The sequence below is a fragment of the Panicum virgatum genome, chromosome 5N, assembly GCF_016808335.1.
Source record: "Panicum virgatum strain AP13 chromosome 5N, P.virgatum_v5, whole genome shotgun sequence".
Classification (NCBI taxonomy): Eukaryota; Viridiplantae; Streptophyta; class Magnoliopsida; order Poales; family Poaceae; genus Panicum; species Panicum virgatum.
The window spans coordinates 57,466,545-57,535,677 of record NC_053149.1 but is presented as its reverse complement, the minus strand read 5'-3'; the positions used below and the strand labels follow the sequence as shown (position 1 = coordinate 57,535,677).

Sequence of the window (69,133 nt, the reverse complement as noted above, 5' to 3'; positions counted from 1 at the left end):
CCAGCGTTAGCCATGGCAAAGCCCTGGACGTGCAGGGCAGCCAATGGCAGGCGACTGCCGGGGATCAAAGGTGGACGCGGGCGAGCGAAGGGCCCCTGCGTCCGGAAGCAGCCGACCGCCGGGTACCAGCAGTGGACGCGGGAGGCCGGGATCAAGGAACACGGACGACGAGCGGCTCACACTTGAGAACTGAAAATCGCGGAAGGCCGTTACCCGTCAGGTGAAATCTTGCGCCTGACCGTTTCCATGAGTATCTTAAAGCTTGGTTAACGAGTTGGATATCGTAATAATAATAAGAACAAGAAAATCTAGACCTGCTCGCATTCAGTTCAGTATAGCTATTAACCAGGGTACATCTCTGAAGGTACCAAACATTTATTTGGACACGCAACCAAACATCGAATCAACGTTCTGCTCCCAGATCAGAGGCTTCGTGAAAATCTAAGCCTGGCTAAAGACATGCATAAAAAGATGTGACCGCAGCCTCAATCAATGATGGTGAAATTGCAATCAACCGAGGAACCTAGTTACCGGTCCAACCATTTTGACACAATGTGACCCCCGTCAACATGGGAACTAACTGATGTGCACGGGGAGCATAGGTCCATTCCACTACCATGGCTGAATGGAACATCAACCTGCAGAGATAAGCTGAACATCAGAAAGGAGAAGGGAATCACAGTTTTCATTCAGGCGGGGCAGATTTCGTGCAAATCTTACCTGATAATCAAGCATGCTCTGAACATAGAACCTGGCTCCCATAGTCCTGGTTGAACTTTTCATAGCGATGTGCATGGAGATGGGCTGATGGTCTAGTGTTCCTTAAAGCAATTTCTATATCTTCAGGTTTCAGAGGCCCAACCTCAGGCAGTTCTGCACATCCAGAAAGAACCGCAGAAACGAGTTATGTAGATGACGATAGATGGAACTCTAAGAATCTATATTTTAGTTTTTAACCAATGTCAATGTGGGATAAATTGCAGTAAAAATGATAAGAACCAAAACTTACCTTCCTCCGGCACCAACTCATCACTGGCTTCAAGAACTGACATGAGACGTCTCAGTGGTTGCATGGCAGCTTCTTTGCACACAAGACGAATATCTGAACCAGAGTAACCTTCAGTCTTCTCAACTAGTACATTATACGGGACCTCTAGCTTTGAGGTAGTTGCTGGCAGAAGTTCCTCAAACATTGCTTGCCTTGCTTCAGCTTCAGGAAGCGGTACAAGAATCTGATGAACAAAAACAGAAACAGAGATCACATCAGTCCATTCTGTCATCTGCTTTACATGATAATGTAAATTCGCTACTAGACAGTAGACTAACCCGCTTCTCAAGCCGGCGCAGCATAGCGGCATCCAATTCCCATGGTAGATTTGTAGCTGCAAGTACAAATACCAAGTCGTTTGTCTTTGTCAAACCATCCATCTGCAGTAAACATTGGCATTGGCATATAAAGAAATGTTATATTTGAATCTTGACGACTATTTGATGGCACAATTTCAAGCCAAGAAGACATCAAATAAGAAATCAGGTATTACAAACTAGGGTAGCTAATTTATACTTGACATCTCCAAACAAGCAGTAACCTGAATAAGCAGTTCAGTCTTCAAGCGACGACTAGCTTCATGCTCACTACGGGCTTCACCACGCTGGCTGATAATGGCATCTATTTCATCTAGAAATATTGTGGATGGTGCATGATGCCTAGCAAGCTCAAACAGAACTTTGACAAGCTTCTCTGAATCTCCTGCACTTGCATAAAAAATATTTTATTTTTCCCTCACAAAACAAAGCGTGTTGACATTCAAAAATTGCACTGGAACAACACATATGTTCTTTGCTCTCAACTTAGAGCTGAAATTTTAATTACATAGGTCAAAGGGACAAAAGAGAATGTAAAGAAATGAGGGAGGGAGGTCGAAACAGGAGTTGGGGCCTTGCGTGGTGTCAAGAAACCATACCACGCCATTTGCTGACAATTGATGATGCTGAAATGTTGAAGAAGGTGGTTTTGCACTCAGTAGCGACCGCTTTTGCCAGCATTGTCTACAAAAACAGGAATACATTAAAAATGATAGGCTTGTCTTTTTAGCAACATTACAATAGCATAAGTGCATGATAATATACATCCAAATGATCCAACCACAGAACTATCACTATAGATGAAAAGGAAAACAAAAAATAAGGCATAGCCTCACTATACATGACAAGCGTATTAAACTGGATTCATGTACAGACCTTTCCTGTCCCTGGGGGCCCAAAAAGTAAGATGCCTTTCCATGGAGAAAGGAGACCAGTGAAGTATCTGAAGATAGAACAAATAGAAAATGTATATAATTAGTGAAAAAAAAGGAAAGACTGGTGCTCATTCATATGTCTTTCCATTCTATCTGGTATCTCTACCATCCAAAATATACAATACTAAGCACCAGAATGTTCTATATATTCTTCACTAAATTTGATTAATGTTCCAAAATAGATGACCACTGTTTTATACAAAAGAAGGTAAGAATGGTGTATTAAAGTTTGCTGCTTCTTTCTAGCAGCAATGGGTTAACAGTTGTAAAAATTATGATGAGAGACCAATATTATCCTTAGAAACATAATTATGATGAGAAACTAATATTATCCTTAGAAAAAAAATTCTTTCAGCGCGAAACAGCTAACTTACTTTGGGTACTTTATGGGCATGACAACTGCCTCTTTTAGAAGGCGTTTCGCATTCTCTAATCCTTTGATGCTCTCCCATTTCACATCTGGACTCCCACGAATAATATCCCTGTAAGGTCAAATGATGGTATAAAATGTTTCCGTAGTTAAACGATACCTTCCCTGATTCATGAAGCCACAGAGAAGTTAGAATACCTCAACAATGTCTCCGCGAGATTACGCATTTCAGCTGACTCGAATGGTGGAAGAAGGGGCTTCTGGCTGCAAAAGTTACCACCACCACCAAAAGTTGTTCAATAAGATGTGTTTGAAACAATTCAAAGTTATCCATGAGAAAACATTATTTCAGACATAACAATTCTGAAATACACATGATAAAAAAAACTTCAGTAAGTAGAAACACTATAACTTGCATATTAGTTAGTTTGGCTTACTATGCTATCCTTTCGAATTATTCACTTGGGAACAAATAAAATTCGTCATTATCTGATATATTTCAGCACAAAACTCCTACTGGAAATTGCCCCCTTCCCAGTTAAATTCAAAAGGTTCTTGAAAATCTGCTATACCTCACCAGATATGTTGCATGTTCTACAGATCAATTTGTACAGTACGTAGTATGGAATTGGCAAGAAGTAAGGCAACTGGGCAAGGGACCACGATCTTTGAATCCCGTTTTTAACTATATTTGTCACATGATGCTACGGCGCAAAAGGGACTGCATTGTGCATTCAAGCCATTCATGCATTCAGCAAACTAGCCAAAATTGGGTTGAATCAGCACTCGTTATCTATATCTGGTGGTCAACTACATGACAGATATATCTCTCTGCCCGTTCTCCAGCAAGAACATTTCGAGCAAAATCAGTGCACTCACTAAGTCAAACCCTCATTCCGAGCAAGCTACAGCAATTGCCCAAACGTACAGCTCGGGATCTGTTTATAGCAACCCCGCATCACATGCAGCGTCAAAGACGCAATGCTTGAAGATCGCAGCACCGACAGTGTAGAGTAAGGTAATCCAGAGCTCTCACATCACATCGGCAGCCCCATCGCGGATCGCGGCAGCTCGGACCTGGGTCTGCCTGGCCTGAAACGAGATAGTACGCGGGATCAATCAGCGGACCAGAACCAGCGAGCAACACCCGCATGCATTTGGGACACCAGACAGGATCGCAAACAGGCCTCTGGAGGCAGTACGCACCTGCTGCTCGAACTGCTCGTAGACCGCCAGATCGGCGGTCCTCTTCGGGGCGCTCCCGTTGGCTTCGCCGTTGGCGCTCCCGTTCTGCTCCGGCTCCCGCTCCTTCTTGCCCCCGAATCTGGACTCCCAGAACCCCTTGAAATCCTGAGGAAACGGAGGGACTCGAGTCAGCAGACCGCGCCGGAGAGAGGAGGGAAGCGAGAGACGGCGGCCGCGAAGCAGGAAACCCTCGCTGATAACTTGCCATTGCTCCGCGGCGGCGCGCTTCGGCCGTTCGCCGGCTGCCTGCCTCTGGGGCCTGGGGGACACAGCGAGCGAGACGGAGCGGAGCCGACGAGTGGTGTCCTACTGTCCTCTCGCTCGGTCCTCCCCGGACACTCGGGAAGGAGGGGCACGGGAACTAGGGCCCTGTTACAGATCCGATGGGGGTGTAAACGCAAAAAAAAATTTGCAAAGGAATCTAGGTAATTTGAAGTACTAAATGAAGTCTATTTGTAAAACTTTTTACACAGAAGGGTTGTAAATCGCGAGACGAATTTAATGATGCTAATTAACTCATGATTAATCAATAATTAGCGGATGGTTACTGTAGCATCACTGTTGCAAATCATGGATTGAGTAGGCTCATTAGATTCGTCTCGCGATTTACAGCCCAACCATGCAAAAAGTTTTGTAAATAGACTTCATTTAGTAATTCAAATTAGTAAGATTCCTTTGCACTTTTTTGCGTTTACGGCTTTTTTGCGTTTACGGGGTGGGAACTAAACAGGGACTAGGCCTTGTTTGGTTGTACTAGAAATCTAGCACGCACACATCCCGAAAAAAGAATCTCGGATGCATAAAGCATTAAATGAAGTCTATTTGCAAAACCTTTTTAGGGATGGGTGTAACTTTTCGCGACGAATCTAATGACGGTAATTAATCGATGATTTGTTGCAGTGATGCTACAGTAACCATCCTCTAATCGCGCGATCAAAGGTCTCATTAGATTCTTCAGGGTCACTAGTGCGGGGGTTCCGAAGTTGGTTTTGTAAACTGACTTTATTTGACATCGTAATTAGCAGTCAAATGTTACTATTCCTAGCGCTAGGAAGCAACCAAACAAAGCCCTAGTACCGTGACGGGACACGGAGGTGGGACCCGCCATTCTTTGTCGAGAGATCGACGAGATCGGAGGGTATCCGATCAGATCCGGCCAATCGCCATCGCCTCCACGCCACGGGACGGCACACTCGTGTGCCACATGGGGGATTATTCAAACTCCCCCGACCGAGCAAGCAAAAAACCTTCCCGTGTGTTTGGTTGCGGGATCAGTGGGTTGGGTTGGCTCCAACCCTCATTTTGAGAACGGAGCCAACCCATCCATTGTTTGATTGCAGATTTGATTTTGGGGATGGAGTTAACCCATCACATGTTTGGTTGAGGGAATTGGAATACGGGTTGGATGGCAACACTAACTCCGTTAGTGGGCCCCACATGTCAGACTCCTCTCTATCCACTCGCCTCGTCCCGCCGCCGCCGGCGCGCCCCGTCCCGCCGCCGCCGCCGGCCACCTCGGCCCCCGACAGCGCCACCTCACCAAGTCGCCCGGACCTCGCCACCACCGCCGGATAAGCGCCCGAGCTCGCCGCCGCCGCTGGATCCGCGCACGGCTGAGCTCAGGGTCGTCGGATCCACACGCGGCACCGGCCCGTCCCTCCGCCATTCCACTGCCGCGGGGCGGGCTCCGCCGCCGCCGCCGGCCTCGGCCGCCACAGATGCGCTCCGCCCGCGGGGCAAGTAGGCCGAGGTCAGGGGCCTTTTCCGCCCGAGCTCACCGGCGCCCAACTTGTCCGCCGGCCCCGCCCTCCTCCGCCATCACAGCCGGCCAACCCCGTCCGCCGCCACAGCCGGCCGACCCCACGCGCCGCCGCCAGCAGATCCGCGCGCCACTCCTCCCGCCATGGCCTCCGCGCTCCAACTGCGCGCCACCGCGCTCGCGTTCGCCTTGGCCGCCACCGCGCTTGAGGTCGCCGCTGCCGCGCTCGAGGTCACCATGGCCGCCGCGCTCGAGCTCCGCGGTGCCGCACTCCACCTCGCCCCTGCCCGCCGCGCTCGAGCTCCGCGGCGCCGCACTCGACCTCGCGAGCCAGGTGGTGGACGGCGAGGCCGGGACGAGCGATCCGAGCGACGGGTTAGGCGAGACAGGGCGGAGGAGAGAGACGGGAGGAAGATAGTTGTCGAGAACCACGATTAGGGATACCCTAACCGGGGTACTAAGATCGCTTAAAAACGCAAACACATGTTAAGGCGACTGGGCCCACAAAGGCCCACGACCTCCCTCCGATCTAGAAGAAAGAAAAGGACTCAAAGAAGCCCAAACATGCGGCCCACCAACACGGTGCGGCCCATCCACGCTCCCCTCGGACCGCGGGGTGATCTCCGCCTCGCTCGAGGGCTCCCGTCGAGACCCCTCGACTGTGCCCTACATCTCCGCCTCGCTCGAGGGTAGCGAACCTACCCTCGAGCGGGCGGCCACCCCTCGGCGCAAGGGACAAACAGCCCTGCTGCTCACCCGCCCGTCGTACGGAGGCTTTAAGTGCCGACCACTCCTCCACAGTGCCCAGGACAGACGGTGTCAGACCGCCATTTCCCACGATGGCTGTGACCGAAGTCCCATCCGCCAACTCCGGTCACTGCACCGCCATCCCGGGCGCTGCGGCGATACAGTGGGACCTGCGACGCGGGACGGAGCATGCCCGGCCCTGCTCCCCGCACTATTCCGCCGACTCCGGCCGTCCGGACTCTACGTCATCACACGTATGGCCCCGGGACTACCTCCTGCTTGGGAGGAGGTCTGGTGCCGCCACGAGCCCCTCGGAGAGGGACGCCCATCACTCGCAGCCAGGAGCCCGGACCTCCCCCCTCGAGGGGTCCGGGACCTCCACGTGTCTCCCGGACCTCCTAAGTATGCACGTCAGCACTCCGTCCAGGGGGTCCGGGACCGCCGCGTGCCCCGCTGCTACTGGAGTACACAAGATCCTGACCCACAGGGCCCATGGAACGCTACATCTGGAGAACTGTACGCCCTACAGTGACGACCACTCCGCCTACGGGGGTTGGCAGGACGCCGGCGCGATCTCCGCAAGAACAAGGACGATGGCCAGGACGATCGCCACGCCCAACGCCATGCCCCATAGCGTACTTCTACAGTGTTTGACCACTGCACCCCCGCAATTCGGGGGAGGACATCGACTTCCACATTCCCTCACTCATGTACGTCACCCCTCCTTGTGACTATAAAAGGGGGAGGCGGGCTTCCTTTAAGGGGGGACGTTTTGTTGGACATCAAGGACCCAGTCATCCACACTCACGATCATCGCACTCATCTCAACCAACTGCTTTCCATGCAGAGACCTGGGAGCTTTCCTCCCTCTCTCGCCTCGCTTGTACCCCCTACTACAAGCACTTCGGGTGCGAGATAATACAATGCACTCGCACACCCCCTTTGCTGGACGTACGGCCCCGTGGCCGGAACCAGGATAAACTCGTACGTTACTGTGTTGCCTCTTGCATCAACATCTGGGACGAGGAAACACACAGCATTTACTAGTTGGGGTCCCGACCCCCGGGTCAGGACACCGACAGTTGGCGCGCTAGGTAGGGGCTCGCTGCGTGACATTTTCTCTTTTGCTCCCATTTGATCTCCAGGGATGGCGGGCAGATCCAACCCATATCCCATGGGCGTTTCGGATCCGCTCCCAGCGGTGTTCATGATCTGGTTCGGGAGTCTCGAGTTCAGAGCAACCGGCAACGGTTACCTCATGCAGCTCCTCTCACCCAGACGCAACCCCGTCCCTTCGACTTCACCAGCCCAGCGCAACAGGCGCTCGGGCCAGTGTTCACGACAAAGCACACGCGGAGCGGCGCCGTGCGGCACGCCACAGCTCCCCCACGTGGGTTGAGGCTGGCATGTCGCAGCTTAGCATCGCGGCCAACGGGGCCACCGCCTCGTCATCATGTGCCTCGGCGTCGTCCGCGCCGCCACCACCATTTACTGCAGCACCAGTACCTCCCAGGGGGGGCTCGACCTCGCCTTCGCCCTTCCCCTTCGGAATGCACAACGCTGCCACCTACGCCTCTTCAATCAGCACTAACTTCACCGAGTATGAGGATCTGTCGGGTCATCATCTTCTGTCGGTCCGCAACCTCATTGCATCGTCTCCCGACGAATCCTACCCCGAGACGGCGAGCTCGATCGCCGACGACGTCAACTTCTTCATGAGCAACTTCACGGCCTAGGAGGCCGAGGACTACTCCGGGGTCCGCGACCCCGACGCATTCCGCTCGATCCAACTCGCGACGGCCTATTGCCTCACTTGCTCTGAGGACTCCAGCGAGGGGGATTATGATCCCGCCCGGGAGTGCTTCATGGCAGATCTTGCGGACGAGCAAAACGACAACGCCCTGGGCGACGATGGGGACGGCGGGGTGGACGCACAGGCGAACCCACCGGTGGTTCCGCCTGCGGCCCCTTCTTCTTCGTCAAGCTCAGCGGCGCGGCAAGCCCAGCTGGCGCAGCTCAAAGAGCTCCAAGCCAAGCTCGACGAGCAGCGTCGGCAGACCCAGGAGCTGCGCACCGCGCTTGAGCAGCAGCACTCCGCACGTGGTGCACATGCCCAGGCGGTGGCGCGCGTTGCCCGGGAGCGCATCCTGGCCGACGACAACGTCGACAAACATCCGGAACTGAAGACGGCCGGCGAGAAACTGGTCGATGCGGCCTACCTACTCCAAGCCATGCCCGATCCATCGACACCTTCGGGCCGCAACCTGCGTCGCGAGGCACAGACGCTCATCGAGCAAGCTGCTGTGCAGTAAGCCGAGAGCTCTGCGTCTCACATACGCTCGAAAGCCCTGGAGCATCCCGGTGGGACTGCGCACTAGGGCCACGAGGTTTCGGTACACACTCCACCAGCCGCAAAGGGCAAGGCAGCCGTAGCGCCCGGTGCGAAGGCACCCTCGGTGCACGACCGCATTGTGAGGCCTCCCGCGAGGGAACGGCTCCTCGACACGCGCGGGCACGCCGAAGACGGCGATGCCCGCTACATCGTCGGTGGCAGAAAGTACACCCCTCGACGGGGTGGACGCTTCGACCCCGAGCACGACAGGGGTGAGTCCCCGGAGCCTCCGGGCACCCGGGTGTTCAGCCGGGAGATCCAAACTGTTGCTTTTCCCCCGCGCTTTCGACAACCCACCACCCTCATCAAGTACTCGGGCGAGACCGATCTTGCAGTCTGGCTCAACGATTACCGCCTAGCGTGCCAGCTAGGCGGTGCGATGGAAGACACGGTCATCATCCGTAACCTACCTCTTCACCTTGCTGACGCCACACGAACGTGGCTCGAGCACTTGCCCGCGGACCAGATCCACAACTGGGCCGACTTAGTCAAGATCTTCGTGGGCAACTTCCAGGGCACCTACGTGCGCCCTGGGAACTCCCGGGACCTCAAAGGGTGTCGCCAGAAGCCCAACGAGTCCCTGCGCGACTACATGCGGCGCTTCTCCAAGCAATGCACCGAGCTCCACAGCGTCACCCACGTCGAGGTCATCAATGCCTTCCTCGAGGGTACGACGTGCAGGAACCTGGTGCACGAGCTTGCCAACACCAATGAATTGTTCGACGCTGCCACCAACTACGCCGCCGGCGAGGAGGCTGTTGGTGCTATCTTCGACGACAAGCCGAGCAAGCGCAAGGACGATGCACCCGCGGAGGGCAGCAACGTCAAGCCCAACGCCCCCAAGAAACAGAAGCGGGGGAGAAAGGGAAAGAAGCCGGTCCCACCGAACCAGTGCGCGTCGGGGCAGACAGAGGACTTCGAGGAGGCCTTCACTGCCGCCCCGGACCGTAAAGGACCTCGAGGCCCCCCTCGAGACGGTGGTGGCCTTTTCGACGACATGCTTAAGAAGCCGTGTCCTTACCACAAGGGCTCGGTCAACCACACCCTCGAGCAGTGCGAGATGCTCAAGAGATACTACAACCGCGTCGCGCATCGCGACGAAGACAAGAAGAAGGATGCTGGCGACAAAGGTGGAGACAACGAGTTCCCCCCCAGTGGAGAACGCCTTCTTCATCTTTGGAGGACCAACGACGAACATGACCTCTCGGCAGCGCAAGCGCGAGCGCCGGGAAGTCTTCACCGTCACCAGGGCCACGCCATCCTACCTCGATTAGTCGAAGGATACCATTTCCTTTGGCCGCGAGGATCACCCCGACTACGTCCCGCACCCGAGACGGTACCCACTCGTTGTCGACCCCATCATCGGCAACACCCGCTTCTCCAAGGTGCTCATGGACGGAGGCAGCAGCCTAAACATCATGTACGCCCACACCTTGGAGCTCATGGGGATTGGATTGAACAAGCTTCGCCCCAGCAAGTCGCCATTTCATGGCGTTGCGCCGGGGAAGCGCGTCCAACCTCTCGGCCAGATCGATCTGCCTGTCTGCTTCGGCACGGCAGCCAACTTCCGCAAGGAGGTACTCACCTTTGAGGTGGTGGGGTTTCGAGGATCTTATCATGCCATTCTTGGTCGTCCATGCTACGCCAAGTTCGTGGCCATCCCCAACTACACCTACCTCAAGCTGAAGATGCTGGGTCCTCGTTCGAGCATGCATACGAATGCGACGTACGTCGAATGCGTTGAGCACGCGGAGGCTCAGGCGGAGGACGAGGCCCTCGCAGCCACCCTCGACAAAATGGCAAGTGAGGCCTTGGACTCCACGCACCGACATGCGGGCAGCTTCGAGCCCGCCGAAGGTATCAAGAAGGTGCCCCTCGATCCGGATCGTCCCGACGACAAGGCGTTACAGATCAGCGCCACCCTCGACAGCAAATAGGAAGTGGTGCTCGTCGACTTTCTCTGCGCCAACGCAGACATCTTTGCGTGGAGCCCCTCGGACATGCCTGGCATACCGAGGGAGGTCGCCGAGCACTCCCTTGATATCCGACCCAACTCCAAGCCGGTGAAACAGCGCCTGCGACGCTTCGACGAGCTTAAGCGCCGGGCGATCGGCGAGGAGTTGCAGAAACTTCTGGCGGCCGGGTTCATCAAGGAGGTATTCCATCCCGAGTGGCTAGCTAATCCTGTATTAGTGAAGAAAAAGAGTGGAAACTGGAGGATGTGTGTAGATTATACTAGTTTAAATAAAACATGTCCGAAGGTTCCCTTTCCTTTGCCACGTATCGATCAAATCGTAGATTCTACTGCGGGATGTGAACATTTATCCTTTCTTGATGCTTACTCCGGTTACCATCAAATCAAGATGAAAGAGTCCGACCAGCTCGCGACTTCTTTTATCACACCTTTCGGCATGTATTGCTACGTTACGATGCCCTTTGGCCTCAGAAACGCCGGAGCTACATATCAGCGGTGTATGCTCCACGTTTTCGGAGACCATCTCGGGCGCAACGTAGAGGCATATGTCGACGATATCGTTGTAAAATCCAGGAAGGCGGACGACCTGGTCGCTGATCTCAGGATCGCGTTCGATTGCCTACGGGCCAAAGGGGTAAAACTCAACCCCGAGAAGTGCGTGTTCGGGGTGCCTCGAGGCATGCTCTTGGGTTTCATTGTCTCCCAGCGGGGCATCGAACCCAACCCTGACAAAGTCTCGGCCATCACTCGGATGGGACCGATCCGAGACCTAAAGGGGGTACAGAGGGTCATGGGATGCCTAGCGTCCCTCAGCCGGTTCATCTCGCGTCTCGGCGAGAAAGGCTTACCCCTGTATCGACTCTTGAGGAAAACCGAGCGCTTCACGTGGACCCCCGAAGACCAAGAAGCCCTCGACAGGCTGAAGGCATCGCTCACTCATGCTCCCATTCTCACGCCACTCACGGACGGTGAGCCCCTCTTCCTGTACGTAGTGCAACGACCCAAGTGGTCAGCGCGATGGTCGTTGTCGAAAGACAAGAGGAGGGCCATTCTCTGCCCATCCAACGGCCGGTGTACTATATCAGCGAGGTGTTGTCTGAAACTAAGACACGCTATCTGTAGATTCAGAAGCTGCTCTACGCAGTGGTTTTGGCTCGACGCAAGCTGCGCCACTACTTCGAAGCCCATCCCGTCACCGTGGTCTCGTCTTTCCCTTTGGGAGAGATAGTCCGCAACCGGGAAGCCGAGGGTAGAATTGCCAAATGGTCTGTGGAGCTGATGGGAGAAACTCTCACCTACGCCCCTCGCAAAGCGATCAAGTCCCAAATCTTGGCTGACTTCATGGCTGAGTGGACGGACACTCAGCTACCCCCACCACAGATCCAGGCCGAATGCTTGACCATGTACTTCGACGGGTCGGTGATGAAAACCGGTGCCGGCGCCGGCCTCCTTTTCATATCACCCCACGGGGAACACATGTGGTACGTGATACACTTGCATTTCCCTGCGTCTAACAATATGGCGGAGTACGAGGCCCTCCTTAGTGGTATCCGAATCGCCATCGAGCTCGGCGTCAAACGCCTCGACGTTCGCGGTGACTCTCAACTCGTCATTGACCAAGTAATGAAGGAGTCTAGTTGCCACGACCTGAAGATGGAGGCATACTGCAATGCAGTGCGCCGCCTCGAAGATAAGTTCGACGGCCTAGAACTCAATCATGTCCCGCGCAAGTACAACGAGGATGCCGACGAACTAGCCAAGATCACGTCAGGGCGGACCACCGTTCCCCCGAACATCTTCGCTCGCGACGTCACCAAACCCTCCGTCAAATTCAAGGATCCGGCGGAGCCGGGACCCTCGAACGCCGGGCCCTCCGACGGGAATCCCCCGGCGGACGAGGCTGAATCCATGGACGTTGACTTCGGGACCACCTCGGCGGACGAGGCCGAAGCAATGGAAGTCGACGAGGCCCCCAACTCGCAAGATTGGCGCGTCCAGTACCTTGACTGAATGATTCGAGGGGTCCTACCCTCGAACCGCGCTCAGGCGCGGCGCCTGGCTAGGCGGGCCAAGTCCTTCGTCCTGATCGACAATGAACTGTACAAACGCAGTCCCTCGGGTGTGTTGCAGCGATGCATCCCCATCCCCAAGGGCAAGGAGCTGATCCGCGACATCCACGCTGGTGTCTGCGGCCACCATGCCACATCACGCACCCTCGTGGGTAACGCGTTTCGGCAAGGTTTCTACTGGCCCACTGCGGTCGCCGACGCCGTCGACGTCGTGCGGACCTGCAAGGGCTGCTAGTTCTATGCTCGAAAAACACACCTCCCCGCGCACGTTCTGCAGACCATCCCCATTACGTGGCCTTTCCCTGTGTGGGGGCTAGATCTCGTTGGTCCGCTGCAGAAAGCTCCCGGGGGCTTCACCCACTTGCTAGTGGCAGTCGACAAATTCTCTAAATGGATCGAGGCTCGACCCATCGGCAAGATCAAATCCGAGCAAGCGGTTCTATTCTTCACCGACATCGTCTTCAGGTTCGGGGTCCCGAACTCGATCATCACCGACAATGGCACCCAGTTCACAGACAAGAAGTTCTTGGCGTTCTGTGACAGTTTCCACATATGTGTGGACTGGTCGGCTGTGGTGCACCCACAAACGAACGGGCAAGTGGAACGTGCCAACGGCATGATCCTCCAAGGACTGAAGCCACGAATTTTCAACAAATTGAACAAATTTGGCCGGAGATGGCTCACGGAGCTACCCTAGATCATTTGGAGCCTGAGGACGACACCAAGCAGAGCCACGGGCTTCACCCCGTTCTTCCTCGTCTATGGCGCCGAGGCCATACTCACCACGGACCTGGAATACGGGTCGCCGAGGCTTAGGGCATACCAAGAGCAGCAGAACCAGCGAGCCCGCGAAGACTCGCTGGACCAAGTAGATGAGGCTCGAGACGTGGCGCTCCTACACTCTGCGCGCTACCAGCAGTCTCTACGAAGGTATCATGCGCAGAGAGTCCGGCGCCGAGACCTCGACAAAGGGGACTTGGTGCTGAGGCTTCGACAGGACAACAGGGGCCGCCACAAGCTCTCACCTCCATGGGAAGGACTGTACATAATTGCCGAGGTACTCAAACCCGGCACGTACAAGCTGGCGAACGAAAAAGGCGAAGTCCTCTCCAACGCTTGGAACATACAACAGCTACGTCGCTTCTATCCTTAGAATTCCGAGCTATTTGTACATCGTTTGTACTCGCAATTCCGATTTCCCGAAATAATAAAGAAGTACGCTTTACTTGTTTATTTTTTGGGAACCTTCCGGACCCTCGAAGGCTCGGATGCGCACAAACACTGAGGTACGCCTGGCTTTACCCTCGGCAAAGCCACGCCTCCCTCGGGGGCTACTATGGGGGGAACCCCCGAACGTCCCCAAAAATTGCCAATGTTTTTTTGAAATATTTCCGTCTCGACCCTAAGCTTCTCGTATCCTTGGAAAAAGCGGACGCGAGGCGTAAGCAACTACGGTACGGGGCCGGCCGAGTCGTGGGGCTGCCTACGCCAACGGGATACGGCACCCCCCTCACCACCCCACGCCTACGTTGCTTATGAACCCGAAATTCCTCGCAGACGTTTATCTAAGTCGCATATGAGAACACGGAAATAAAGTAAAGAAAACGTAGACTCGAACGCACAAGGCCTCGATGGGCCACACAGTCGATTTAACGAAAATAATTTTCTTATATTCATAAGGTACGATTACAAAGTGTGACTATGATAATCACTAATCTATTACATGGGCTTCGAGGCCCAGATTTCCTACAGGCTACCATCCCCCCATGCGGGTCTTCAGTGGCGTCGAATTCAGCAATGGGAGGGATGTCGGCTTCAAGCTTCTCGGCGAGGATCGTGGCGAACTCCTCCGCGGCTGCGTCGGCTTCGTCCATGATGGCCGACGCGGCGTCCGCATCAGCATCATCGGGAACGACGTACCCCGACGACACCCTCTGGAGATCCATGAGGTAGTGTGTCGAGGCCACGGCGAGGGCCCGCAGGACACCGAGACGGAAGGTGCTCTTGGCGTGTTCGGCAATCCGACCGCCTAACGCGCGCAGGCGGCAGATCAGCGCTCTTGACACACGCTCACGGCGGTTTGCTCCAGCTCAGCAAACTCCATCTGCGCCGCCGTGAGTGCGGTGTGGACTGCTTCCTTTGCCGCGGACTCGTTCGCCACCTTCTGCCTCAGCTCTGAGCAAAGGAAATCAACGTGAGCTACGAAAAGAAACAAAACAACGAAAACTCGATGGTACTCACCCGTGATGTTCCTCTGTGCCTCCTCCCTCTGGGCTCGGGCGGCCTCTTCGAGCGAGGACAAGGAGGCTTCCTTGTCCCTAAGGGCGGCCCCCACGTTCTGGAGGGCCACCTCCTTCCCCTCGAGGGCCTCGCCCTTTTCCCGAAGGGTCCCGGTGAGCGCAACTATGGCCACCTCCATGTGGAGGAGCTCGGTCTTTTGCTGTTCGAGCGATGTCCCAAGGCGCTGTAGCTCGGCGCTCTGCGCCTCGGCTTCCCGAGCCTTCTCCTCGAACGCTGCCCGGAGGCGTTGCAGCTCGGCAGCCTACGCTTCGGCCTCCCGAGCCTTCTGCTCCGCCGCAGCCCTCTGGACATCCCGCTCACCGGTTACCCGCGCCAAGTCCTCCTCAAGCGCCTGCTGATGCGCTCCCAGATCTGCCATTTTAGTATTGGCTTCGATGTTCTTGAGCACTAGCTCGGCATTGTGCTGCCCAAGCTGGCTCATCTGGGAGTGCATCCGGGACATCTCGGCGCTCTTTTCGCGCGAGATTTCCCTCAGCCGCTGCAAGTGGAAAGGTGTGGGTAAAAGCACGTTAAAACCGAAATCGAACCCGAGCAATTTTTAGGGGAAAGTATTTACCTGGCTGACCTGGTAATCCGCCCCCTGATGGAACTGGAATGCGCGGTCGAGGGCTTGTAGGATCTCGCGGCCGACGCCGAGCTGCGTGTTCCAGGCCTCCTCCTCCTCTTGCTCCTTGTGGAGGAACTCCGAGGGGAGCCCGGACAGGACGATTGCCCCGTGATGACGCCCCTCGGACGTCCCCGACTCGAGCACGTCCGCGCTGGCCTACGCGAACTCGGCAATGTGCGCGGTGGCGCTTGCTGCAGCAGCGGGGTCGATGTCCATCGAATCCCCGTATTCCTCGCTGCTGTCCGGCAGCTCCACCACCGCCACCATACTCCCTTGCGCTGTTGGCACTGGCACCACCGCGACGGTACCCTCGTGCCGGGCCTCGGTGGGCTCCGAGACGGGGGCTCCTTCCACCCCCGGCGCCCCTAGCGCCGTTTCCACCTCTGCGACGCCCTCGACCTCAGCCCTTGGGGGCTCGAGGATGAGGGTCTCCACCTCCACATGGTCGGCGGGGCGCTCCTGCACGCCCCCACCAGTTTCTCCTCCTGTATCTGGTCGGGCGGCGCTGGCCGCGTCGCCCTGACCGGCCCTAACCTCGACGTTCGGCCGGGCGGCGCCATCCGCATCGCCCCGGTCGGTCTCCTCGACGGCATTAGCCGTAGCGGCCGCCTCAGCACCGCTTTGGCCAATGCCACCTCCATCCTCCTGGGCTCGAGCTTGCTGGGCCGCCTGGGCCCCTTGAGCCATTGCCTCCCGCAGCTTCGCGGCCTCCGCCACAAGGTCCACGGCAGACAGGGGCTGCGGTGCCGTGTGAGGCGTACTGCGTGCCCCAGTCTTGAGGGCCTTAGTCGGGACGAGCTGGACCGCGTCCTTGGCAACGGCCCCGGGGCTGGAAATCGAGAAACAAGAGCTGAAGACAACGGGATCGAGAAATCGACCAAACACGCAACAGAAACGAAACCCAAGTTTACTCACCCGGATCGAGAACTCATACTTCGCTTCCTCGTGGCGCTTCTTCGGGCCCACGGCACCGCGCCGCCCCTCGAAGACTGCCCCGAGGGCGCCCCTCTCGTGTCGGCCTGATGACTCGAGGCTGCCAGCACGGACGACTCCGCGCCCGCCGCAGACTCGTTGCCACGGATCAGCACCTGGGGCGCGGGCGTCTCCTCACCGGCTGCCGGAGGGGACGACTCCCGCTCTGCACCCTCGAGGGACGGATCCACCGATGACTCCACCACGGCCCTTGTCTCTTCCGGCGCCGCCGGCGCCACCTCGTCATCATCCCACTGGTAGGTCGGCGGGGAGCCCACACCGGCTGCCGCCCCGTCGCCCCCCAGAGCGTGGTCCTCAGCATCCGAGGTTTCCTCCTCCTCCTCCTCCTCCGTGGACTCGGGCGTGGCGGGCCGCGGCTTCCCTCCGCGCGAGCAAGCTTGCACGCCTTGTCGTGCTTCGCCTTCCTCTTCCTCTCGAACTTTGCCTCCACCGCGTCCTTCCGCCTTTTCAGCTTCTCCGCGTGGAGGTGGTTGATTGGGCGTTCTTCCGGGACCGGGGGCTTCGAGGGGTGGCACTTCAACCCCTGCAAAGCATGCCCGAGTTGGAGTCAGGAAAAGGGGCTACACAAGACACAGCGGTTTCGAAATCAAAACTTACCAGAGAAATGTACCCCGTCTCGGGGCGCATCTTGATTCTCCAAAGATCCTCGGGATCGTGGGGGAACTCCGCCACCGCATACTTCGCCCTCCGGGCGGCGGTGGTGCGGGAAAGTAGCTTGAACGATGTCCTCGAGCCCTCAGCTTGGCTCCCGAGGGTGAGCTGGAAGATCGGCAGGGCCCTTTCCACGAGAGGGATCACCCTCTACCGGTGGAAGTTTGCGATGACGGCCGCTGCCTTCAACCCCTTCCTCGCCAAATGCGCCAGCGCATCGGTGAGGACTTCGACATTGGCTTGTTGCGCCGGGGGTGACCCCCAGTCCCACTTCGGCGGTCGCTCCCGGAGAACTCTATTGGTGAACAACGAGAGCGCGCCACAGTGGTTCCGAAGGTAGAACCACCCTCAGCTCCACCCGGCATTGTTCGTCGTCATCTTGCTCGGGATGTAGAAGTTCTTCCGGGAGTGACGCACGTGGAACGTCAGGCCACCAGCTCGCGCGAATCACCTCGGTTGGCCCCGCACGCTCTCGATGAAGAGTTCGCCGCGGAACAGGTGGATCCAGAGATCCCAGTGCACTTCTATCCCAAGGTACCCCTCGCAGACGGCGACGAAGACTGCCGCCAGCGAGATGGAGTTGGGGCCGAAGTTGTGCAGCTCCGCTCCATAATAGTCGCACAACACCCGCATGAACCTGCAGACGGGGACGCCGAAGCCCCGCTCGGGAAGGCGCACGAAGCTCACGATGTAGCCTTGCGGGGGCTTCGGCTCGGTCTCGTCCGGATGCGGGGAAATCCACGCCGGCGCTCCCGAGTCGGAGTTCCGCGGCAGCAGCCGGTCGGCGACCAACTGCTCGAGAACCGCCACGGTGGCGGAGGACTTCCCCCACGACAAAGGCTCCTGGACGTCAGACATCTCTTCGTGTCGAGGGGGGGCGCGGGAGTGAAGGCTCTGGGATGGCCAAGGTTCTCTCTGTCTCCTTCCTCTTCCTCCTTTCATTCTTGGCTGTGGGCTCAGGATGCAGGGGAGGCGGAGAAGGCGAAGTAGGATGAAGGCAAAATGGCCAGGTGAGCCCAAACAACACGAATGGGCGAGTCCGCCACCACAGCACGAATCTACCACATTGAATGTGATAGATTTCACTGTCACTGACGGCTGGACCCCATGACCATGGAGTCTCCCACGCGCGCACGCAGCAATAACTGCGGCACGGTAACCGGCGGGCGCGGCGTGACTGTTGCGCGATCCCATCCGTCAGCCGCCGCCCATGCCGCTTCGTCTGCCCGAGGCTGCCGCCTGAAAAGGCGCGCCCCGCACCGCACCGCACGAATCGGGCCACGTCGCCCACCACTAGCGGAAGACCCGCGCGCATGACTCGCGACTCTGCGTCATTTTCGAATCAAGACGGAATATTCCTTCGGGGGTCCCTTTACCCTCGAAGGAATCGCATTCCGAGGCCTTACTGATCAGGGGTTCGAAGCCTGGCCCTTCGAGGGTTCGACAGGCGCCCCAGATCGCCAGAGTCAGGGACTGCACGGATGTGACATACAAGCCACCCTCGAATGCGGAGTTCGAGACATCCTACGCAGTGTTCAAGGCCAGTCGAGGGTGCCTAGAAGGGGGATCCCATCGAGGGAGAGCATCGAGCCCTCGGACCCTATCGAACGGGTCCGAGCCCCGCCTAGCGAACCCTCGCGAGCGCATCGAGCCCTCGGACCCTATCGAACGGGTCCGAGCCCCGCCTAGCGAACCCTCGCGAGCGCATCGAGCCCTCGGACCCTATCGAACGGGTCCGAGCCCCACCTAGCGAACCCTCGCGAGCGCTTTATGAGACGTGTCCATGGACCACGAGCCGACCCTTATCGAACGGGGCACGAACGTCCGCTTGAACAACCCGCTAATAGCTCACCGAAGCAGCCATAGCTCGCGGCCCGGGCATGGGTAGCATGGTGCGCTTCACCCCTCCTCCCTGCGGAAGGGCGATGAGGGTCGTAATCAAAGTCGAGGGTTCCCCTGAACGCCTTCCCACGGGCCTGGGCTCGGGGGCTCCTCGCACACCACGGTTCCGTTCGCACCCTTGAATAAGTCAACGTCCATCAACTGCGAAGCTCCACGTGTATAACCAAATCCCCCGCTATTAACGTGCGCTCTCCTGACGGTTAAGCTGAACGCCGGGTCATTGTACCAGCACGGAGAATGCCGAGGGCGGCTGAAAGAGCGCCGTTGCTGGCTGAAAAAGACGCTGGACGACCATCCCGGTGAGGCAACCCAGTGGGGCAACATTTATAGCCCTTGGACAAGCACAAACTCTCCTCCAAGGCCTCGAGGGCTACACCCGCCGGTGCGCTGACGCGCCCCCGCGAAGGAGACTTCACACATATTCGAGGACTGTAACCCTCTGTATGTCCCTATACCCTCGATCATACTTCCCGTAAAAAAGAAAGGGCGGCTTTATTGCTCAATGCAAATAAAGATTACAAATGGTTACCGGCGCGAAGCCGTCAAAAGATACAAACACATTCCCACCTGCGTGTCAATTTTCCCTGTCTTGGGGAGGAGCAAGCGGCGAAGAAAGGCACCGAGCCCCTGGCTGGAGCAACGGCCAAGCTGCTAGGGATGCGAGAGACAGCCCCCGGACCGCACGGGTCCAGCGGGATGCACTCCTCGCAAGCTTTCTTCTAGCGTCTCCTCCACCGAAGACTACGCGGGGGGTCGAGCTGGCGGACAGCACCCTCCGCACCGTCTCCCCGAGAGCAACCTAGTTGCCGGGGGGACGATGCGAAGAACAGCCGCCAGACCTGGCGCCAGCGCCACGGACAGTCGTCTCCATCCCCCTTCAGGCTAGGGGACATCGCAGGAGCAGGACCCCACGGGCCCGATGCTCTTCTGCTGATCCCACTTAAGCTGAGGGATGGTGCGCACTCCCTCTCCGGTCTTCCCCCGCCACTCGCAAGCATTCTTCAAGCACCAAAGCCTAAAAAAGCCACGTCACCCCATCTGGGGGATGGACACGAGAGGCAAAGTAAAACATTACAAGACTTGGGCAATGCTAGAAGAAAGAGCTGGGAAGATGGAGAGGAAAGGGAACCCAACAACCCCTATTTATAGTTGCGTCGAGCACCAAGCTTCAAGCCTGTCAAAAGGCGAGGGCCTGGACCGCCCGTGACGGCGCAACACTCCATGAGCACTAGATTCCCTCGGTTACCACGCCGAGACGCGACCGGACGAAATAAAGCGAAGCTGAGCCCCTGGACACTAAGCGGTGCAGCATCGGGTCAGGCCGACCGCCCTCGAACGGCGCGCCCCAAAACAACTAGGGAAGCCGGGGCCAAGACACTAAGCGCGGGACAGCGCGATGAAGGCACCAGCTGCCAAGCAGCGGGCGCCATCGTCACCCTGGCCCCCCTCAGCGCGCGGACACGTCTTGTCCCCGGAACAAACAAAACAAAAAGGGCGCGCGCTTCGAAGTTCTCCCCCCGCGGGCGCACTACCCCGATCGATGTATTGTCACATCCGCCGGGCTGGCGCTCAGGCGCGTTTGGCGGGTGCACGGTATTGACTGATCACGTCAAGGGGGAAATCGCCGAATCACCCTTTGGCCGAAACCTTTGACTCGACCAAAGCCTCGGGGGCTACTGTCGGGTACCACGATAAGGGATACCCTAACCGGGGTACTAAGATCGCTTAAAAACGCAAACACATGTTAAGGCGACTGGGCCCACAAAGGCCCACGACCTCCCTCCGATCTGGAAGAAAGAAAATGACTCAAAGAAGCCCAAACATGCGGCCCACCGACACGGTGCGGCCCATCCACGCTCCCCTCGGACCGCGGGGTGATATCCGCCTCGCTCGAGGGCTCCCGTCGAGACCCCTCGACTGTGCCCTACATCTCCGCCTCGCTCGAGGGTAGCGAACCTACCCTCGAGCGGGCGGCACATCTCCGCCTCGCTCGAGGGTAGCGAACCTACCCTCGAGCGGGCGGCTCCTCTCCGCCTCGCTCGAGGCCACCCCTCGGCGCAAGGGACAAACAGCCCTGCATCTCACCCGCCCGTCGTACGGAGGCTTTAAGTGCCGACCACTCCTCCACAGTGCCCAGGACAGACGGTGTCAAACCGCTATTTCCCACGATGGCTGTGACCGGAGTCCCATCCGCCAACTCCGGTCACTGCACCGCCATCCCGGGCGCTGCGGCGATACAGTGGGACCTGCGACGCGGGACGGAGCGTGCCCGGCCCTGCTCCCCGCACTATTCCGCCAACTCCGGCCGTCCGGACTCTACGTCATCACACGTATGGCCCCGGGACCACCTCCTGCTTGGGAGGAGGTCTGGTGCCGCCACGAGCCCCTCGGAGAGGGACGCCCATCACTCGCAGCCAGGAGCCCGGACCTCCCCCCTCGAGGGGTCCGGGACCTCCACGTGTCTCCCGGACCTCCTAAGTATGCACGTCAGCACTCCGTCCAGGGGGTCCGGGACCGCTGCGTGCCCCGCTGCTACTGGAGTACACAAGATCCTGACCCACAGGGCCCACGGAACGCCACATCTGGAGAACTGTACGCCTTACAGCGACGACCACTCCGCCTACGGGGGTTGGCAGGACGCCGGCGCGATCTCCGCGAGACCAAGGACGATGGCCAGGACGATCGCCACGCCCAACGCCATGCCCCATAGCGTACTTTCTACAGTGTTTGACCACTGCACCCCCGCGATTCGGGGGAGGACGACGACTTCCACATTCCCTCACTCATGTACGCCGCCCCTCCTTGTGACTATAAAAGGGGGAGGCGGGCTTCCTTTAAGGGGGGACGTTTTCTTGGACATCAAGGACCCAGTCATCCACACTCGCGATCATCGCACTCATCTCAACCAACTCCTTTCCTTGCAGAGACCTGGGAGCTTTCCTCCATCTCTCGCCTCGCTTGTATCCCCTACTACAATCACTTCGGGTGCGAGATAATACAGTGCACTCGCACACCCCCTTTGCTGGACGTACGGCCCCGTGGCCGGAACCAGGATAAACCCGTGCGTTACTGTGTTGCCTCTTGCATAGCATCTGGGACGAGGAAACATGCGGCATTTACTAGTTGGGGTCCCGACCCCCTTTGCTGGACGTACGGCCCCGTGGCCGGAACCAGGATAAACCCGTGCGTTACTGTGTTGCCTCTTGTATAGCATCTGGGACGAGGAAACATGCGGCATTTACTAGTTGGGGTCCCGACCCCCGGGTCAGGACACCGACAACGGCAGTCACGCGACCGTGAGAACACGGAGCGGAGCGGACTCGTCCGCCAAATTTCGTGGGATGGAGCGGACCCACATCTCCACCGAATATTCTCTTCTTAGGTTCGCTCCAACCCCTGCTACCTCCATCCAAACGCTCCCTGGGTTGGACCCCTTCCTCCAACCAAACAGACTCGTGCAGGTCGCAAGGCCGTTTGATCGAGTGGAGGAATGCGTCGTGGCCTGGAGACTGGCGGGTAAAACTGAAACGGCGGTGAGCCGTCGACGCCATGCGTGCAAGGTCCGGCCATCACTGTTCTGGATGACTGCACGGGGCCGTGGCGTTGGACCTTGGTTGTAACTGTACCAGCGGGCTCTGGCCTTGGACCTTGGTCCTTGGATCTCGGATGGCGACCTGCCACCTACCCACTCCGCATGCCGGAAACGAAATTTTTTGCCCACTCGCATGTCATGCCGGAGCCGCGGGAGGGTCGTGCCGGAGCAGCAGCACGGGGGCTCGTCCGCGCGCCAGGCCCGTGAAAAATTGCCGTAGGCTCGAAACAAAGACATACTACTTCTACTTCTACTTGTTGCACACTTGCACGACGTCGGGCCACGTAAATGAACTGCGGAACTCATGTTCTCCGACGCTCCTGCGAAATATCTACAAACAGAAATTTGGATCTGTACCATTAAAAAATCACGAAATTAGATATATACTATTATTATTTCACTGATAGGTAATGTTCACATGAGTCACTGACGTGTGGGTCCGATAGTATATATCTAATTTTTAGATTTTTTAGTAGTACAAATCTAATTTTATCATCCACAAATGGAAGGGTGGGCTGTGGCCATGACATCTCGCCAGCTAGCGCAGCGGTTGTTCTTGTTCGGGCGCACGTGGCTCGGGCTTAGTGGCTCCAACCTACGGCCCTACCAGCAGTGTTGGTGCGAGGACGTTTTTTCTTTTTTGATGAAACGTGCGAGGACGTATCATGCATGGCGCCGCACCCTTCCGAAATGACGCTCGCCCCTGCTTGCCTGCAGACGGCATACCACATGGGGCTAAACCAGGGGCGAAGCCATGAATAGAAGGCAGCGGGCTGGAGCACCCAGCACTACTCTGGCTCCGCCAATGCTTGTCAGCTAATCAGATAGTAGTATTTTTCTTTCATACTAAATTAGTACCATAATTAACTAGTTAGCAGTATTTTTCTCTCACAATAAATCAGCACTAGACATCAGTCACAGCCAGCCGAACAGAAATAATCATCAATTAACCCTGCATGTTTCTTTTTAATACTGCTAACAAACTTGCGCGAACCAGGAGAGGTGCAAAACAAGCACAACGGTTGTCTGATCCCCACGCCGGCCATGTACTCATCGTCCCAATCCCAGCGGTCTTTCAACAATTTGCATGCAGTGTTAGATCTGGAATAAATCAAGGGGAGCTGAATTTCTTTTTCCTTTCTTTTTTTTTCTTCTTCCTCATTCTTTCTCCTCAAAAATGAAGAGGGCTCGAGAGGAGCTCCATTGTTTGTGGAGGTCTAAGGGGCTGGAGCCCTAGACCCACCGCTAGATCCGCCCATGTTTCCATGCTGCTAGCACAGTCTAGTTTGGATTCTTGGGCAACCTGAAGTGGTTTCGCTCTTATGTAATATTGAAGTAGTGTTCAGCTACACTTAGAGCATCTTCAACAGACTACTTACATTCCATACCCAAAATATATTCTTTATCTATTACTAATAATTACTTTTATGTTTTAGGTAATAGTTGCTAATACAATCACGAAAAATAGGATAGAGGAAAACCCTCTTCATATTTAGGGGAGAGAGGTGTATTTTGGAGATTACCGAAAACTTATATGTAATGGGGATTGGATTGGTAATCTGCTAGAGGTAGAGCATCTCCATCAAAATATTAAATTTTTTAGTATTGGAAAGAGGGATGAGTAATTTGTTGAAAATGCTCTTACCAATCGAGAGTTTAGCTTTGCAAATACGCTGATGCGGCGGGTTGCAAATGCCTAATACCATACCTTTTCTATTGTATAGCTGGGCAGGCAGGGATCGGTAGGGCAGATCACCAGAGAATATAGGGTGTGTTTAGTTCACTTTGTATTTTGCATTTTTGCGTTTTTGGAGGAGAATCTTCAATATTTGAAATATTAAATGTAGACTAATTACAGATATCGTCTGTAAACTACGAGACGAATCTAATGAGCCTAATTAATCCATCATTAGAGCTTATTTACTGTAGTATTACCGTAGTAATTTAGTGTCTAATCACATTCTAATTATGCTCATTAGATTCATCTCGCGATTTACAGTCCATTTGTGTAATGCGATTTATTTTTTTGACTACATTTAGTACATCATGCAAGCGATTTGTAAAAATTTTGGATTTTACGTTTTGGAATCTAAACAAGTCATATTCCACTTGACAGCCAGCCCGATAATTTATTGTGCACGCTCTCTCCTCCAGATCCGGTCTCCTCGTGACACCCAGCCCATAATTTATTGTGCACGTTCTGGACTGTAGGCAGCCCTCAAGAATAATTAAGAGTTAACCAGATATTCTCTCCTCGGGTCTTGCTCGGCCCATGGCCTGCAGCATTGCTCCCGTTGATCGGCTGATGCTGTGCTGCGACGCAGAGGCAGGCTTCGCTGCTTCAGCGGTGGCTCGGAGAATGCATGCACCTGCACCATTTTCCCCGAGACGAATTTTCAGATGATACTGGATGAACAGAGCCCCCCAACCGCGCCCTACCTGATGCAAACCAGACCCCAGCTGCTCCTGCCAAGGCGTGGGGCCGTGATTATGAGCTTGATTAAGGTGCATGAACCTGATTAGGGGGGGTGGCTGCGTGAACTTAATCTGGACGTAGGTTGAGACTTGAGATGGGGATGGCGAAGGAAACTGTCCCCTTGCCGTTTCAGCAGCAGTTGAGATTTGATTTGTTATGACCAGGGGGAAGGAACAAGCCCTGAGCTCGTGGCCCAGTAGCGGCCCCTCGTCCCACCGCCAGAAAAAACGGCTGGCCCGTTCTGGCGTGGTGCAACGCTAGAGGCCCACACAGGTCCCCGATCGCACGAAACATGAGAGGCCCAAGTGGCCAGCCTGACCATGTGGCCGTCGTGGCCCATCTGGGAAGCAGCAACAGTGGCATGTGTGCGTGGCCGGCAACAACGTTCCTCTCTCCCCGCCGACCGCCGTACGCGTGCGTGTACGAGCGCTCGCGTTGGCGCCGATCGGACCTCCGACAGCTGCGTTGCGCCTGGGGGGCCCAGAACAGAGTAGAACACGGTGGTACGCGCGTGATGAAATTACGAAATAATGAATGCATGCATCATCGACGATGGATCATCGCCGCTGCTGATTCAGGTGCGTTGGTGATCTGGATTTGGGTGCCAGCGCACGCACATCGACCTACGCAAGCCATCATGCACGGCTCAAGCATCTGGGTTTCAATCCGGTCTGTTCTTTCGCATTGCGCGTGCCCTGCGCGCTGTGTTTGGGATTCAGTCAGTGCCATGCCATGCCCAGCGGCGTCCCGAGATTGCAGGATTACCGGGCGGCGGGCACAGTCTGGCCTGATGATATCCGGCTGGTTTCAAAACCGCTAGGAGCACAAGCTTCGGATTGGCAACGACACCAATGTCCAAACGCGACGGCATACGGCACAGCTGGCGCCGGGCCCGGGCCACCGGCTTTGCGGAGGAGATCCGTGGCTCATGCGGTGCCGGCGAGAGGAGTATATAACTGCTCGGTGCTCGCTACCCAAAAATGCTGCCCGTCCCTTTGCTGAAAACGGTATCGCAACAGTAGCTCATTAATCGTGGATGCAACAAGACCAGCATGTCACACAGGCCCCGCTACTCCCCTAGTCGGCTAGCCCCGGTCCCGTCGTGCTCCTACAGCAGCTGCTAGTGCCAGGGCAGCGGCAATAAGTCCCCGTGGCCCCGTCCGAATCCATCCGAAGCTCCTCGAGGCACAGGGCCCCTCTCCCTGGCCGGCTCGCCCGCCCGCCGGCCGGATCACGACGCAGCAAGAGCCAGCCATGAAAACCACAGCTTGGCAGCGCCGATCCGGGCGTGTTCTATGGCCGCCGCGAGCGCTGCACGCCCGCATACCGCTGTTGCCGGGTCGTGCCGCACGCCACGGCACCACGGCGCGTCGCCGTTTTAACTGGCGACGTGGTGCGCTGCACGTAAAAGAGTAGGGAAATTTGTTCACAGCACATTGTAAAAACGTGATTTTGTATATCACACAACGCCAAACTCGATTTAGTATCCAGCACACTGTGAAAGAGTGTTTCGGTCTGCTGCACACCACATTGAATAAACTAAACATTTTGCAACTCAAAGGAGGATGAAAAAATCACTTTACCCTTGGGCCCACCTGTCATCATCTTCCCCACACTCATTTGCTTCATCCTCTCTTCTCCTCCAACCTTCGCTGCTGCTCTGCTTTTGCCGGCGTGCGGGTGGAGGCCGGCGACGGCCGTGAGCGTGGAGGAGACCGCGACCGCCCATGGAGGCGCCCACGACCGCCAGTCGGCGGCGATGTGGGATGTCGGCGCCGGCGGAGGCGGGACGGACCGGCAGAGAGGGTCCGGCGCGAGGGCAGGCCAGCGGCGGAGGAGACAGGTGGCGAGGCGCGGGCTAGCGGCGGCGAGGGTCTGCCGCGAGGCGCGGGCTAGCGGCGGCGCAGACCGGCGGTGGTGTGCAACACACAAAATCACGTTTTCGGTGTGTGCCGTAGACAAATTTCCCAAAAAAAAAAGTAGTACGCTCCAGAATTGAAAGCCGCGTGGGTTCGAGCCTTTGACCACGCGTGCACGGCGGGGGCAGGGGCAGGCAGCGCGCGGCTGCAGGGGTTGGGCTGGCACCACCAGAGCCGCCACATGCGCGTGCCCGGTCGCCGAAGTTCCCTATTGGCCTGGCCGGCCGGGGCCGGGAAGGGGGCGCAGCGCGTGGCCAGCGGCCAGGCAACGCGTCGATGTCCGGCGGGTCCCGTGCAGGCTCCAGGCGGTCCCTCCCCCCCTCCCGCGAGGTTTCTGTGGTTCCGTCCGATCTCGGAGGCCGCGGCTCCTCTTCCCGCCTGGCGCCTGGTCCCCAGGCCAGGCAGGCCCCCCCGCCCCTCCGGTTCTCGATGGGTCGAGGGGGAGCCGTACGCTGCCGTGCAGGCGTGCAGCACGTACGCCGATCGCCGATGGCGCCGCGCGCCTTCGATGCGTGAGCGAATGACACCACGGTGTCGACACGAGCTGCTTACCGTTAGGCTATCCTACTGGCGTCCGCTACCCGGTCATCATATGCCTCTGTTTCATACTGAATCTGCCTCATCAGGAATACAGGGAACATTGCTCGATCGGCATATACGTGCACGACAGTGCCTGGCAAGTGGCAACGACATCAAGTAAAGTGCTGCGTCAAGAGAAGCAATAAAAGAGGAAGGAGGAGGGTGCCGGCCGGCTGGCCGGCGCTTTAAAGGAGCCCATTAAGCTCCAACAGAGATGTTACCATCGGGCGCATTCAAGATTCATTCAAGCGGCCCCGTTTAGTACTTCTCAAAAAAATTTCTACAGTACCCGTCACATCAAATCTTTCGACACATGCATGAAGCATTAAATGTAGTTTAAAAAATAACTAATTACACAGTCTAACTGATTAGCACGAGATGAATCTTTTAAGCCTAATTAATTCATGATTGGACATTATTTGTCAAGTAACAACGAAACATGCTACAGTAACTTGTCACCCTACTTTTCGCAACTAAACGCGGCCGAAGTCCACTGGCCGAAAGCGATCGGTGAATAGTAGCACATTGGCACTGGATGTATCATGGATGGAACATTTGCAGGTCGAGTGGTAAAGAGGCAAACAGGAGGTCCACATAGGCGCACACAGATCCTTCCATTTACAGCGCTTTACACCACGATACAAGCACCACCGGCCCAAGTACAAAAGAAAATATAACAAAAAAACACGAAACACACAATAAAAAGCAGCAAGCTAATATGAAAGCTGTTGAGACAGAGATGTTCGAGACGTCCTCGTCCCTTAGCTCCATGCCATTTCGGTTAGCGCTAGCTACCGGCGGCTGCCCATCGCCCGCCCTGGCCATCCAGCAGATGCCGAAACAGGCAAGTAGCCCCACCTCTCCAACACAGGTCGTTAGCGGAAACCCTGTACCCACCACAAAGATCTACTACTGTACTAGCTACTACTGGCCGATCCCCAGCTGTACACATCCGCATCTTTTATCTTCGTCTACCAGTCTACCTCGCCATCATTCCGAACCTGCAGTGCAGGTAACTTCCTCGTCATCTCCATGCCCATGGTGCGCGGCATATGCTGATGCCGGCCGGCACTGGAGCTGCTAGTCTGCCTGGCTGGCTGTCTCGTAAAAAAGCTGCTGCCTGCTGGTGCTTGACCGGCCCGCCCCAGCGGCGCGCGCGGCTGCCGCTACTTCTTCTCAAACTGGGCCAGCCTGTTGTCGCCGAGCCTCGTTTTGTACGCTGCCTTCTTGTACTCGGCCCACGTGAACTCCCTGTACAGGCTCTCCTCGCCCTCCCCCAGCAGCTCCGGCAGCGGCGCGATCCGCTGCGCCAGCGGCGGCCCGCCGAAGTAGATGAAGGAAACCCTGGACTTGAGGCTGTTGGTCACCACCCGGTGCTTCACGCTCCTGAACCTCCCGTTGGTCAGCACCTGAGTACACACAGACCAGCATGCAATCAAGGATGTGTTTTGTTGCTGCGGTGATGAGCAAAAAGGTTGGCTTATTTTAATGGTGATGTGAGCTCAAGGCTCTGCAGTGACTGCCCGGCATTCCGTGTGTGGCCGTTTCAGTTTGACTTGTTCACAATGCGGGCACTAAATTCTAATAGCATCCGCATCACCGCAGAATCTAGCTTGCTGGAGCAGGACTGTAGTAGAAAGCGAGTGCCAAAGATCGAGAGGGCCACACACAGAGAAAAAAAGAAAAGAAATAGCGGTGTCACGTGTCAAAGCGCACACCTGAAGGGAGTCGCCGACGTTGACGAAGAAGGCGTCGCGGTCGGAGGGCACGGACACCCACTGCGCGCCGTCGCGGAGCGCGATCTGCAGGCCGGACGTGCCGTTGGAGCGAAGCACGGAGATGAGCTGCGGGTCGGTGTGCTCGCCGAAGCCCGTGGCGCTACAGCCCAGGCCCTGGAGCGCGGGGCAGGGCGGGTAGTGGTTCACGCGGAACACCTGGTCGCTCCCCTGCTCCGTCACCATCGCGCTCAGCGCGTCCGCGGGCGCAAGGCCCAGGCCATCCGCCATCGCCTCCAGCACGCGCACCGCCACCTTCCGCACCGCCGCGATGTACTCGTTCAGCGCAGCCCTGTATTGACAAGAGGAGCAGCAAGGGGTCAATCGATGTCTGTCGCCTGGAAGGCTCGAGAACTCGGTGGTCGGTGCCCGTACATAGACGACTGCACAAAGCCGGCATGAGAACTCACCGGAACGCGGCGGCGGCGGGGACGGTGCAGGCGTCGGAGAGCGACGCGGAGTCGACGGCCAGGAGGAGGTACTCGAGCCACCCCATGTCGCCATTGATGCCGATGCGCTTGCTGCCGTACCCGAACGGGTAGGCCGGGCCCGCGCGGTCCTTGTCGGCCTGGGTCTGCGCGAAGAACTTGACGGCCTCGGTCTCGGCGCGGTCCATGGTGCCCGCGGCGACGCCGTGGTTGACGACCTTGAAGAACCCGAAGCGCTCGCAGGCGTCGACGATCGCCCGCGCCGCGCCGGGGCTGGACAGGTCGACGACCGGCACGGCGGCGAAGCTGTCCCTGGGCCCCGGGGACCGCAGGAGCGGGATCTGGTCGACGACAGGCGGGTTGGCGAGCACCACCATGGCTGTCTGGTCAAGTCTGGTCTGCACGGAGCGCGGGCGAGCTGGAGCAGAGCTCGAAACAGGGCAGGCACGACGAGAACAGGGGAGGTCGAGTCGAAGTGGTGTGCGTGGGTGTGTGGACTACGGCTGCTCGCAGCAAGTGCATGTGGGGGAGAAGTGCGAGGGCTCGTGGGGCGTATATATAGATCAGCCGGAGCCGGGGGAGGGCGAGGGGGCCGGACGGGGAAGCGCCCTCCCGGAGCGAAGGGTCGGCACCTGGCCGTGACGAGGAGGTGGCCCGGCGGGGCCCAGCTGACAGGGGGAGGAAAAGGATGCGTCGGGGGGTGGACCGGGTCGGACCCGCGCTGGGTGCAGTGCATGGGGGCGATGGAGCCAAGGCGGTCGGGCCGCCGGGCCGCGGCGTGTTCGGACTTCGGACGCGATCCACCGGCAGCGCCCGGCCGCATGCATGGCACAACAGCGCATACGGGGCGACCGCTCTCCTCCTATTTTTTTTTTCCCGCGGCCGGGACCGGCGCCGGCCCCCGATCGGGGCAGACCGGACCGGATCAGACCCGGGTGCGTGTAGCGTCGCAGGTGGCGTTCGGTTAGGGCGACGCACGAGCTGAGATGAGATGAACCTGCCCTCCATCCCGGCTCCTTTCTCGGCAGGTCGGTGACTCGGCTCATCAATAACCGGCACGGCTAGGGTCCGAACGGCACCGGCCGTGACGCCGTCCAGATGATGAACGCAGAGGCATCGGGCCTGTAGACGAGGTCGAAGACGCCCTTGTTGATGGTGGTGTAGACCCAATTGGTGAGGGTGCAGTCGACTTGACGCCACTCGGCATCGCGTTCGTTGAGTGGCGGCGGCGAGCGAACGTGGCCGACGAGGCCAAACTTGCCAAGGACGGAGTCGAACAGCCAACGCCGCTGGCTGTAGTTGGAGTCGAGGAGGTCGAGGAGGATGGGGACGTGGTTGCGGATGTTGACCGTCTGAACCACGGCGAGGGAAGCAGGTTGAGGCGCGCCGAGAGAGAGGCCGGAGTCGCCAGAGTTGGAGGAGGAGGAGTGCGCCGGCGAGTGCGCCATGGCGCTGGAGCGAGCGGAAGCGGGGATGTAGGATCACACGGTAACTGATACCTTGTAGAGAGGGATTGCATCAACCACGCATTGTATTGATTCAGAGTGTAGTATTTATACATATTACAAGCATGCATGAGGCTAACTAATCTCTGCTAGATTACAGGAGAGCCGCGGGGAGCCATGCGGAGCGTGGCGAGCGCGCGCGGCGTGCGGAGCGTGTAGCGCGTGGCGCGGAGCGGAGCGGAACGCGCAGAGCGGAGCGCGTCAGACGCGAGGAGCGAGTCGTGCGCGTGAACCGCGCCGTTCAGGTGCATGAAATCCAACAGTCAGGCTTTTCCTCACAACCCGTTCCCGTGCCTCCCTGAATTATTCCCGCTGTCGCCGTGGGGGATCACTGATCGGCGCTGGAGACTGGAGCAGCCAAGCCAGCGCCGGGAATTAGGCGGCTGTGTCGCCGGGAAAAAGGCGGTTGTGTGTGGTGGCGCTCAGGGTCCGGGTCGGGTCCCCACAGTCCAGACGATACGTGCCCCATTAGTCCACAGCGTCCATGTTCTCCAGCCCAAGCGTGCATTGTTTGACGCCCTAGTTAGCGGATATGCACTGCTAGCTGCAGAACAGGTCGCCACGTAATTAAAGGGGCCAAGTGATAAGATCGGAGCGAGAGCAGGTAAAAAGAGAGTACTCCTACAGAGCAGTGAAAATTAAACTCATTTTACAGCCTTACAGCCAGTAGACCCGGGCGGCCATTGTCCAGCCCACAGCGCAACTCTCGTAGTTTCAGCTGCGATGCGCTGAGCTCGCCTAGGCTAGCGCAGCATTGGGAACTGGGAAGCAATGCTTCGCCTTGCTGAGGCGGCGGCGGCGGCTCCAGCGGCACCAATAATCGGCGGCTCGATGGTCCAATCCTTGCCCGCGGCCACACAGCAGAGGCTCTCGTGAGCTCGCTCGAATCCTCGCCCGTGTCTCGCATGTTCCGCCGATCCGACCGGACGAGCACATAGAAACCGCAGACGAGCAGCGGCGCCGCCGGCAGGTTGTTGGTCTCGGGTCGTGCGACGCTTGCTTGCCGCGCGCGCTTCGATCCCATCCCATGAACAACTAGACAAGCGCGCCGTCCGCCGTGGTCAAATCTTTCTCATGGTTTCAGACAGCTTTGCAATAAACATCTCCGTACCTGGCGTACTGGGCGCGCATAAACAAGTTCGCATTTGCTACCGCAGCTCATCAGCTGCGTGGTGCTGGTGCTGCTCCCAATTATTGTATTGCGCACCTGCCGGAAATGCATGCCTGGTGGCGCGGGTGCCCTGCACACATGCACGGGCGCGCGACAGACATTCCGATCCCAAGACTGCCTTCCTCTGAGATTCCAAGGGTACAGACTAGAGAGAGTGGCTGACCGGCCGGTCGCATTGACCGTGTGTTGCCGAAGGAACACCACTAGTACTCTACACCAGATCTGACCATTTGAGGATAGAGCTGGACCCAGGTACACCTCGGCGCAATAATATACTTGTGCACCATACCGAACTTGCACTCTCCAAAAAATATCCTTCTCCTGACGTGGAGATGTTGGAGCCCTGGCGATGGCATGTGCTTCGTCCAGCTGGTTCAATTCGATCGTCGTAGTTTAGGATTGCCCTCTGCCGCTCTCTTTCTCTCTGAACTCCTGTAACAAATCTGACTCTGCCGTCACCGAAAGCTGAAGGTTGATCCGTGATTCTCCCGGCGGGAGACTACGATCTTGATGAGGGGGCGATCTCACGGGTGTCGCGAAACTCGAAGGAAGAAGGAAAGAACGGCGCGGAGCTGGCCGCAAGTTGCAACGTGCAGCAGGAAGCATCGCCGCTTCAGGATCCGAGAAAAAAAAAGGTTTATCAATAGTTGCGTGCGGAGGAAATCCGGGTGTGTATGTATGCCGCCGGAGCCCCAGGGCGTCCCCTGCCGTTTCTTTATTCCGTCCGAGAACTGTAAAGCGATCGAGATGCACAAAACGAATCCAGCAGCAGCACGCACTGTGTACTACTGGTACACTACTCTACTTGCTCTCGTGAGGACGGGGATGGCCGGGGAATGTTTGGCTCGTTGGTCAAACCCGCGCGCGGCCGACCGGCCGGCACCTTTCTCGGTCGAAGGGACGCGGCCGGGAAGCAAATAAAAACTACATCGTGCACGCCCCCTGGATGTTTCGCGGAACGCGCCGCACTACGGCGTGCGCTACAATAGTGCAGTGCAGCGGGCACTCAAGCGCGCTGTCGTGCCATCGCATGATCCACGCGACACGGGAGATCGGTCGATGTGCATGAGCATGGCGGTCGTCGCTTTTACGACCATTCCACTACGGAGGCCATCGCGCGCACGGAGCAGCAGCAGTAGCTAGCTAGCTCTTGCCTGGCGTACAGTTCAGCTGCTATAGCTAGTAATCGTAGCGGGCTAAGCTAGGGTGGTAGCGTACATCACCCGAGGCAGCGCCCACAGACCACACCAAAGGCACCCCCGGCCCAACTGCTCACGATGGCTTGGCTGCCTGGCTGGCCTCCAAGAACAAACAGCCATCATCCCTGAAAGTGCCCTCCGATCCGTGCCGTGCATGGCCGAATAGCCAACGTGGGAATATCGCCTCAGAAGTCGCACACCATATCTCTCCAGCTAGCAACTGGTACTTCGTCCCGAATGGGAACGGACGGTCAGCAAGTAAAGCTCGCCGGGCAGGGGTGCAAAGGCGGTGCATGAACCATATTGCACGCACGGCGCCCCCACGCCTGCGCGTCCAAATCACCTTCTCCCTCCATCCGGGTCTTCAAATAATTGTCCAGTCGGACAGCGATATGGTCACCACTCACCACTCACGTCTCACGGAGCACAAAATTTACCCAAACATTATTAGTATCAAACACAATAAAAATGTAGAAAATGTATACTATACTATCGAAGGCGGATCTAGCCGTGCCATTTTCAAAAGTTAATTTGAAATATTTACGGAGATGTTGAGGTGAAAATTAAAATATGTTGGATATGCGTATCAAAAGGTATAGATATTTAAAAAAAAAAAACAAGAGAAAAAACTATATATATTTACAAAACCGGAAGGAGCATGGAGCAAAGCGCAATATGGGGGGCTTAACAAAGCCTGCCAAAAACCAACAAATAAAGAAGGATGGATTGACGTGCTTATTAATTTGTTGACGAGACGTCCTCTTCAAAGGCCAGTTGGTCATCACCAAGCAATGTATAATTGATCTCAGTGGGCAACCTTTCTTGGTTGGAAGTGACACTGCGGCTCTTCGACGGAAAGCGAGGACACGCAAGCTTAAGCGTGCTCTCGAGAAAGAGGTGGCCAGGTTCTGAATTTCTGATTATCCGGGTTTGTTTTTGACTGCAAGCTGAGCTGAGTTGATCGAGCTTGGTCTCCATTATAAGACCATTACTGATCTAAGTCATACTAGACTCCTACTAGCTATGAATAATATATAGTCACTTGTGACCAGCGGCGGATCCGGGGGGGGGGGGAGCTGGGGCCTCCAGCCCCCCTAAGAACCCGTAACTACATGTAAATTACTGTAGCAAAAACCTCAAATTAGTATTAAATCTTCACACAAATCAACATATCCATTCTTTCAGCCCCTCTTGTCTCTCATCCTGCATCCGCCACTGCTTGTGACATGCTCATGTTGGGAGATGAAAAGAAGATTACAATAAAAATCGTTCTCATATTGGAAGCCTTTAATTTGCTCTCGCCGTCTTAGTTTGCAATATGTCTTGTGTGCTTTTGCAATGGGCTGGAAATTAAATAGATTTGCCTTTACCAAAAAAAAGGAAACAAATGCTGGTGGGAGGGCGACTAAAGATAATTTTACATTATTTTCCGTGGAAAAAGTTAACTTTGCAAAAATAAGAGACCAAAGATAGGTTTGTCCCTCGGTGCTTGGTGCACAAGCGACTGGTTTTGTTTGTGGTATTTCCCAGATTACGTCACTGTTAGACTACAGCAGTTTGCCGGGTGTAGCATCACTGTTGCAAATCATGGATTAAGTAGGCTCATTAAATTCGTCTCACGATTTACAGCCCGTCCATGCAAAAAAAATTTATAAATAGACTTCATTTAGTATTTCATATATATGTCGAAACATTCAATGTCCACGTTTTTATTGTGTTTACGTGTTTATGGGGTGTGATCTAAACATGGCCTTAATCGAAGAACAGTGCAAAAGTGATTTGACCGGCGCTTGCGTCCGCGCTAGCGCGGACGCTCTCCCACGCATCTCCCTCTCAGGCGCACTCGTCCCGAGCCGCTGGCCGACCCTCTCTCTCCTCTGTAAGAGCCAGCAGCTGACTCGTACCGTGGGCCACGGCCTAATAATCTTCGTGCACACATGTACTCCGTATCTGGCAAATGGGGGGTGACTGCAGGATCTAGAACAAGGACTTCAACTGGCCACGCGCGCGCGAACAGCATATCTACTGTCCGCGCCAGATGGTGGTTGCGATCATGGCGGGCGCCGGCACTGGAGCACGTTCGGGGGTCACTGTCGTGGTCATCCCTCGCACAGGACATGTTACTACATACGCGCGGCGCCGTGCTGGGCTGCTTTCCCGACAGGACGTCTGTCGCCTCGGGGAACGGCGGCGCCGCTGCGCTCGGCACGCGGTGCGCGCGCACCGCCGGCCCGCTGCCGGCCGCCACGATCGCGCGCGTGCGCGCGGGGCTAGCTAGCTGCTCGCTGGACGTTAACAGCCGCCAATCCGATCGTGCCCAGGAGAGATGGTGACATTCGGTGTCCTGCCGCAGATGCCGATCCATGAGAAGTACTACTAACGAGGAAGGGGAGCACATAATTGGGTTCTCCGCGTGCATGCACTGGATGGAGCGAGATGACACGCGATGGAGCTAGCCACGGACGAGACGCCTCTTACTCACATCGAGCAGGTCATCATTGTTTACCTAAGCCATCTTGGATTCTTGGTCACATCTCTCTCATTAAGGCCCTCATCATGTGCTCAAAGGATCAGCCCGCGTTAGGTAGGAGTATCTAGCTAGCGGAAGCGGAAACTCTTTGACGGGCACTGCAGCACTGTTCCTGGAATTATCCATCTATCGCCTCAATAATCCACCACAACAAGGCACGAGCTAGTCTACAGGCTCGCAGCTAGCGATGTGTACGCATCTTCGCCACAGGATAGACATGCATGATAGTATGATAATTCAACGACGGCCAATAATCAAGCACTGGGCGCAGGATTGGTTTTCCCCAGCGGCAAATAAACTGCGCGCCCAAATATTCTCTAGCTAGAATAATCCCAGCTCTGACGTCCACTTGAAACAGTGCGTGGGGTCTCGCTGTCTGAAATAATCTGAGCTGCCGAATCCAAGCACCAGGACAGATCATCACGAGAGTATATATCATCCGTCTACGTACGGAACTGACGTGTGGCGAGCACTGAACAGGGACATCTGTGGCCTGTGGAAATAGTGGAATAAGCACAGCCACCGCCGCACTGCGTGCGTGCACCGAACAAAAGCAGAGCCAGCTTGTGGCATACAGCGAGCACTCGATCGACAGGACAGCAGGGGGAGCTGTTCCAGGGGGGAGCTGTACCCGATTCGTACGGCTGGCGAGCTGTGTACGACGATGCTGCCAGGCTTGCCTAGGTATAGCTAGGGCCTAGGGGTGACGCACTGGGTGACTCAGTTAGCTCTCAGTGCATGGTTGGTATACATACAGTCATACACGGATCGGAGCTGCATTCCTGTGTTCGGACATGGAGTATCTCGCCCGAGCACTCCTCCTGGGTGGCCTATTGGCTAATCTGATTGTACGTAAAAGCGATTCTAAATTCCGATCGATAGGCTAGGCTTGCTATTTCGTGGCTGTGTGTTTACCTTTCGCGAGTGGTGCGGCCGCGTACTTGTGTGGTGCCCGCCCGAAGAGCGAGGCAGCCGATTCCTCGGCAACGCATGCAAATCCTCCTGGAAAAGCAAAAGAGATCGCGGGCGATCCACCACTGCACCTGATCGTCCCGTCGCTTTTGATGAGAGAGATCGATCACGCCCGCGCCCAGTGCGGTAACTCCTCGGGTCGGATGCGGATCGGATCCACGCTAGCTCCATGCTGCTTGGAGGAGACGCGGTAACAGCGCTTCTGATTGCGCTCAGATACGCAGCTGCTGCACTGCAGGGCACTGTCCCGTCCGAATCCCTTTATTTGCTCGCAGCCCAGTGGCCAGATCCGATTCGGCCTAGATTTGCCCATGGGTTAGTTCAGACGCCCGGGTAAACGCAGCTGTCATCAGTCCGGGCAGCCAGTATTATCGTTGCGCGCCATGTCTCGTCAGAAGTGGGTGCCTCAACTCTCAACTTGCGGGGGCGAGGAACAGCCAGTACGAGCGAGCGCTGCCTCGATCTTTTCCCGGCGATCGGATGGAGGCCGGTGGCCCCCGATCGTGCCACACGCATATGCATATCCGATCCACCACGTTTAATTTACGGCGACCGGCCGGCCGGCGGGGGTGGTGTCAAAGATAAGCTCGATGGAACCGACCGACGTCATATCATCGCCGCGTCGGCCTCCCTGCCTGCGCTGCCGCTGCGCCCGCGCCCTACCAGCATCGATCAATCATGCGCCGTGCCATTTGCAGTGCGTGCTCGGCGTGCCCCAGCCACGAGTTGTCAGGACACAGTGGGAGGGCTCACAAAGACGGTAAGTTGCTCCTGCAGGCCAATTGTTGCTGTCTGGTTGGGGACGCAGGCCATACATGAACTCGTTTTTTTTTTTGACATGTTGGCACCGGCATATTCCGCACTACAGCTTTTAAAAAAAAACCCGCACTGCTAGGACCTCTACCTACAATGGCTCATATATGTATATAAAACTTTGCTTGTGTAAATTCAACAAGATTTGGCAAACTTGCTGGGCAAATAAAATTGCCGCCACTCTTTGGGTGACCAACTTTAGGGATATACTATACTATAGTACTCCACTTGGTCAAGTCATTGGCCAAGCATCTCAAAACAAACAAACAAAAAAGGCATTGGCCCAAGGCCGCACAGCATGATCGTGGCAAGAAATTGAAAAGAAAACAAAAAGAAATGATCACCAAAGAAACGCTCCACCCCGCAGGTTCATCTGAACACATGGGGTGTCTCATCAACAACTAGCAGCGTGGGCAAAGTGGGCGATAATGGCGGCAGGAGATGAAGACGCCCCCCGGGGCGGCCGTCTCCTCCTTCTTCCCGACGAGCATTGCGCGTCGTCACGCAATAGTGGTACCGTCACCTCAAGCAAGCAAGCGCTCTCTCTCTCTCTCTCTCTCGCCGGCGATCACCCTGAGATTATAAGCACGTGCGGAACTGTTAGCGCCTCCTCTCTTTTCGCCTGGATCTGAATTCATTCTCAAGTTGACTGAGAGGCGGGCGCGGGGCGCCACAGCCTTCACTCCGAGACATGAAAAAAAAGGCTGCGACGAACGAGCGGGTCACGGAATTATTATTGGCTGGAGCCCCCGCGGGTGGTTGTTGCTCAGGGGGTCAGGGCGTTGGTGTGGTGGGGGTGCGGCGGAGGACGCAAGGAGGAGCGGCAGCGAGACCGCGCGGCGTTGTCCCGGGGACCGATGGGGAACGATGGTCCCGGCGCCGGAGAGGAGGCGGCACCCAAAAATGTTTCGCCAATCTGCTGCCCGATGCGGAGCTGAGAAACCACCCGGAGGACCGACCCAACGCACCACGGCGGAATCACACACACTGGTTGCCGCGGGCGAGGGGAGAGGGAGACCACGAATGCGATCATGCTATCTGCCTCTAGTTGGGCTTCCCATGGTTTGTTGTCCGCGCGACTTCCCATCAGGCTCCTGGCGGGCCGAGCGAACTCACGTTGCCTATGGAAACCCAATAGAGGCCTATCTATTTTTTTAAGGGAATTTATGTTAGTTAGGCTTAGGCCGCAATCAACCAGGAAGCCCAATGCTCAGTGCAGCGATTTAGTTCAAGGGGGAAAAAAAGAAAACGCAGTGAAAATTCGAGGTCCAGTTCAAGTGAAAAAGTACACGCTCGTTCTGAATCCTCTTCGCCGTCGCATGAATTTAGCCGCTGTCCCGCTGTGGCATTACCTTACCAGAAATGCCAATCGAAGATATCCACACAAAAGGTCACCGATTATAAAAGAATAACAAATAAATGTTATTATTAAAAGACACAATTCCTCTCTTATACAGGCAAAAGAGAGATCAGCAGCACTGGAACGCCTAGAGCAAACGGAACGAACACAAACATTCCCCTCTCCTCTCCCAGCCAATCCCAGATCACAGGGTCCTCAGTGCGCGAGGAAGGCGACGAGCGAGACGAGGGCTGCGACGGCCCACGCCCCGGGCGCGCCGGCGGCGATCCCCGCGGCGGCGCCCATGGCCGGCGCGGGCGCCGGGGCGAGGCTGCCCAGGAGGGCGGCGTCCTCCTCGAGCTTCCTGCTGGCCGCCGCGGACGCGACGAGCGCGAGGAGGACCGCGGCGAGGAGGACGGCGGCGGTCTTGGTGGAGGCGGCCATGGAGACAGACAGACGGACGGGCGAGAAGGGGAACGCTCTGGAGATGCTGCTGGGGCGCTGGGCGAGCAGGAAAACCGAGGCCGCGGGCTGGCGAGGTGGGGGGCTCGGCGCCTCGGCGGACGGCTCTCCCACTTCCCTTCTCGTCGGCTTCTCGGGGCTCGCTGCTGCGCTCGAGCGAGGCTCGTGAGTGTTGCGTGGGGATGCGGGGGATGGAGCGGCGGATTTATAGCGGGGACGAGGGGATTAGCCGTTGCGGCGGGGCGGGCGCGGCAGCTTCGGAAACGTTCGAAGGCGCATTTATAGCGGGGACGAGGGGATTAGAGCAAGTACAACATGCCAAATCAGGTTGGCTTAAAGCCTAGACATGTCAGCAGAATCCATCGTCGACGAGAGAGAAACAGAGAGAGGACGCTCGGCGCGGGCAGCGACGCCGATCCCTTCGACTGTAGCTTGTCGCGTCGTCCTTCACATGGGTAATACTCAGCACTTGATTGGTCCGGCAGAATAATAAAATTAGGGGTTGGAGTCTGTGCAGAGATTACTTGTTGTATGCTTGGCCGATTAAATTTGTCTCTAGATTACCTGGCTTGGCTATAAGCCAAGCTTACTAAACTTGCTCTTAGCCGTTGCGGCGGGGCGGGCGCGGCAGCTTCGGAAACGTTCGAATTCGGCGGGGGCGGGGACCAGGCGTGCCCCTTTGCCCGGACCCCTGGTCTTTGGGAGTGGACTAGCCGTTTAAAAGTTGGAGGCCGGAGGCGCAGGGGGAGGCGGGTGGCCGGGGCCAGCGGTCAGCAGCTAGCCGTTGCGCCGCCATGCGGCACGCGTGGCGGCAGAGGGAATCCAAAGCTACAGCACCGGCTTGGTGAATGCTTCGCCGCCTCGCCGGGCTGGGGACCAGTGCGGGACGCGCGTGCTTCTCTTCTGTTTTCTGTAGTCCTGGAGTTGGGTTTCGAGTGGTGCCTGCCGTCGAGGACTCGGAGGGGTCCGCTTTGGTTTTCAAACTCAAACGTGTTTCCTCCAGCGCCTGCAGAATCATGACGGTGGGTGGAGTAAGGGATTGCTGCAGAATTTTCTCTGTTTTTCTTTTTTTGAAGTTTAGGCTGCAGTATTTGACAAGCAAAGTGGTTTGGCACGATGAACTAGTGTAACGGGTGGTTGCTTGTTTTGCCTCCGGGAAAATTTGATGTACCTCCAAGCAGATCGTGCAATCACGTTCCCAGTGATCATGGGCCTAGCCCAGAAGCGGATATGTCTGGCGTTTAGGCCTAGTAACTTTGCAGCGAAGATGCCCACGAAACTTGTTAGGCAAAAGTCTATTTTACCTCCTCCAACTATCACCAAAGTTTGGTTTTCCTCCTACAACTATAAAACCGGGTATTTCACCTCCCTCAACTTTTCAAACCGTCCATTTTACCTCCCTCGAGCGGTTTTGAAGGCTGTTTGCTACAGTAACCATAGTTTTGTCTTTTTCTTTTTTTAAAAAAAATTCAGTTGAATCTTTGAAAAATCATAGTAAATCACAAAAAAATCATAAAATAGAAAATCCAATTTTGTTGGACTCCACATGAGTAGATATACGCAGTGAATATATTATATGGTATACTTTAGTACAATTTTTTTACTGTAACTTTAGATATATACTTTTCTGTAATTAATTTATAGCTACAGTTTTCGTCGTCCCATTATGGTGAAATTTTTATGGTGAGCTAATCATTATATGATTGAGCTGTAGTAAAAATTTTATGATTATTAGATCATGTTTGACTGATCTATAGATTTATCTATATAAACTAGATAAATCTAGACGAATCTATAGATAAATCTATAACTCAGTCAAACATGATCTAATAATCATAAAATTTTTACTACAGCTCAATCATATAATGATTAGCCCACCATAAAAATTTCACCATAATGGGACGACGAAAACTGTAGCTATAAATTAATTACAGAAAAGTATATATCTAAAGTTACAGTAAAAAAATTGTACTAAAGTATACCATATAATATATTCACTGCGTATATCTACTCACGTGGAGTCCAACAAAATTGGATTTTCTATTTTATGATTTTTTTGTGATTTACTATGATTTTTCAAAGATTTAACTGAAATTTTTTTAAAAAAGAAAAATACAAAACTACGGTTACTGTAGCAAACAGCCTTCAAAACCGCTCGAGGGAGGTAAAATGGACGGTTTGAAAAGTTGAGGGAAGTGAAATACCCGGTTTTATAGTTGTAGGAGGAAAACCAAACTTTGGTGATAGTTGGAGGAGGTAAAATAGACTTTTGCCAACTTGTTATGTATTCAACGATAACTGTGCCAATCGAGCCCGTTCAGTATTCCTGGGCCGCAAAGCCGAAACTAACATACTTTCGGCCCATATTGTCTTGGTCTTCTGCTGGCTGCTATTTTAACGCAGCGAAGGCGATACTACACCCTTCAAAGTTCGTGCTTAAAATACAGCAAAACTCATCCCCCCACGTAACATGCTTGAACTTATTGTTGATTTTACCCTAATATGTGCTCTTCATGTAAGTTTATCCGAGCAATAAATTCCACCTGTGAGACAGTCTCAGCCTCTCAGGGATCCAGCAGCGTCTGTTCAAAGGCACCGACCCGATCGTCTTGGTGCATTGCAATGTACAATCTCTGCTCCATCCGGAGTTTCTGCACATCCGATGCACGAAGCCGTAAGATTGTCTGACCTCATGCTAACTTATGAAACGTTAAATACTATCGTGCTCCAGCGCTTACTTGCTGAAAGTTGCTTCTGATGATCTCACCGTCCTCTCTGTTTTCTTGCATGATGTCCATGAGCTTGGACCTGCTGATCCTCAGAACCTGAGATAGCTTTGTGGTCCGGAAGGTGAACGGCTGTGGCTGGTTGGACATGACTCCAGTCTCCCCTAGCAGCTCTCCCTCAGCTGCTTTTCCACAGACCTGGAGAATAGCAAATCGTTAGCATGTAGCAGTAGCCAGTGTGCGCGTGGTAGGTGTCATCTTCATTTGAAGTGATGAGGAACTGAGGATGCCACATTACCTGTTCTGTTCCATCAAGGAACGCCAGAACGTCCTGCGAATGAAATGGGCACACATTTTTGTCATCGTGGTGTAATCAAAAGCTCAAGGAGATTTACACACTGACCATAAGCATCAAGCAAGGTTATTCTGACGACGTACCACTGCTCCTGAAACAAGAAGATGCAGGTCTGACGGTTTGTCGTTCTGCAGCATGACATCCTCCTTCGGGGCGTAGTACTCAGCCTGCATCTCCGTCACCTGCTCGTCACAGTTCCGCCAACTTCGTGATCAGGCATCTCCCTCCGCTGCTGCGTGTTGGTTGTGTTTTTTTAAAAAATGGCAGGATTCTCTCACCAGCTGCTGGATGAAACCTGAGGAAACCCCCTTGAACAGGTAGGACCCTTGCACGACCGGGAAGAAGAGGCAGAGCGAGATGCTGGCGCGCATCGCCTTGGGGAGGATCTCCAGCGTCTCCTGCTGCTTGAGCCCCTCCGTCCTGAACCTCAGGCAGATGTGGTTCAGCATCTGCTCCTCGATCTGCTGCGGCAGCTGGTTCCTCGCCGCGAACTCCGAAGCCGCCTGGACCATGTCCCTCTGCGGCATTTCCATGCAGTAGGCACACGCGCGCAGGTCAGAATGAAGTCGGATCATGGACACATCAGAGCACTGAGCGGCATGGGCGTACAAAGTCCCTGGTGCGGCTGGTGCTGTGGACGACGAGGTTGGTCATGTTGCCGATGAGGTAGGCGGTGAGCCAGAGGTTGAAGAGCATGTAGGCGATGCCGAAGAGCATCTCCCGGGTGTTCTCGGCGTGGAGGTCGCCGTACCCCGTGGTGGTCATCGTCGTGATGGACCAGTACAGGGACGTCACGTACCGGGCCCACAGCCCGGCCTCCCGGAAGTCCGGCATGGAGGCGCCGATCCACGTCCGCCTCGGGTCCGGGTACCGGTCCGCGATCAGGTAGTTGATGCACCCGGCGCAGTGGACCGCGAACAGGGTCACCTGCGGGACGACCCGATCATGATCAATGATCCTGCACGGCGATGAACACGGCTCGCCAGCAGAGGAGGAAGGGCTTTTGGCGTACCGAGATGAGCTTTGTGCAGCGTATCACTGCGTAGTTGAACCGGATGTCCTTCTCCAGCCTACAGCATGACACTGTTTATTTGTTGCTTTGCAATGGCCAGGGTCATGAACACATGATACATGTTCAGACCGTGCGCACTGTGCAGTGTCCTACTAGTGCTCAGTACCTTGCAAATAAGGAGCTGACCCTACGCAGCCGCCAAAGCCTGAGAGCATTGAGGAACTTGAGTCCAAGGCTGTGCTCGTGTCGGTTGAACAGAAGGCTGATGGAGTGGAACGGGAATGTCGAGCAGACATCGAAGGCAAACCAAGACGACAGGTACCTGCAGACAGCCCAAGAAGGCAAGAACACACCAAGTTCAGAAGCAGGGTGTGCCATTGTTCAGAAACTGCGGAAAAGAGTTATTCAAGTGCTAGCTAGCACCGTACCTGACTGCTATTTTCTTGGGGTCGTCGACGAGGAGGTAGGACTTGCTGTCGACGTACGGGACGAAGAAGGTGAGCACGATGTCGACAGCGAAGAACCCGTTGACGACGTCGTCCACGATGAACGGGGCCCTGGGCAGGTACCTCAGGAACGCGAACTCCAGCGGGCATATCCACGCCGAGTACACCACCAGGAGGATCAGAAATATCTCCCAGACCCTGCAAGCCAGCAGAAAATAAATAAATTCGGTTCTTGATCGCGCACAGACATGCATACAGCAATGCGAGAGCTCGTACTTGTAACGGGGATCGTAGGGTGAGACGAGGTGTTTCCTGAGCTTGGGAGGCTGCTGCGTCGTCGCGCCCAGCGACGGCAGGAGGTCGCCGGAGAGGTTGCGGCCTCCGAACCTGCTGCTACTGTCGCCGTCGAAGCACGGGAGGCGTGGCGCCCACGAGCTCGTGCAAAAGGAAGGACATGCCATTTTCACTCGTGTGCTGGTGAATTCTGCAGAGAGGCGCCGCGGCATCATGGCGTATTTATACTGGAGAGGGAGGAGGCCGGGAGGGACGAGGCCCCCCGTGCTTCTCCAAACAACCTGCTGTGTGGCTCTGGGCTCTGGCTCTGACCAAATGGTCTGTGGGACATCAGTGTAAAAACGATACAGTATCCTGCTTTGGGTCTTGTCTCCTAGCAGAGACATGGTGATGGTGAATTGGAATTGTCGGGGGCTTCCTGATTCGCAGAGGGAGTTGTCGATCCCCGATTGCGCCCGGGGGGCCACTGGTGGCGCGGCCATCTCCGTAGTGGGCGAATGCAGAGGCCGGATGTTATGTTTACTACGTTTTTTCAGGGTGCCAGGGTGAGAAAGGGCATAACCTTTCGGTTTCAGTTGCATGCCAGTTAGCATGAAGTTGATGTCCAGTGATAGTCTGATTTACAAGTGAAAAGCCAGAACTTATCTGTATTTTCGTAAAAGGCTAGTGATTCCAATGCCATGCGTTGTTGATAAGCGGCGCGAATGCTGTATTCTCGAGAGAGAAAAAAACGACGTGAGCAATTTCTTTTTAGAGTCTTTTTTTTTATGGTCCTTTGCAGATGTATGATTTTTTTATATTTCTCCCATTATAATTGTCGGGGATCGCCACCTCCAATTGGTACTGACCGAAAATTTTGCATGGGCTACCGAGTCGTCAAAGCCATCAGACGCAATCTCCGATCGGCTGATGGTATCTCGGATACTTTTGCTTCGCCTTGTTTTTGTGGCAACAGGACAAAGGACACCGCAGCGAAGGTTATTATAGACCACGAGGCGAACCGATGTCAAAGGGTAGTAGAACTCTCAAACGATCCGTTTGCTGTCAAGCATCCGAAGATAATAACCGAATGTTACCGCAGAGGTCGTCAGAAGTCGGAGTAAACACGTGAAGACTTAGCTGAAGGTTATCTTTGTGATCACGAGGAAAGCCTATATTCATTGTCTGGAGAGAAAGATCTCTGGTCCTACATTTGGATCTCTCCTTTCTTCTCCACTTCCAAAGCCTATATTTATTTAACTGGGCATATGCCCACACATCCTATCTTTCGACGGCTCTGGAAATCCTCCTGTCAAAACAAGCACAAAGTGTTCTTCCGGTTGTTGCTTCCGGACAGAATTAGTATAAGGGAGCTCCTTAGAAGGAGAAACATGCATTTGCCTACCTATCATTGTGCTTGCTGCAATACGGGGGAGTGATGAAACTCTCTCTCTCTCTCTCATTTGTTCTTCTCTTGCCCATTTGCTCAAGCCTGCTGGGTTCAACTCAATATTATTATTGTGGAGACCGATCCTCTCTTAGCCAAGATTAAAGAACAAATCAATCTACCGTTCTTCATGGATATTATAATTCTGTTCTGTTGGAGTCTATGGATGCAAAGGAATGATTACATATTTAAAGGAATTGCACCGTCTACAGCGGGGTGTCTTTAGACTTTCAAGAAAAAAATTTGCTCTAGTTATTCTACGAGCAAAAGCAAGACATAAAACTGATATGTTAGAATGGCTAGAAGCATTTGTGTAATCATTCAGATTTTTCCCTTTCTTTCTTAGTACCTTAAGCTACTGTTGTTATAACTATAAACTGTAATTTTTTTCTTTTTAATATATTATAATCAGTAAGGGATCCCCTCTTGTTTCATGAAAAAAACGAGAAAAATGTGATCCTGTAGGAGAGTTCACGCTGTACACTTCAAACTGCAAAAAGACCCTTGGAACCATAGTATCTTAGGAATATTCTAGTACGGTCAAGGATAAATTAGGAATTATGTAACAGAGGTGGAGGGGTATAAATACTTCCCCTTCACCACTGTATTTTTTTTTTTTGAAATTTTGGAGCATATATTTTACACCCTATTAAGATCCTGTTACTTGTTTCCCATTTCTGCTTGGAGTCGGCTTGTCCGATCCTAGCAATAATCAGTGATGCCAACTGGTAACTTTCCCAACTAGGATGATCTACGGCGCAATCATGCTATAGGCACTAAAATGGATGTCAAAATCGATTGAGACTCAGTTTATGCTTGTCCGATGCCCCAAAAGATATTATGAATGTCATGTTGGAAAAGTTCTTGGATAACTATAGCCTCAAGTGCCAGGACAGAATTGACATTATCAGTCATATATAATGGCTCTAGTGAGGGGAGAATATCATTGTGCTGAACTTGAGAAAAAAAAATAGCAGTATGCAATTCTTGATATGTATCTAGAAAATATGACGCCCGGGAGAGGATTTTTATTATTCTCAGCCGTTTTGATTGTAAAAGGAGGGGATTTTATTAAACAAGGGCAGTAGAGTAATTTTCCTCTGCTGATTAATTTATGCCCATTCAATTTAGCGACAAGAAATCTCTCCTCACGTGGCCTGAGGGGCTTCAGATGACTCCGGCTGCACAGGGAGTCGCCACCGGCAAATCCCTCCTCCATCCGACCTGCGGATGACTTCAACATCCGGATGTGCAGGGAGTCACCGGCGGCGGCCAGCCATCCAGTCCGACGAGATTCCATGCCGATGCGGCAATTTGCCATTTGAATTTTTCTCTGATATCGGAGAACTGGAGATTGATCTGTTGGCATGTGTGGATCGATAGATTGATATAGACATATTCAAATGTGGGTGTGGAATACTAATCTAGCAAAAGGGTCTCTAGGTGATTTTGTTAGATGGCTCTGGTAGCACTTCCCAGATCCTGGGTTGCAAAATTAATTAAAAGGTAGATTAGTATTTCACAAAAGAAAAACTATGCCCCCGTTGTTTTCATCTAATCTACCTTTTAATTAATTTTGCAACCGGTTCCTAGCCCACAATTTTTTGATTCCGGCCCATGATTTAGGTTCTTTGTAACAGGTTCCTCCTAATTTGTAACCATTGGATCTGTACTCATGGATGGCTGTCCTTTTTTCCAAGCACAGTAAAAATCCTCATACTTAGAATTGTATTCTTTGTTGGGATGGAGTAGTAGGTTGTTTAAAGGCAACAGATCAAGTTGTATTTAAAAAAGTTTCTCAAAAAAGAACTTGTAATTAAAAAAGAACAGTAAACAAAAGGAAGCCAACACCCTAAATATATGCTACGTGTTGTTTAACCAATGCTTTAGTCATGGAATCCCCAAAGAATTGTTTATAGGAGGATCGCCATGAGCTTTTGAAAAGTGATCTTTAGTTCGACTCCAACCTTTCGGCATAGCACAGAAGCACGGGCCCTGTGTGTGTTTTCTGGCTCTTTTTCAGCCATGAAGCTCATTCTGAGGTGAATATCCAAAGTGATCACCGCTTTCACTTTTGGATTGGTTAAGCGATGATAGGGGAGAAAAAAAATCTTGTTATTCCATTGAGGCTAGATCTTGCACTTTCTTGAGCTGATGACAGGAATACGTTCTTAGATGGACGGTTGGACGCATGGCGTACAAGTACAGCACACAGGCACACAGCAGCCCTGCAGTAATTTTCCTGTTGGTTTGAGATGTTTGACCGTCATTTGACAGGGGAAGATCCGTCATATCGATGATTGTGACGGTGAAATCTGGTCACAAACTCGCAGTTCACTTCAGGTGGACGCACGTCGATGACTGAGACAGTGAAATCGGGACTTGAGTCCTGAATTTTGTTTCCCGGTTTCTGAAACTTCAGCATCAGAGTAGCTATTCTTTCATTTCAGTTCATCAGCATGAACAGGGGGCGATATTTGATCTGACTCGTCGAGTGCAGTATCAACAATGGCGGCCGCGCCATTTTCCCCGCATCCCGCAGTACGGCAGTAGGTCTTGCTTCTTATCCGTCGAGAAGGGACGGCTCCGGCAATCAGTGCAGACGATGCCAAGGGAGAGACGGCACCTATAAGCAGAAGCAGGTCTTCGTCTTCCTCCATCTCGCATGACTTCCAGCGCCCTGTTCTTGGCCGGAAACTGTGCATCCGTTCGAGTCCGTCTTGGACTCCAAATCCCCGCTGCATGGACACGATCCATGCTTTCCCCAGGATCGGTGTACTGGGATTCCCTGTGGCAGAATCGATCTCACTCGTAGGGCCAGGCACCTCTCTACTGCATGCAAATCATCTCGCAACACATGTGCCAACGCATCACCAACGATGCACGGCAACGATACTAGCAGCTGGTTCAGGCCTGTCGATCTGTCAGTAGGAGGACCGAGAGGACGAAGAAACAGCTAGCGTAACCACCAGCCTAGGGCTCGCTGAAGCTAAAGCTACCATCAGGATCGCCGGTCCGGTCCCGTCGCCGTTGCATGAACGGGCGTACTTGCAAGCCCCGGCCCGTGCGCGTCCGGGATCGTGCACGCGACACGGCCCACATGGAGTGCACCCATCGCGCACCGGACGTGCTATGGCTAACGCTGAAAGCTGGATCGTGTGATCACCGTGCCCCGTCTTTCTTCTAGGCAGCTGCCCCAGCATCATGCGCCTTTACGGTGCACCATCACAACACCAGCCTCCCTCCGGCTTGGCTAGCTCTGCCCGTGCCGATGGATCAAATCAAATCAGTCGGAGCCTGCCTGCCGTCTCCGGCACCTCCACCGGGGTCAAAATGCATGGTCCATTTTCACCAAGGGGCGCACAGCTTTAACAGACACAGACCCTGACAAACAGGCCTCGACCGGCCGGTGCAGTTCAGGAGCAGCAGCGAGGGCCGGTTAGCCTGTAGTGGCTGCACAAGCAATCTCTCCCCACTCGGGCACCCCCGATGCATGTATCGCACTCACCGGCCGGGCCGGCCGGTCCTAGGTTGGTGGCCGTTTCATCTATCGATCCCTCGCTCGCAGGCCTCGCGGCAGCGCATGTGACCGCCGGGACACATCCCGGCTCGGTGCTGCTCGACGACCTATGGCGGCGAGGAAATGACAGCACCGAGCTCGCCCGTCCGCCGGCTTCTTTCCGCGAGGGAATGGAATGCCTGACTCGTTCGTTGCGTGCACGCGCGGCACCAACATATCATATCGTCTCCCTCTGATGACCCTCTTGGACCTTGGCTGGCCAATATATTCAGCTCGAGTGCCAGGCCGATCGCGAGCCACCATTACCATATCATATCGGCACCAACATGAGATCGAGTCATCGAGATCTTCGTGAGGTTCGAGAGTAGCGTCAGATCCGCCGCGACGCACCAGCATGCGTTCAGGGCTTTATTGGCCGGGGCACAAGTTGTATCTAGTGATTGATGCAAGTGGATTTGTCCCCGGACCTGCTAATAACGGAGGTTACTCCGTCCTTTCCAAATTCTTAGTCATTTTAATTTTTCTAAATTTATAGATTTTGCTATGCACTTAAACATAAATATTTATGTAGAGCCATAGCAATGCAAAAAACTATATTTTATTTTAGAAAAGCTAAAATAATTAATAATTTGAGATGGAGGCAGTATGCACTTTAAAAGCTTTAGGATCAACTTTGTAAAATACTAGGCATATAGCCCTTACATTTGCGCGGCTAGTATTGAAAATTCAAAAATTTACATGTCATTGTCCTTACTTAAAAATTACACTATTTTTTACCATACATTATCCTGTTTATTATCGTAAATTATGTCTTATTGTTGGTTAAAACAATTCAAATATGATCAATCTATAATAACAATTTGATTTGTTGAGCTTTAATAATATTATGCATATAATTATTCTTAATTTTATTTTATTTCGATTGATTGTTGTTAGCTATAGTTTTTATTAATAGTATATGTTTGTAACTGATATATAGCTAAATGATATTTTATATTTAATTTTTCATAATGGCATTGGTGAGTGATTTTTAATTAGACACTGGGGTATTTTAGGCTAATTTTTATTATAATGGCAATGGTGGGTAATTTTTATTTTTCTCTAATTAACGTGAGAATTTCTAGTCCTTGAGAGTGAACGTGGATGCTATGTTTATTGGCCAAATAATAAGATAATAGATAGATTTGTAGGCTCATAGACAAATGCGCTTGCATGGATATCTCTTATTGTACCGTTTGTAGCTTGCAGCTCCACTACCCACGGACAATCCCTTTCCTGCTAGTTTTGAGCATCCTGAGGTGACCGCCAGAAAGGCAGAGAGCTTAGCCCACCGGAGACGAGGGTGTGGAGGGAGACTTTTGCTCCCGCGCGATTATTTCCTCTCCTGTTGAATGATTTTCCCTTGCTGCATCTGCTTAGTTTATCGATGATTGCGAGTTTTTAACGATTGGTCTTTTTGTTTGACTTGAATGCATACAGGGGAAGTGACGACGTTTGCATCCGATCACTGGTACTGTAAATGATATCATAAGCAACTTGAGTACAACAACAACATAGCATTTTGTCACAATCGAGTTTGGGTAGGTTAGAGATGAAACCCAAAAGACACAAATGTCATGGTTCAGTCTCGTTGATAGTTAGTATCCAAGCGCACCTATCCAAAACTAACTCCTCAGAGATATTTCAATCTTTAATGTCTCTCTTAACCAACTCCTCAGAGATATCCCAATCTTTAAGCTAACTCCTCAGAGATATCCAAAACTTATATAGGAGTAGTTGGTAAAAAAAAAAAGTAGAGATTTTTTTAACACAAGCTCGCAACTTCTTTGAAAACCTAGTTTTATCTCTTCTACTTCAAACTATTATTTCCATATATTAACCTGTTCATCATAGAGTGCACTACTATTTTTGTTGAGGCGGCAGAATAATCGGTATAATAAAGCTCGCATTTGCGCACAAAAGGAGAGGTACTGGGGTAAAAGATTTTTTCCCAAAAAGTGTACTGGGGTAAATCACATGGGCCAAATAAACTGCTCGGACCAGCCCAAATATCTGTTTTCTGCTGCGCCGCAATTCGTCTTATGGGCCCTCTGTGGCTGGCAGTGGCAGGCATTATTATCAGCTCTTGACCCTCAGACCCACAAACTTATTTGGAAATAAGCTCGCAGCTGCCAAACTCGAAAACAGGCTTTTTTTTTCCTGTTCGCACCTCTTCGATGCAATTTACAGTAGCTGCTCCAGATATCTCAGGTAAGAATCCATGGTATGTACTCTTCAAATTTTGTTTTTTTGAAATAACTCTTCAAATTTTCTAATACATTGAAGAGACGAACTTGGAACATTTCTGAGATTTCACATTACAAGCTCTTGGCGCACAGACCACACAAGACCATATTAATTGCATGCTACTTCCTGAATCACAAATGAAGTAACACAAGCAACCACATATAGGTTCTGGTAGCTTCAGCCTAAGCTCACATTACTCAAACGCGTAGAAACTTCAAGCTTACTACCAAAACTAGCAGCCCCCTCAGAGTTACAGAAGAGGTTATATATCCTTAACCCACACCCAAGACCACACTCGCAGGGAAATTCAGATTTCAGAGGAGCACCATGCCGACCATACCAACAATGCTGAGAACCAGCCCGACACTTGCCTTCAACCCGGCAGCCGCGTTCAAGCCCCGTACGCGGACGTCGTCAATCACCGGCCCGCACAGAGAGCTGTGGTCGTCGCTCCTAGTGTTGTAGTACACGCTGTAGAATGCCACGCGCGTCCTCTCGGCGTGCGCCGTGAACGTCACATTTGCGGCCTGGCTGGTGGCGTTGCCCATCGGTGAGTAGTGGAAGTTCTGGGCCTGGTCGCCGGCGAACGCCATGATGGCCATCGGTGGCTGGCATGAGTCCCCTGCCGTCCCCAGCGTGAACGTAAGGCTGTACTCCTTCTGGGGGGTTGTCTCCACCATCTGGGAGATGATGCCCTCCTTGCCTGACAGAAGCTCGATGGCGCGCTTCCCCTGTGGAACCTTGTATTCATCAGAGTCAATGAAGCGGACAGCCCGGTTTGACTCAATCATCCAGCAAGGTATGGCAGATGTTTGCTCGTCGAGGTTGGTTGGGAGCAGCACTCCAAAGCTTGTGTTTGGGAACATCCACGGACCTTCCTCAAAGTCTCCATTGAGGACCACATTATCTGTTGTGAACAACGACAACACATATAAGCTTGAATAACATCTAACTGTCCAAGATTTACTTAAATTAATTACACGTAGCAAAAAACATGGAAGCTGAAACTGAGATCACATGTCATTCTAAACTTCGAATAAGTCTAGAATATCATACCCTTTGGCTTGTCTGGAGTGAAGAGCTTCTTGATGGCGACATTGTCAAGGATAGGCCCGCAAGTTGGATCATCCTCCATGCCAGGGTTCATGAACTGAATATGTGCCTGCTCATCTGTTGCCTGAAAAGCCAGGGCGTACGCATCCCAGCCTTCTATGTTGTACAATGTCTGCAAATCCACTGTCTGTGATACACCACCTAGCACGGACACATTCAGTGCCTCCAGCTGAGCACATGTACGGGCAGCGCTGAATGTGATAGCATACTCTGAGCCCTTCTCAACCTCCACCACCTGCCCAACACTAGCATCATTTCCTAGCCGTACAGCATGATCCCCTGTCATGGAAATTGAGATGTTTAAACACGGCTATGGGCAACTATTTTCAAAGAATTTATTCAGCGACAAGGACTCAGTGTGGATACCCTGTGGAACAATAAGGATCATGCCACCCTGGTGCTGGCCTGCTGAAATCAGCTCAACTGTGCCATTGATCGTCCAACCAGGGATTGATGATGCACCCTCAGCAACAGATGCGGATTTGACAAAACCACCGGCTGGTGCGGTCTCAAAGTCACCATTGCTGAGCAGGCCTGTTGGGTTAGAAATCACCAAGTCACTATAGTAAGTATCAAGTTTGGGCAATAATCCACTACAAACACAATGCTGCATTGCTACGGCAACTCAAGAATCAAGACGCTCCTCAACTTAATATCTGAAGTCCTCTCGCACAAAAAAAAAATCTGAAGTCCACCAGCATGGTATACTATACCATGTTCTTGGAGGAAATTATAAGAAGGGTCTAGCTCTAGCATTTGTTGCATATGATGGATCATAGGTTTGACCCAGTGAAGTCTAGTGCACTATGTGCTGGTGTCTCTTTATGGCATATGTGATAGGTGCTAAACGATTTTCGAACGCCATAACGAATTTAATGACACTGAATGCAGACACACAAGTATTACAGCAGTATCACAGTGAGGAAACCCTGGGTACAGATCTTACCTAGGATATTTTTAATGGGACAATTCTGTGCTTATTATAACTTCAAGTGAAAAGAAGAAGGAACAATCACAGTAGTGTTAGAGAAGTTTGGTTTGCAGAGTTGAATCAACCGTCATTAAACAAGGATGAGAAAATTAGTCTCTTATGCAAGTGCAGAAAGTCAGTTAAAACTCGACTGAAGAATCATTTGTCATGGGTGAAATCAAAAGTTCCTAGGACAAACCACTAGGAAAACATGTCTAAGTTTTTCTATTGTACATCCAATGCAGTTCATCGGGGCACTACTAGTAGACCGCTTTAATATGCTTCATTGTTCACAAGGACAGCCATGTGACTACGCCTCATCTATCAAGTGGTGTGGTGAGGCCGTGAAAGTGAAAGATCTACCAACCGTCCTCCCATGGCCATGGGTACCCCATGTACTGGTCCAGACCCCCAGACCTAAATGTCCCATGCACCATAGATCATGGCGTCAATCCGGGAAGGTGACGAAGGTACGGAAATAAATATATAGGCATGGACCTCCACGGCACGGCCATCATTTAAACAAGCCATTTGACCCTTATGGGAGGATTCATTGAGGGTGCTGCTATGTGCTGCACTGTTCTGTCAGGATCGGGTTTTACTTTTCTGGTTTCCTCTTGACTCTGTTCCGACTCTGTTCATCCTCGCACTGGTTCCATATAAAATCAATTCAAACGGGAGTAAGTGTTTCAGTTTAATAAAAAGAACACGCATGGATTCACTTTTTGTAAGGGGCCGTTTAGTTCCCAAAATTTTTTGTCTTCCCTTTGAACACATGCATGAAACATTAAATATAGTTAAACAACAAAATTAATTGCACAGTTTGAATGTACACGATGAGACGAATCTTTTGAGCCTAATTAGTACGTGATTAGCCATAAGTGCTCCAGCGAGATCCATCAGCTGCATCAACACCGGAGAGGATCGACAGGAACAAAATAGCCCCAGTCGACACCAAGGCCATGGGGACACCTAACCCAAGCCAATCTAAACCTAAGCTATATAGGAGGGATATATACACGGATCGCCAATCCCGTGGCTCCCACCCACCTCCGGTGCCGGAGAGGCAACCGGATGCGAAAGGGAGCCGACGAGATTGACGCCGGAGAGTGAATCGCCCCTGGGTCGCCCTTTCCTGTGTCGCCGCAGGAAGCTGAAGGAAGGGGAAAGAAGGCTCTCGTTTGCTCTGGATCCGGGGCTTATGGAAATACCTCGTGGGCTTGTGGGCTGTAAGTTCCTATGGGCTTATTTTGAGGTTGTAAAAATGAACATTGTGATATGTGAAAACGGGAATTCTTGCGGGAAATTTCCCGGCTCAAAACGGGAACTGTGAATACGGTCGGGAAAATACCTCAACCAATTCCGTTCCCGTTCCTGCTTGTTTTCCTGTTTGTATTTCCTGTTTTCCCGGTTATTTTGCCAAATCGGTTGACGGTCGGTTTAAGCGGTAAACGGTGTCGGTCGGGATGGGATTTTCCCGTCCCGTTTTCATCCCTAGTGACACAAGCAACAGGACGTGGCCAAATCGTTACACCTAGGCCCCGTTTAGTTCGCGAAAGCGAAAAATTATGTAGCACATTTCGTTGTTACTTGACAAATAATGTCCAATTATAAATTAATTAGCCTTAAAAGATTTATCTTGTGCTAATCAGTTAGACTGTGTAATTAGTTATTTTTTCAACTGCATTTAATGCTCCATGTATGTGTCTGAAAAATCGATGTGACGGATATTGTGGAATTTTTTTTGGGGAGTGAACGGGGCCCTAGGCGCTTCACGTTTTTCTTCTGAGCTCTGAAGGATGTAAGCCATGACTAAACAGTATTTTCAAGCTACCATGTTGATCCTGCCGACCTATGAGCAAAACCTTTAATTGGATATACCATTATACCGAGTCATACTGAACGATATGCTAGAAAGGAGGGGAGGAACGGCCTCACTTTACTTTGCAGTTTGCACATCTCCTTCCACCTTTCTGGCGTGTGCAAGCATGTGTATTATGCTCCAAATGCACAAAGTTGCATGCTTGCCCTACATCAGACATCGCACCAAACACTACCAACGCTACTTTTCGTTGCTCCTCTAAAACTTTCTGGTTAGTGCGCCTTGGACGCTCATACTCTCGGCATTGCCAAGATAAACAGGGGGCATGGCAAATCCCATTCCCTCAGGTGGCGAGATCTGATGCAGGGGCAGAGGAAAGCCACCTCCCCCAGATTCTAACGCGGACAGAGGTGTGCATCAAACCGCCCCCAAGCGGGCGGTTGCGGCAGCGAGGCGCGCATCAGGAGCAGAACAATCGATGGAGGAAGGGCGGCGAGAAGAGAAGGGACCAGAGAGAGAGAGAGACAGAGAGAAGCAGCAGCAGCAGCAGCAGCGTACCATCCTCAACCGGAGCCGCCCATGCCGAGCGGGCGGACGCCGCCAGGAGAAGCAGCGCCGAGCACAGCGCCAGCAATGCGCACCTCCCCCTCGGCGAACCCCGCTCCATCTCCTAGCCCTCTCCCCGCTCTACAGGACTGCAGCTCCGTCCCTGCTAATAGCAGCACAGAGCTTGGCTGGGGGCGCGAGTGGGGCACTGGGGAGTGGTGTACTGGTGTGAGACCGAGTGGAGTACTGGAGTGGAAGAGGAAGGATACAAGAGGGCACTGTGCTGGCCTGCCGAGCGCAGCCGAGCCGGGCCGCGGCCTCCTCGTCTCGTCTGGGTTGTAGGCAGCTCTGCCTGCGCCTCTGCCTGCGCCTCTGCCCCCGCCCACTTTTGACTTTCCCCTACATTTTATGGGGTCACAGCCTCACACACTGGTCTTTTTTTTGGTTCGCCCTACATTTAGTGCGCTAGGAACAACAGCAATAACTTTGATCACTCATTACGGTATTAAACAAAGTTAGTTTATAAAATCAACTTCAGAACTCCGCGCTAGTGACCCTAAAAATCTAATGAGGTCTTTGACCGCGCGATTAGATGATGGTTACTGTAGCATCACTGTAGCTAATTATCAATTAATTATCATCATTAGATTCGTCGCAAAAAAGTTACACCCATCTCTAAAACAATTTTACAAATAGACTTCATTTAGTATTTTATACATGCGAGATTCTCTTCTCGAGAAACATGCCCGTTAGTTTTGTTGCAAAACCAAACAATGCCACTTATGGGAATGGGATACCCTTTTCCTTTGGCACTTTGCTGGGCGGCACTCTCCCGGTCTCCCCACTGTTATTTTTTTTTCACAACAGTGGTCAATACTGCTGCAGGGCTCTAGAGAGTGGAGACCATGCCATGCTAGAGCGCGCCTGCCTTTCTCTTTTTGCAGCCGTTTTGGTACCACTTTGTCGAGCACGGAAAAGGGCGCGCACCGTGCTCTTTCTTTCCATCGAGTCCGTGGCCATGGCTAGGTCTTATCTTTTCCCTGGGAATTAAAACTCTCTTGTTTTTCGGCGAGCAAGAACTTGTCATCCCAAACTCTGATTTTGATAGGTGTAATCTGGCCATCTTTCAGCTCTTGCAATCCAGGATCTGCACTGCACTGCACACCCCGTTTTATCGGTCGTGGCAGTGAGCTCTTGCATGGCCACTTACGGTGAAGCGAAATGGATTTTCGCTGGTTGAAAGCGATCTTTTTTTCTTTCTCCCAGGTGCATGATTGCGCGTACGGCCGAGCTTATGAAACTCAGCGACAAGCCGATAAGCCCCCGTCCGTGTATGGCGCTGTGCTTTTCGCTTTAGGCGGGTGGGCGGAGACAAAGCGGCTGAAAACCATCAGCATCTCCAAAAGCGACGCCTCTTAAGCGCGAGCAAGTGATGATGCCGGGGATTCCGCCTCATGTAATCCATAGCGGGCTATGCTTAATCCATCATGAAGCCCTCTTCCGAAACTGAATAGCCAGCAGCGGTGGCTAGCTAGGTCTTGCTCAAGCGCAAGAGAGCGTCACCGTGCTAGCCAGCGTAAACGAGTACTCCCAAACTAGTACTGTATCATATAAGCTCGGCACTGATGACAGGCTAGCCAATCATCAGACAGGCTAAATTAAGGGCCCTGTCCTCATCTTTGGGACTCGCGGTGGCCGCGTCGCGGAGCTGGAGCACTCGTTCGCTCCGGCGCTAGGGCTGGGCATTCGGTTAGTGCGGTTAAATCGGTTCGATTAATTCATTTTTGAAATATTTCGGTTATGACAAACTCTTAACCGAAATTGTAGCTAGAAATCTTTTAACCGCGTAAATTCGGTTGCGGTTAAATCGGTTCAGTTTTACGGTTAACCGTAATGTATACAATACATAAATAACAAACAAATTAGAATGAAATTATGACATCAACTACAAGCTATTGACCACTAAAATAAGCTTAGAAAGCTAGAAAAACAATTAATGTAGCCTCACTTAGATATCTTAATTATGAAAACCAAGAATTCTTGATATCTCACATGATTATACATATATTTAAGACATAAGATAAATACATATTACACTCAACTTGCTAAATCGGTTAATTCGGTTAAATCGGTTAGTGGCACATCAAAACCGAAATAATATACGGTTAAAGAATATCTCAAAAATTTTAACCGCAAAATTAACCGTTAACCGAATTAACCGACTTTTGCGGTTAAAACAGTTCGGTTCGGTTCGGTTAATCGGTTTCGGTTATATTTTGCCCACCCCTATCCGGCGCTCACACCAGCGCCTGCTGCTACGTGGTGTCAAAGCTCAAAGTTCAGGCTTCATTAAGAAAAAAAAAAGTTCAGATACCGAAGGCAGGAGGAGACGCGACACGATTTCCTGCCGTTCACATGGACGCAGCATGGTAAACACACGGCGGCAGCCGGCAGCCGGCAGCCGGCAGCCGGCAGCGGCACTGCGTTCGTCTTGCTCCTGCCCAGGCCATGAAAGCGCGTGGGATTAGAGGAAGATTAATAATACAGCCAACTACTAGTTGTAAGGACTCTTGCAGCCTATCTCTCAACCCACATGTGTAGTACTCCCTAGGGGTATTTTTTCCCTAGGAAAACGCAAAATTTCGTAGGGAAATAAACTTTACCTAGGGCTGTGTTTCAAAATCGTAAGGAACTACTGATTTCCCTAGGAATTTGGCACGTAGGGAGAAAGCAGAGATGACCTGACCACCGTGGCACGCAACGCCCTGGTGTCCTCTTTCCCTACCAAATTTTACCACACCCTAGGGAGTGAAGCAAAGAAATTTCACTGGCCGCCAAATATCATGCCGCGTGATTCAAAAATTTTCACCAACCTGTATTTATCCGAACAACATCTCTCATTCTCAGCCATTCACTCTCTTGCCCCCTCTCTCTTATCTCTATCTGCTCCACCGAGCTTGCACAGCGGCGGTACTCTGGATGGAGTGATGCGCTGGATCCCCGTGGAGCAAGCAGTAGCTACGGCGAGCAGCGGTGAATCCCGGGGAGTGAGCTGCTGTGCTGCACGCGGCGGCCGTGCATCCTGGCGGCGACGGCGAGCTCAAGCGGCTACCGCATGCCCGATTCAAGGCGGAGCGGAGCAACAACTGCAGCTCCGATGGGCGAGCGGCGCGGCAGCCTAATGTAATTGTCTGAATAATTAGTCCATTGATACTTTTCTAGCTCGAAGATTACTGAGTTGGCGTTATTTTTGTTGTGCAAGTCCTAAGAGGAGAAAATGGAGAAGAACTGCAGTATTGGCGAGCTGCAGCATGGTGCGTGCAAGTTGAGAGGTTGCAGTATACCCAAAGGCAGAGCATCCGGCGAACCGAGCGGCGCTAGGTGGAGCGTAGCGGCAACTGCAGATCCAGCAAGCAGAGTGACTGCGGCTACAGGAAGCGGAGTGGCAGTCTCTATTTCCATGGCTAGCGAGGGTGAAGCTCAGGCAGGAAGAAGCTGCTCTTTTTTTTCTCTTTTCTTTTTGCCTTTTGATGATAGTACCAAATGAATGTTGCTTGTAATTTCAATCCAGATAAATAAACTTTTAATGTAATGTTTATACAAATGAAGTTGTTTAATATCAATCCAATGAATCCTTTTATCAATGAGCATTGCGATATAACAAGAAAAATAAATATTGGATTAACACCTGCAAATGAAATATTATATTTGAGTATATGTCCTTCTTCAACAGTTTCCCTAGGAAAATAGACACTAGGGAAAGCAACTTTCCACGTAGGATTCACTATCATGTGAGCAAGTTTCCCTACAACTACAAATCTCTAGGGAAAACTTCTTTCCCTAGGAAAAACCCTAGGGCAAAATGTATTTCCCGTCAAAAATTTCCCTAGCAACATTTCCCTACCAAAATTTATAGGGAAACTCATTCCCAACGGTTTATTAAGCCTTTCCCTAGGATTTTAGCCCTAGGGAAACAAGCCGATTCTAATAGTGTTAGCCCATCATCATTAATGTGAGATCCATCTGTCTCTCTCATAAACTTTTTTTTTGTCGAAGCTGGCTGCAAGCTTGCAGCCTATCTCTCTTCTCTCTCATCTTCTCTCATCTCCACCTCAATATTTAACCTACTTGCAGCTATAATACTTGCTCTTACCGTACTCGTCCGTCAGGTCAGACTCTGCAGTGGAGTGGAGTGTCTACGGCCTCGCGGATTCGCTCGCCCAGCGGCCTAGAGTAATTCCGTATCGGACATCAGAGCAAGTACAGCAACGGGCGAAACGCCCGCCACATCAGCTGCACGTCTGAGGTGGAAGAGAGAGAACCATGTGCTTGGCGCTCCTGCCGTCGCCGAGCTGATCACGGAACCCAAGGGCCTTGTTTGGAAGTGCAAGAATCCTAGCGCGCATATTTCTCGAGAAGAGAATCTTGCATGCATGGTGTACTAAACGAAGTCTATTTGCAAAATATTTTTAGAAATGGGTGTAATTTTTCGCGACGAATCTAATGACGGTAATTAATCGATAATTAGCTACAGTGATGTTACAGTAAGCATCCTCTAATTGCGCGGTCAAAGGTCTTATTAGATTCTTCAGGGTCACTAGCGCGGAGGTTCTGAAGTTGGTTTGGTAAACTGACTTTGTTTGACACCGTAATTAGTGGTCAAAATTGTTACTATTCCTAGCACGCTACAATTCTAGCACGAACCAAACAGGGCCAAGATATCTTTGCATGCGCTGAACCTTGCCACCCTCTATCTCTCTCTTATTTGAGCGTTCTCTCTCTTCACCTAGATACATTAAAAAATACTTGTTGAAACATGAGTAGAGATTAGTTATTGTACACATCGGGCTATAAGCTGGTCTCGAGGTGAGTTGGCTTGGCTTAGAGCAGGCCCAACCCTCCAAGTCAGCTAGTTTCTATAGCATTAAATAGATTGTCATGTAAACAAAAAGTTGATGTGGCAATGGAGTTAATAAGGAGAGAAGGAAAAATTTGAAGAAACCATGTCTCATACAAGAAACCATGTACAAATGAAGAGAGGATTGGAGGGAAAAAAGAGAGAAGAGATATAATTGGATAGCAATTTATTATGAAAAATCATGTATTGGAGATGTAGTTTCTATATGAAGTATCTATATGACATGACAAGTATAGAAATCACTAGTAGTGTTTTGGGTCGGGACTGGACTTATAGCCAAGGATTATTGCCCTGGCTCTCAGGACAGGACGCGGGGTACGCGTGCCAGACGGCCACATGTGAAGCATTGACTTCTACCACCAGTGAAGAGCTGCCGTCACCGCCCCGGTAATGAGTACTATACTACTAACACATAGTTACCCTGCTAATCCATTGACCGCGAGAGAAAATGAAAGCTAGTTTAAGCTAAAAAAAAATGAAAGCTAGATGAGAACACTGTAAAGCTTTTGGTCTTCGTGCCGCTGGTTGGTGCTCACTGCTCACTGTTTGTGCTGGGCGTCGCCGCGTCGGTGAGCACTGGAGGTGGAGGGCAAGGAAGCCTGAGCCAGCCATGGACAAGGAGGCAAGCCAGGGGACTTGGCAGCTCCAATGCTCGTGCTCCATCCAGCCAATGATGCCAAATCCGATCCGTCCAACCAACAGGATCCAAGCGAGGGTCACATGACCCCCTCTGGAAAAGGAGGCCCCGGATCGGCGCGCGTCGTCATCGTTTTCCCGGGCGCGATCGAGCTGGGCAGCGGTGGCTAGGGTTGAAAATGGGACGGAAAATCCCGTCCGGCTCCGTTTACTGTTTAAACCGATCGTAAACTGTTTTCGTGAAAAAATAGAAAAATGGGAAAACAAAACGGGAAAACGGGCGGGAACGGAAACGGTTGGGGTGTTTTCCCGACCGTTTTCACGGTTCCCGTTTTCAGCCGGGAAAATTCCCGCGGGAATTCCAGTATTTGTCGTAGTCGGCTGTGTTACCTGTGTTGGAAATGTGAATTGTTGTTTGCATGTGTTACAACGTGAATTGTGAATTCGTAATTCACTTTACCTGTGTTTCTTAGTTATACGAGTCTTGTTTCCATGTTATTTATGCATAGTTGTAATTATTTTATCGAGTTAAATATTTGAAGTGGTTGTATGTATTTTCCCATTTTGAGTTATCGATTCCCGATCGTAATCGGCATGCTCCCGACCGATTGATTCCGTTCCCGATATCCCGTAATACCGATTTCGTTTTCCCGTCCGATTTTTCCGTTCCCGACCAAAAAATACAGTTGCGGGAACGGTTAAGGGGTTTTCCCGACTGTTCCCGACCATTTTCATCCCTAGCGGTGGCGAGGGTGATGGCGTGGTGGAGGATCACGGCTGGGTTGGCGAGATCTTTCGTTCCGTCCCCGGACACGGGAGGGTACAGGCGTTGCCGGCCCTGATCGCCCTTTTCTTATGGCACCCGAGAAATCGGCGCTCGTTTACCACCTCCATTGATTCCCCGTCCTAGTTTGGTTGGGGCTGGCGTCCGTACCCGTTGCAACCAGCAATCTCTTGCCGTGGTTTTAGCACGGTAATGCTCTGGTAAAACGCATAACCTAAAATGCACCGATCACGTTTCATTAAAAAAAATGCATCGACCAGTCAGAAACTAGTAGTAGCATTTTTTCTCCGCTAAAGGAATCTACGGTAGCAATGCATGGGGGACGAAATCCTGCATGATCTAACAGGTGTCCAGCAGTCTACACATGAACATATGACCCATTACCATTAGAGATGAGACCAAGCTTTCTCTTATTTTAGTTGGGAAGGACAGGACCTTGTCGGCTTTTCCGACACAAAGGTTTCTTCAGTTGCAAGACTACCTTGCCTGGTCCAGTGCGCCTTAATGCATGCTCCGAGCCACCTAATGGTTCACAAAACTAGAATAAGCCTTACGCAGAGATTAATTCTTGCTGGATTTTCTTAGCGATGGCATCTCACTTGAGTTAAAGAAAAACTTAGTACCAAGAGCCTGGGCTCAATTGTTACTCAGGGTTCGCCCATCGCTAGTGACGTGACCGTAAAAGTGTGTGCGTTAGGAAGGTAGGTCAAAGCAGCCCCGGAAAAGTGAAAGGAGAGAGTCGGTAAAAATGATCGCCGTTTGCCGCTGGTCGGGGCCAAATGATTGTCCACGTCTCTCTTGCGTCCGGCCGGCAAGCTCTGGATGAGGCAACGGAGCTTGGGGCCGTGTGGACAATTGCCCCATTGCCCTTGCACTGCTGACTGCCTTCAGCAATCGAGTGCGCCTCCTCTCTCCACGGTGCTTCTGCGCGGAGAGCCGGAGAGGAGGACGCTGCGGGTCGGGAATTGGCTTTTTTTAGCTGAAGATAGGGATTTTATTTCTTTAATGTAAAACGTTTACATCCATGAATACAGGAGGGGAGCCAAGCCACACATGTCGGCCTGCTCTAAATTGACAAGCATGCTTAGCAAGATAATAGACTTCTCTATTGAAATCCCTACCTTCATGTGCGTATCTCACACAATCAAAAGTCTTTGACCTCCGATGAATATCCTGAAGGATCATCATATAAGCACATCGAGTCATCTTCTTAATATTTTTGACAACACCTAAACAGTCCGATGCCACTTTAATTCTTCGGATGGCACAGTCCTGAGCAAGAGCAAGTGCTTCTAAGCATGCCATTGCTTCCAGTGTTTCAGGTTCGGTTATGTTGGGTACTAGTCTATCATCCTTATGCCATTGCTTCCAGTGTTTCAGGTTCAGTTATGTTGGGTACTAGTCTATCATCCCGTGCTCCCGCACGGACTAATTAGAATTAAATAAGAAAGATGTTAATAATTATAATTATATATGTTACGCTCTTTATTATCAATTAAATATTCTACACATACTCTAAAATATATATTTTTCATTTTCTAGTTACAATAGATTTCATTTTTCATCACACCTCCATATATATATTTGATATATATTTAGTTGAACTATTTGTTTGTAAACTGATATTCTTATCTCTTCCATCATACGAATATATGGTGACATATATCGTGGATAGTATTTTTATATAAATAATAATATAAATAATATATTAATAATGATATAAATAGTAATTCAGAATTTTATATTGGTGCACTTTAATATTTCATTATAATTATATAATTTAGATTCAGATTTAGAAGTAATTTAACATGTGATAATAATGAAATAATTGTCGGGTACCACGATTAGGGGCACCCTAATCGGGGTACTAAGATCATTCTAAAAAACACAAACACGTGTTAAGACAGCTGGGCCCATGAAGGCTCACGACCTCCTTCCAATCTGGAAGAAAGAAAAAGACTCAAAGAAGCCCAGCATACGGCCCATTCGCACCCCTCTCGGGCCCGCGGGACGATCTCCGCATCGCTCGAGGGCTCCTATCGGGACCCTCGACTGCGCCCTGCATCTCCGCCTCGCTCGAGGGTAGCGAATCTACCCTCGAGCGGGTAACTCATCTCCGCCTCGCTCGAGGGCAGCGAACCTCCCTCGAGCAGGTAACTCATCTCCGCCTCGCTTGAGGCCACCCCTCGGCGTAAGGGACAAGCAGCCCCGCCGCTCAACCGCCCGCCGTACGGAGGCATTGAATGCCAACCACTCCTCCCCAGTGCTCAGGACAGACGGCGTCAGGCCGCCATTCCCCACAGTGGCTGTGACCGGAGTCCCATCCGCCAACTTCGGTCACTGCTCCGCCATCCCGGACGTTGTGGCAGCACTTTGAGACCTGCGACGCGGGACGAGACGCACTCGGCACTGCTCCCGTACTATTCTGCCAACTCCGGCCGTCCGGACTCCACCTCATCACACGCACGTGCCCCTCCAAGAGGGACGCACATCACACGCAGCCGGAGTCCCGGACCTCCTCCGTCGAAGGGACCGGGGCCTCCGCGTGTCTCTCAGACCTCCATTAGTGCGCGCACCGACACTTTATTAAGGGGGGGTCCGGGACTGCAGCGTGCCCCGCCATCGCTGGTGCACGCCGGACCCTGGCCTGCAGGGCTCACGGAACGCCACATCCGGAGGACTGAACATTCTACAGTGACGACCACGCCGTCTGCTGGAGTTGGCAGGGCGCCGGCGCGATCTCCGCGAGGTCAAGGACGACCGCACACCCGACGCCATACCCCACATTATACTTCCCACAGTACTCGACTATTGTATCCCCGCAACTTGGGGAGAAACGACAACCTCTGCGACCCCCTATACATGTACCCGTCCCTCCTTGTGTCTATAAAAGGAGGAGGCGGGCATCCCTTAAAGGGGTCGGTCGGCTCTCTAGGCACACGCCACCCAGAGCACACGCACTCACTCCTAGCTCCGACATCGCTATTCGCCACGCTCAACCCCTCTTCTAGCAGGGACTTGGGAGCTTCCCTCCCTCTCTCGCCTCGCTTGTGTCTCCTACTACAAGCACTCCGGGTGCAAGATAATACAGTGCCCTGGCACACCCCTTTGCTGGACGTACGGCCCCGTGGCCGGAACCAGGATAAACACGTGCGTTACTGTGTTGCCTCTTGCATCAACATCTGGGATGAGGAAACACACAGCATTTACTAGTTGGGACCCGGACCCCCGGGTCAGGGCACCGACAGTTGGCGCGCCAGGTAGGGGAGCGCTGCGTGACATTTTCTCTTTCGTTCCCATTTGATCTCCAGGAATGGTGAGCAGATCCAACCCATACCCCATGGGTGTTTCGGATCCGCTCCCAGCAGGATTCGTGATCTGGTTCGGGAGTCTCGAGTTCAGAGCAACCGGTAACGGTTACCTAATGCAGCTCCTCTCGACCAGACGCAACCCTGTCACTTCGACTTCACCAGGCCAACGCAACAGGCGCTCGGGCCATCATTCGTGACAAGCACGCGCGGAGCGGCGTCGTGCGGCACGCCACAGCTCCCCCACATGGGTTGAGGCTAGCATGTCGCAACTTAGCATCGCGGCCAACGGGGCCACCACTTCGTCATCACGTGCCTCGGCGCCATCTGCGCCGGCACCGTCATCTGCTGCAGCACCAGTGCCTCCCAGGGGGGGCTCGACCTCGCCGTTGCCCTTCCCCTTCGGGATGCGCAATGCTGCGACCTACGCTTCTTCGATCAGTTCTAACTTCACCGAGTATGAGGATCTGGCGGGTCATCACCTTCTGTCGATCCGCAACCTCATCGTGTCATCTCCTGACGAATCCTACCCCGAAACGGCGAGCTCAATCGCCGACGACGTCAACTTCTTCATGAACAACTTCACGGCCGAGGAGGCCGAGGACTACTCTGGTGCCCGCGACCCCGACGCATTCCGCTCGTTCCAGCTCGCGACGGCCTATTGTCTCACCTGCTCTGAGGACTCTAGCGAGGGGGATTATGATCCCGCCCGGGAGTGTTTCATGGCAGACCTTGCGGACGAGCGAAACGACAACGCCCCGGGCGACGATGGGGACGGCGGGGCGGACGCACAGGCGAACCAGCCAGTGGTGCCTCCTGCGGCCCCTTCTTCTTCGTCAAGCTCGGCAGCACGGCAAGCACAGCTGGTACAGCTCAAAGAGCTTCAAGCCAAGCTCGACGAGCAACAATGGCAAACCCAGGAGCTGCGCACCGCGCTCGAGCAGCAGCGCACCGCACGTGGTGTACATGCCCAGGCGGCGGCGCGCGTTGCCCGGGAGCGCATCCTGGCCGATGACAACGTCGACAAACATCCAGAACTGAAGACAGCCGGCGAAAAACTCGTCGCTGCGGCCTACCTACTCCAAGCCATGCCCGAGCCATCGACGCCTTCAGGCCGCAACCTGCGCCGCGAGGCACAGGCGCTCATCGAGCAAGATGCCGTGCAGCAAGCCGAGAGCTCGCATCTCGAATGCGCTCGAAAGCTCCGGAGCAGCCCGGTGGGACTGCACGCCAGGGCCACGAGGCTTCTGTGCACACTCCACCAGCAGAGAAGGGCAAGGCAGCCGTAGCGCCCGGTGCGAAGGCACCCTCGGTTCACGACCGCATCGGAAGGCCTCCCGCGAGGGAGCGGCTCCACGACACACGCGGGCACGCCGAAGACGGTGACGCCCGCTACATCATCGGCAGCAGGAAGTACACCCCTCGACGGGGTGGATGCTTCGACCCCGAGCACGACAGGGGTGAGTCACCGGAGCCTCCGGGCACCCGGGTGTTCAGCCGGGAGATTCGAACTGCTTCTTTCCCCCCGCGCTTTCGACAACCCACCACCCTCGTCAAGTACTCGGGCGAGACCGATCCTGCAGTCTGGCCCAACGATTACCGCCTAGCGTGCCAGCTAGGCGGTGCGACGGAAGACGAGGTCATCATCTATAACCTTCCTCTTCACCTTGCTGTTGCCACACGAACGTTGCTCGAGCACTTGCCCCCGGACCAGATCCACAACTGGGCCGACTTAGTCGAGATCTTTGTGGGCAACTTCCAGGGCACATACGTGCGCCCTGGGAACTCTTGGGACCTCAAAGGGTGTCGCCAGAAGCCCAACGAGTCCCTGCGCGACTACGTGCGGCGCTTCTCCAAGCAATGCACCGAGCTCCCCAGCGTCACCCACGTCGAGGTCATCAACGCCTTCCTCGAGGGTATGACGTACAGAAACCTGGTGCACGAGCTCGAGAGAAGCCGACCCGCCAACACCAACGAGTTGTTCGACGCCGCCACCAACTACGCCGCCGGCGAGGAGGCTGTTGGTGCTATCTTCGACGACAAGCCGAGCAAGCGCAAGCCCCTATTCTCACACCACCCACGGACGGCGAGCCCTTCTTTCTGTACGAAGATGCGACGACCCAAGTGGTCAGCGCGGTGATCGTGGTCGAAAGACAAGAGGAGGGCCATGCTCTGCCCGTCCAACAGCCGGTATACTACATCAGTGAAGTGTTGTCTGAAACTAAGACACGCTATCCGCAGATTCAGAAGCTGCTCTACGCAGTGGTTTTGGCTCGGCGCAAGCTGCGACACTACTTCGAGGCCCATCCCATCACCGTGGTCTCGTCTTTCCCTTTGGGAGAGATAGTCTGCAACCGGGAAGCCGAGGGTAGAATTGCCAAATGGTCTGTGGAGCTGATGGGAGAAACTCTCACCTACGCCCCCCCGCAAAGCGATCAAGTCCCAAATCTTGGCTGAGTGGACGGACACTCAGCTACCCCCACCGCAGATCCAGGCCAAATGCTGGACCATGTACTTTGATGGGTCGGTGATGAAAACCGGCGCCGGTGCTGGCCTCCTTTTCATCTCACCCCTCGGAGAACATATGCGGTACGTGATACGCTTACATTTCCCTGCGTCTAACAATATGGCGGAGTATGAGGCCCTCCTCAGTGGCCTCCGCATCGCCATCGAGCTCGGCGTCAAACGCCTCGACGTGCGCGGTGACTCTCAACTCGTCATCATCCAAGTAATGAAAGAATCTAGCTGCCACGACCCGAAGATGGAGGCATACTGCAATGCAGTGCGCCACCTAGAAGACAAGTTTGATGGCCTAGAACTCAATCATGTCCCGCGCAAGTACAACGAGGATGCCGACGAACTAGCCAAGATTGCATCGGGGCGGACCACCGTCCCCCCGA

The 69,133-nt window shown here is 53.4% G+C and overlaps 5 protein-coding genes and 1 long non-coding RNA gene across 6 annotated transcripts; 1 reads left to right on the top strand and 5 right to left on the bottom strand.

Moving 5' to 3' along the window:
- Positions 1–266: 266 nt before the first annotated feature.
- Positions 267–4,270, bottom strand: LOC120674297 (katanin p60 ATPase-containing subunit A-like 2). Its single transcript, XM_039955464.1, has 12 exons — positions 4,121–4,270; positions 3,877–4,020; positions 3,707–3,762; positions 2,869–2,934; positions 2,675–2,782; positions 2,242–2,308; positions 1,965–2,049; positions 1,590–1,750; positions 1,327–1,428; positions 1,010–1,232; positions 721–873; positions 267–638 (listed from the first exon to the last, which is right to left on the bottom strand). The coding sequence occupies exons 1-11, from the start codon at positions 4,121–4,123 to the stop codon at positions 728–730; spliced, it is 1,161 nt and encodes a 386-aa protein (XP_039811398.1). The 5' UTR covers positions 4,124–4,270; the 3' UTR covers positions 267–638; positions 721–727.
- A 24,181-nt stretch (positions 4,271–28,451) lies between these two features.
- LOC120675998 (gibberellin 2-beta-dioxygenase 3) lies at positions 28,452–30,611 on the bottom strand. The gene is made up of 3 exons (XM_039957206.1): positions 30,063–30,611; positions 29,596–29,944; positions 28,452–29,286 (listed from the first exon to the last, which is right to left on the bottom strand). Exons 1-3 carry the CDS (start codon positions 30,455–30,457, stop codon positions 29,044–29,046), a joined length of 987 nt encoding a protein of 328 aa, XP_039813140.1. The 5' UTR covers positions 30,458–30,611; the 3' UTR covers positions 28,452–29,043.
- Positions 30,612–39,648: 9,037 nt separating this feature from the next.
- Positions 39,649–40,333, bottom strand: LOC120671827. The gene has a single exon (XM_039952077.1). The coding sequence runs from the start codon at positions 40,051–40,053 to the stop codon at positions 39,826–39,828; it is 228 nt and encodes a 75-aa protein (XP_039808011.1). The 5' UTR covers positions 40,054–40,333; the 3' UTR covers positions 39,649–39,825.
- Positions 40,334–42,368: 2,035 nt separating this feature from the next.
- LOC120671890 (potassium channel KAT3-like) lies at positions 42,369–45,131 on the bottom strand. Its single transcript, XM_039952153.1, has 10 exons — positions 44,887–45,131; positions 44,593–44,808; positions 44,331–44,486; positions 44,165–44,222; positions 43,762–44,079; positions 43,431–43,670; positions 43,236–43,334; positions 43,096–43,128; positions 42,810–42,995; positions 42,369–42,722 (listed from the first exon to the last, which is right to left on the bottom strand). Exons 1-10 carry the CDS (start codon positions 45,117–45,119, stop codon positions 42,636–42,638), a joined length of 1,626 nt encoding a protein of 541 aa, XP_039808087.1. The 5' UTR covers positions 45,120–45,131; the 3' UTR covers positions 42,369–42,635.
- A 6,987-nt stretch (positions 45,132–52,118) lies between these two features.
- Positions 52,119–57,015, bottom strand: LOC120673674. Its single transcript, XM_039954634.1, has 4 exons — positions 56,600–57,015; positions 53,616–53,783; positions 53,193–53,528; positions 52,119–53,043 (listed from the first exon to the last, which is right to left on the bottom strand). The coding sequence occupies exons 1-4, from the start codon at positions 56,706–56,708 to the stop codon at positions 52,451–52,453; spliced, it is 1,206 nt and encodes a 401-aa protein (XP_039810568.1). The 5' UTR covers positions 56,709–57,015; the 3' UTR covers positions 52,119–52,450.
- A 2,309-nt stretch (positions 57,016–59,324) lies between these two features.
- Positions 59,325–60,231, top strand: LOC120671873. Its single transcript, XR_005673896.1, has 2 exons — positions 59,325–59,770; positions 59,850–60,231. It is a non-coding gene; the product is annotated as an uncharacterized LOC120671873 (long non-coding RNA).
- Positions 60,232–69,133: the final 8,902 nt, after the last annotated feature.

Coding starts and splice junctions, on each gene's coding strand:
- LOC120674297 (XM_039955464.1), bottom strand. Junction 2,783..2,868: donor CTCGCGGAGACATTGTTGAG/GTATTCTAACTT, acceptor TTGACCTTACAG/GGATATTATTCGTGGGAGTC. Junction 1,429..1,589: donor AGACTGAACTGCTTATTCAG/GTTACTGCTTGT, acceptor TGTTTACTGCAG/ATGGATGGTTTGACAAAGAC.
- LOC120675998 (XM_039957206.1), bottom strand. CDS start 30,457: ATGGTGGTGCTCGCCAACCCGCCTGTCGTCGACCAGATCCCGCTCCTG. Junction 29,945..30,062: donor CCCGCCGCCGCCGCGTTCCG/GTGAGTTCTCAT, acceptor TTGTCAATACAG/GGCTGCGCTGAACGAGTACA. Junction 29,287..29,595: donor ACGTCGGCGACTCCCTTCAG/GTGTGCGCTTTG, acceptor GTGTGTACTCAG/GTGCTGACCAACGGGAGGTT.
- LOC120671827 (XM_039952077.1), bottom strand. CDS start 40,053: ATGGCCGCCTCCACCAAGACCGCCGCCGTCCTCCTCGCCGCGGTCCTC.
- LOC120671890 (XM_039952153.1), bottom strand. CDS start 45,119: ATGATGCCGCGGCGCCTCTCTGCAGAATTCACCAGCACACGAGTGAAA. Junction 43,129..43,235: donor TTCTTGTTTCAGGAGCAGTG/GTACGTCGTCAG, acceptor TTTCATTCGCAG/GACGTTCTGGCGTTCCTTGA. Junction 42,996..43,095: donor TCCTTGATGGAACAGAACAG/GTAATGTGGCAT, acceptor GCTATTCTCCAG/GTCTGTGGAAAAGCAGCTGA.
- LOC120673674 (XM_039954634.1), bottom strand. CDS start 56,708: ATGGAGCGGGGTTCGCCGAGGGGGAGGTGCGCATTGCTGGCGCTGTGC. Junction 53,529..53,615: donor GATCCTTATTGTTCCACAGG/GTATCCACACTG, acceptor TTTCCATGACAG/GGGATCATGCTGTACGGCTA. Junction 53,044..53,192: donor CACTCCAGACAAGCCAAAGG/GTATGATATTCT, acceptor TGTTCACAACAG/ATAATGTGGTCCTCAATGGA.